The sequence below is a fragment of the Vicugna pacos genome, chromosome 22 (assembly GCF_048564905.1).
Source record: "Vicugna pacos chromosome 22, VicPac4, whole genome shotgun sequence".
Lineage (NCBI taxonomy): Eukaryota > Metazoa > Chordata > Mammalia > Artiodactyla > Camelidae > Vicugna > Vicugna pacos.
In genome coordinates, this window is record NC_133008.1 from 27,578,355 (window position 1) to 27,637,147 (window position 58,793).

The 58,793-nt window shown below is 52.1% G+C and overlaps 2 protein-coding genes, 1 long non-coding RNA gene and 2 other non-coding genes across 6 annotated transcripts; 3 read left to right on the plus strand and 2 right to left on the minus strand.

Annotated features, from left to right (window-relative positions):
* Positions 1–541: 541 nt before the first annotated feature.
* Positions 542–29,695, minus strand: EVI5L (ecotropic viral integration site 5 like). Of its 2 annotated transcripts, XM_072947803.1 has the most exons (20): positions 29,486–29,695; positions 18,764–18,947; positions 17,445–17,634; positions 16,852–17,076; positions 16,672–16,746; positions 15,912–16,037; positions 14,430–14,573; positions 14,161–14,250; positions 13,004–13,101; positions 12,861–12,921; positions 9,688–9,741; positions 8,761–8,793; positions 7,602–7,742; positions 4,630–4,758; positions 3,025–3,165; positions 2,792–2,947; positions 2,558–2,704; positions 2,380–2,475; positions 2,207–2,302; positions 542–2,047 (listed from the first exon to the last, which is right to left on the minus strand). In XM_072947803.1, exons 2-20 carry the CDS (start codon positions 18,913–18,915, stop codon positions 1,769–1,771), a joined length of 2,433 nt encoding a protein of 810 aa, XP_072803904.1. In that variant the 5' UTR covers positions 18,916–18,947; positions 29,486–29,695; the 3' UTR covers positions 542–1,768. The 2 variants fall into 2 exon arrangements, with proteins under 2 accessions (XP_072803904.1, XP_072803905.1); XM_072947804.1 differs by lacking the exon at positions 8,761–8,793 and having other exon boundaries at positions 29,486–29,694.
* On the plus strand, positions 7,656–10,159 carry LOC140688472 (uncharacterized). The gene is made up of 3 exons (XR_012063203.1): positions 7,656–7,856; positions 8,240–8,311; positions 8,913–10,159. It is a non-coding gene; the product is annotated as an uncharacterized lncRNA (long non-coding RNA).
* Positions 29,696–38,487: 8,792 nt separating the features above from the next.
* Positions 38,488–38,614, minus strand: LOC116285133 (small nucleolar RNA SNORA49). The gene has a single exon (XR_004194815.1). It is a non-coding gene; the product is annotated as a small nucleolar RNA SNORA49 (small nucleolar RNA).
* A 9,859-nt stretch (positions 38,615–48,473) lies between these two features.
* CD209 (CD209 molecule) lies at positions 48,474–51,727 on the plus strand. The gene is made up of 8 exons (XM_015240970.3): positions 48,474–48,570; positions 48,781–48,855; positions 48,988–49,074; positions 49,350–49,412; positions 49,720–49,797; positions 50,041–50,192; positions 50,786–50,898; positions 51,302–51,727. Exons 1-8 carry the CDS (start codon positions 48,531–48,533, stop codon positions 51,441–51,443), a joined length of 750 nt encoding a protein of 249 aa, XP_015096456.2. The 5' UTR covers positions 48,474–48,530; the 3' UTR covers positions 51,444–51,727.
* On the plus strand, positions 50,243–50,318 carry TRNAA-UGC (transfer RNA alanine (anticodon UGC)). Its single transcript has one exon. It is a non-coding gene; the product is annotated as a tRNA-Ala (tRNA).
* Positions 51,728–58,793: the final 7,066 nt, after the last annotated feature.

Consider the following 58,793-nt stretch of genomic DNA (forward strand, 5'->3'; position numbering starts at 1 on the left):
ACCCCTCAGAGCCAGGCAAGGAGCAGAGCACCCCAAAGGCCCCAGGAAGCGTGTGCTGAATGAAACTAGACCATGAATCTTCCTGAAGCCCCAAGACCCCTCATTCTTCCTGGTCTCTCAGGGGGAGGTCCCAGTTGAATTGCTCAGGTAGGAAATCCTGCCTCCCCACTCCCTGCCCTCACCATCGCCAGAGCCACCCTTCTGAAAATGCCATGCTCTAAGGCTCTGTCTATAAGTCTGACATCCTAGGTCCTCGGTGGCTTCCTCCAATACTGTCTCTTCCAACCCTCACATTTGGGCTCACATGGAGCCCAGGAATGTCCTTTCCTCTCCCATGCTGCACCCCCAACTGGGCAGCCTCTTTGGTCCCCCAGTGGCCTGCTATGACCTCTACCCCTGATACTCTTAGGCTGTGGGAGGCTCCCAAAGGCTAGGACAGCCTGCTGTCCTCCCCACTGCTTCACCGGATGAGGGGCTGGGGACCCATGCTGCTGGACCCACCCCCACCCCCAGGCCTGCCCCTCTCAGTGTCCCTTGTCCATGACTGTGTAAATACACTTTATTTTCCATCTTTCCCGCCTGGGCGACATGTGGAGTGTGAACAGGCAGTGTGCAAAATGATGGTGGGCAGTGTGGGGGGCACGTGGGAGAGCCCCTTGGATGCCCACCCTGGTCCCCAGGCTTTGTAACACTGAGGAGTGGGCAACCGGGAAGGGGGGACTCAGCATGGATCCCCACCCCAGGAAGCGCCAGGGATTCTGCTTGTGATGCTGCTCTAGGCTCTGGGAGCACCGAGAGGGTCATCCCGAGGGTCATGAGGCCCCAGGGGATCAGGGTCTGGGGGCATTGTTGGACTTTGGCACCGTTCTTGGTTCTGACTCAGCAGAGACCACGGGACCACCATGAGCAGGTGTGGAGAGGCAACTCTGCTGAGAGGCCTCCTCCCCTGCGACCAGGCCCTGGCCAGAGGGTGGGGCTGGGGACAGGGAAGGAAGGGAAGTGCAGGCTGGGGACCCCCTGGAGAGGAGGCTAGCCTGGGTGGGAGAGCCCATCCATCACTAGCCAAGATGGGGTGATGGGAGTGTCTCATGGAGGAAGATGTGGGGCATGGCAGGGGTGGGGGTGTAGCTTCATTTCCTTACAGCTGCTCTGGCCCCCAAGAAGCAGGGGCAGACACTTCCCTGGCCCTTGCTGGTTCCAGTTGGCCACTCACCACCCCCATCTGGCCCTGCACACAGCAGGGGGACTTTGGTTTCTGCTGCAGGGGCCACAATGCCTGCACCAGGCAGGAAAGCCCAGCCTGGCCATCTGTCCCCAGAGGCCAAGGGTTCCCAGGGCCAAGGTGGGGTGGTAACGTCCAGTCTAGAGCTGCCCCTTCTTCCTCAGACCTCCTCTAGCTCATGGGCCCTTCCCAGCAGGGCGGTCCTTGTCCCAGAAGAAGGCTTGCTAGGAGAGGGGAGCTTCCTGCTCGTCCAGTCCTGGGACCCCTGGGTCCTCCCCTGCCCTGGCTGTTAAGAGGGGCAGATGCTCCAGGTAACTGGGCCCAGAGGGGTATGGACCAAGATGGGTAAACACTGCTGAGGAGGGTGGCCTGGCCGGGGACTCTGAGGATCCTCAGACTCCGGCTCAACCCTCCGCGCCCTGCCGCGCTGGGCCTGGCCCTCGGGGTGGGCGGAACCACCGAGGGCACGGAGTTTGTTAAGTGCGGGCGGCCCGCGAAGAAGGAGCGGGCGGCGGCCCCCTGGCTCCGAGCACGCGGGGCACGGCCTCAGTTGTCCAGGCCCTGGCTATAGGGCGCGGCCAGCTCATCGGCGTCGCTGTCTGAGCTGCCCTCACTGTCCTTGGCCGGCCGCTCCAGACGGCGGAAGAAGCGCGCGTCGCGCGGGGACAGCGGGTAGAGCGCGTCCTGCAGCGCCGCGCCCACGCCCACGCCCAGCAGCTCCTCGTCGGACGACGGCAGCGAGTCCTCATCCAGGTGCCGGGCCAGGCCGAGCCCGTCGAAGGCCAGCGGGTCCTCGAAGGGCGGCGGGCCCTTCAGCAGCCGCACCTGGGGCGGGGGACCCGCGCGCTGGAAGCGTGGACTTACGTCCCAAAGACGGAGTCTGGCCTCCGGGCACCCGCCTCCCGCTCCCCAAGGCGCCGACGCCCGGCCCCGTCAACGTCAACGGCGAGGACGCCAGGGCCCTTAGGCCCCTCCCGCGCTCACCTCGGCCTTCAGCTCCTCGATCTGATCCTTGAGCTCTCGGATGTACTGCGACGAGTCCGAGTGGTTCAGCTGGCCCTGGATGCGGCCCTCCTCCCTCTGCGGGCAGGCCGGGTCACGGGGCATCAGCGCAGGGCCCCGCCCCGGGCCCGGCCCGGCCCGGCCCCGGTGCTCACCTGGATCTCCAGCTCCGCGATTCGCTGCCGCATCTCGGCCACCGCCGCCATGCTGTCCGCCTCCCGCAGGCGCACGGCCATCACCTCCTCTTTGCTCTGGGGACAAGGGGGACAAGGCAGATCAAGGGGCGCGGCGGGCGGGGGCCGGGGCGGGGCCGCGGGCAGGGGCAGGGGGCACCTTGCACTCGGCCTCCGCCTGCTTGCGGCGGCTTTCGCTGAGCTGCGTCTGCAGCCCCTTGTTCTGCGCCGCCAGGTACTGCAGCTTCTCCTGCAGCGCCGCTCGCTCGGCCTCCACGCGGTTCAGCAGGTTGCGGTGGATGTGGTCCTGAGGGCGGACGGGCGCGGGTCACGGCCTAGCCGAGGGGCCTGCCCCGGACGCCGAGTCCCCTCCCCGAGACCGGCCGCGGCCCACCTGCGTCTCGAGTTCCACCACGCGCTGCCGCAGCTCGCGGCCCTCGGCCAGAGCCTGGGCCTCGCGCAGCCGCACGCTCATCAGCTCGTCCTGCAGCTCGCCCAGGACCAGCTTCCGTGGGGACTCCTTCCAGCGGCCGCCGCGGGACAGATGGGCCTGCGCGGGGAAGTGGGCGGTCAGCCCCGGCTCCGGAGCCCCGAGGCCGCTTCGTGAGCGCCGGGCGAGGCCCTCACCTGCCAGGTGTCCGAGAGCTCCTGCAGCTGCAGCTTCAGTTCCCGCGCTGAGGCCACGGCCTCGCCCTCCCGCACCTTGAGCGCCTTCAGCTCCTCCTGTAGCCTCGCCACGTTGTTCTCGTCCGGCAGCGAGCTGTTCCTCTGCGGGGAGAGGAGCGGTCAGAGCTCAGCCGAGGTGTGCAGCCACCCGGCCCTTCCTGCAGGACCCACGCCCTGGCCCCCTTTTCCTCCGAGCCCTGCTTTGGGTCTCCGGGCTAGAGGATGCAACCTGGACCCCAGGATGCTCTGGGGGAACTCGGACCAGGCCCAAGAGGAGCAGACTCCGCCTATGCTGCCCCAGCCAAAGAGCCTGGTCTGTAAAATGGGTGTAATAACAGCACCTACTCTCGCAGGGCTGGCCTAGGGCGACATCTAAAACGTGGTACTGCTAATAACAACTAGGCAGGCTGGGTGAGGGCAGGTGCTACCCACCTGGGCATCTGCGATCACCCCCTCTGGGCCCAGACCCTCCCCAGAAGGAGCTGAGAAGACTAGATTTTGGCACCTGTCTTCTTGGGGACGGAGTGAGGGCTGGACTGGGCCCTGTCCTGGCCTCCCAAGAGCTCAGTGATGACAGATTTGTGCTACAGCCCCTTGGACCAAAAGCCAGCTCACTGCCTGAGGTTCTCGCTGACCTTTGTTTAGGTCTGGGAGTCGGGGAGGTTGGCAGATCTCCTGGGCTCACATTTCCCTCTGATGTGGAGGGAGGTGGGAGGGATGCCCAGCTCTGGGCGGGCTGACTGATGGGGATGGAGAGGCCGATGGCCCCACACAAGGCCATGGCAGAGACACCCAACTGGGGAGGGTATCCAAAATAGTGCAGCTTGGAGGTGGAGGGGCATGGCTTCTGCCCATGTGTGAGTGGGTCCTGCTGCCCTCTGGTGGCTGAGGCATCTCCCTTCTCCTGGAGGATCCATGGGAATTCAGTCAATAGCAAGTCAGTGTGGAAGCAGCTGGGGAGGGACCAGGAGGCCTGGTGCCCCCTGCAGGGCTGCAGGTGGGAGAGGGGGGCCCCTAGTCAGCCCCCTAGGTGGTGTCTCCTCCAGGAGGGGGAGCAGCCCTGATGGGCTTGGGCCTCCGCCTTCCCTCCCCGTCTCTCCATCCTGGAACCTAGGGCCTGAGGGAGACACAACAGGTAGGATGGGCAATCCAGGAAGTCCATGAGGCCACCATGCTGCTGGCCCTGTGCCTGGTACACGAGGGTGAGTGTGCCCCTTGTGGAGTCGTGCTGCTTTGTGTGTGTGTGTGTGTGTGTGTGTGTGTGTGTGTGTGTGTGTTAGTATACCTCCAGGGCTTGAGAGGGTCTGGGGGTGAGGGGCCCAACTTCCCATCTGCCCAGACCCTGGTATGGAGACCACGGTGGAGGAGGCAGGGGACAAGTGGGCCAGGGAGGTGCTCTGAGTTCCTCGGGGGCTGCCAGGGCAGGGGATCTGACTCCCGGACCTGTCCTGCTGGCCCCCCTGGCCGCCCCTTCTCAGCGAGGGCCTGCTCATGCAGCTGCCAAAGCACGTGCGGTACCCTCGCCTTCCTTTCCCCAGAGTTCCCCCAACACCCGCCCAGTCGCACCTTCTCCATGTCTAGAACCTTATCCTGCATCTCCCGCAGGGCGCCCAGAGTCTCCGTCTCCCGCAGCCGTGACTGCTCCAGCTCAGTCTCCAGGTGGGCCACGAAGTCCTCGGTGAGGCGTGGGTTATCCTGGGGGCGGGCAGAGGGCTGGGCTAGGCCCCAGGCTGCAGCGGGAGGTGGGCAGCCTTCCTGCCAGCCGCTGTGGTCCCCAGCCGTGCCCCACCCCCTCCACCTCCAGGACCCCTGGAGGGTCGCTCGGGCTGTGGGTGGAGAGGGGGTGAGGAGAAACCCTGGATCTGCTTCCGGGGCCTTCTGCCCTCTTGGAGGAGCTGATCTCGACAGGGGCCCTGATGTTCTGTGCCTAGGGGTCCTGGCTCTCGTGCAGTCATCCGGGCCCAGCTTCCCTTCCGGGAACACCACACAGCGGGGACCTTCCATGGCCTCAGGATGCCCCCTGAGGGACACCAATGACTGGTTCCCAGGATCGTTGCAGGGAGGGCGGAAGAGCTCTCTGGGGGGCCCCTTCCTGCTGTGCGGTCCTGGCCTAACCACAGGGTGGGGGTTGTGTGGAGGTGGGGCTCAGGGCTCTGGCCCTCCTGCCCCTCTCTCTTTATCGGCCCCATCCTTTCCACCCCCTCACCCCCCGCTGCCCACCAAATTTCACAATGGTTCAGGATGGGGAGTTTGCCAAAACCGCTTTCTCACTCAGTGCCAGGGCTTCTCAGAGGTACCCTAGGGGGCCACAGGGGTGATGGGTGCCACCTGGGTCCAATGAAGAAGACCTAGCTAGTGGGAGAGGGAAGCCCCTAGGGCTAAGCCAGGTCCGCATTTTGCTGCCCTGGTGGCTTGGCAGGACAGTTCTCAGGGAGGTTGTCCCAGCCACCCCCTCCCCCGGCTGCCACCCCCTTCCCCACTGGCCTCCTGCCTAGCCGCCCAGGTCTGCTTGCTGCCTGGGACCTCTGTGGGCCTCGAGGCCCATGGGTGCCAGTGGCTCTCCCTGGGCCCAGATGAGATTGGGGCCTCTTCCAAGCTCTGCCAGGCTGCATCTCCTCCAGGGGCCTCTGGAGACGGTGCTTAAGGGCCTCACTGATGTGTACGGCACCACCCTCCTCTGCCTGCAGTGGCCTACTGCTGCACCCATCCCTGCGCCAGGCCCCAAAGGCTGGAGCGCAGAGGTGGCAGGTGAAGTCTCTCGTGCCTGTAAGGGGTCACCATGCCATGGGTGGGACTAGCCCAGCCTCAGATTTCCCATTGGCCTTGCTGCTTCAGAGCAGGTGGGGCTCCAGCACTGGAAGTCGAGGGGCAGGAGGTGAAGCAGGTGAGAAATGGTGACGTTCTGCCTCCCTGTCCCCAAGAGCAAAGAATCAACTCACGTCCCTCAGTCCAGGCCTAGGTGAGGGGGCCCTCCTCAGCAAATGACCCTTCCTTTCCTCCACCCATTGTTTCTTGAACACCCTATGGTTTCTCCAAATCAGAGACCCCACCTCACTGCCAGGCCCTGCTGGGTTCAGCCCCGGATTGCAGGGCACCAGGGAAGCCTATAGCATCCTCCCCTGCCGCTCCAAGGTGTGTGCTCGGGCATGCATGCTGAGTTTGGGGGCTGCAGCTGCTGGTGGGTCATCACATCAGGAAGGCAGCCTGCTGGGTCCAGCGGAAGGAACATTCTGAAGGCCCTCTCTGGGAGAAGTGGACTCCTGACAGTGCTCCAGCCCACGGGCCCTCCCACCACCCATACGGAGCTCATGACCCCACGAAGACTTGGCCAGCCCCCTCCCCCCGTCCTTCCAGCTCAGAGGGGTGGGCACAGACCAGACTCTTTTGAGGGCAAAGTGCTGGGCACTGTAGGAGGGGGGCCTGCTCCCTGAGACCAGCTCCTACCCTGCATAGTTGGCCCCCAGCAAAACCCTGAACCATTTAGAGTCCCCCTAAAAGTTTAGAGCCCCCCTCAAACTGAGTTCCCCTGCCAAGTTTATCATTACTCTCTCTAACCAGAACTTTATTCCGTTTCTTATCCCACCCCTTCCCCCCTCAGGTTGAGGAGTTTCAAAGAAAAGAGGGGATTGAATCTGAGCAGGACCCAGTGGGGCCTCCCCTGAATTCCACAGAGCAGACTCAAGCAGCAATAGAGTCACAGGACACCAAGTTCCCCCTGAAGGAGTAGACACAACTATCTGACCCAGATCTTTGAGTCAGTCTGTAAAAACTAAGACCCTCGCTCAGGTGGATGATGGTGACTACATGCTGACCACCAGCACTTAGTCCCCAGACTGGCTGGAACCAGAAGGGTGATGACTGAGATTCCTGAAAGCTCAGCCTGTTACCTCAATGCCAACCAATCAGAAGAAGATCCATGAGCTGATCTCGCAGCCTATGACCCTCTCCCATGACGCTGCTGAAAAACCCTTGTCTAAAAGCCATGAAGAGTTCAGTTTTTTTGAGCATGAGCTGCCCGTTTCCCTTGTTTGGTGCCCTGCCATAAACGCTGTACTTTCCTTCACTTGAACCCAGTGTGGGTAGATTGGCCTTGTGCATGTCAGGGGAGTGGACCTGGGTTTCATTTGATAACAGCCCAACAGCCCTTCAGATTCTGGGGAGACACCAGGGCTCCTCCAAGGGACCATAGCCCCATCAGTGGAGGGAGGGGTCCCTGCAGGGACAGCCTTGTCCCAGCGGCCCTTGAGGGGCCGGGGAGGCTGACTGCCTTGCTCTCAGTGTGGTAGGCCAGACACCCCACTGGGTGGTGGGAAATAAAAACCACAGGATCCTCTCCTCCCACACCAGTGTGGGGCTGCTTGCTGCAGCGGGGCTGGGGCAGACTGCAGTCTGCTCTGGGCTCCCCTGCCCCCCAGGAAGGAACAAGATGGCCAGGTGCTGAGGCAGGGGTGATTTGGAGCCAGTTGCTCAAGAGCCCGGCAAGCAGCCTGGTGGGGGCTTGGCCTTGCACTGGGGGCCCCACCCACCCGGCTGGGTACCTGCTGCTCCTGCAGCTGCCGGATGGTGCTCTGCGCCTTCTGCAGGTCCTCGGCCGCTGAGCTGCACTGCTGCCGCACCACGGCCAGCTCCCGCTTGATGACGTAGTTCTCCTCGGCCTCCTGCGCTCGCGTCACCTGTCCCTGAGCACAGCGAGGACGGAGGTGCCGTGACCCTCTGCTCACACCCCAGGCTCTGCCTTGGGCCCACCTCAGGGGAGGCCCAGAGAGGATGGAGGCGGAGCAGAAGGAAGAGGGGTGAGGCCTCCCACATTCAGAGCCCGGCATGGGGTGCTCCACAGGGCTGGGGGACGTGGGTGGGAGGCAGGCAGGAACAGGACACCAGGAGGAACCTGGAGGGACCTACCCGCCCCGGGGCCCAGGCTCTGGCTCTAAGCCTCTTATTCAGGGCAGATGGCACAGCAGAGGCTGGGCTCTGCCGGTGACCATGGAGGTTGGGGGGTGCAGCCAAGGGACCAGAGGCTCAGGGCTGGCTCCTCAGGGCCAGGCTGGGAGGTGGAATACATCTCTCCCGGGGACTTCTCCAGTCCCAGACCCTGGGACTTTCACCTGCCTAAGGCTAAGACTTGCCCCCCCATCCTCATCCCCTCACCCCACCCAATTTGGGCCCCCCATTCCAGGCTCGGAGCCACCAGGTGGCAGGCAGAAGCTTCCAGATAAAGCCATTCAAGATAAGGCAGCAGCAGAAGCAGGTGGGTGAGAGATGGCAGGCCTTGCAGGTAGGAGCCAAGAAGAGCATAAGGGGCCAGAAGGGGTGCATGTGTTTGCGCGCGCGTCGTGTGCATGGTGCGTGCGTGCGCGCGCGCGCGCGCGTGTGTGTGTGTGTGTGTGTGTGTGTGTTGGGGGGAGTCTCAGCCGTGCGCACACCAGGGCCTGTTGCTGATGCACCCTCAGGGTCCTGGAGCCCTCCTGGGTCCCCACCTTTGTCCCCTGGAGGGAGGAAACTCTCTGTGCGTGTGCGCGTTCATACGCCACATGCACACCCCCGCCCCCGAGGGAAGCCTCTGTCTCCCCTGAGAAGCGGTCCCCAGCCGCCCCCATGCGCAGCGCCAGGCCGGCCCCCCTCGCCCCGGCCAGGGGAGAGGCGGCCCGGTGGTTGTGTGCGGACCGGGAAGGAGTGGGAGAGGGAGAGCTACGGTACCTGGATTAACCTATCAGCCAGAGCAGCGCTCTCCTACCCGCCGGAGGGGTTCCGAGCGACAGGGGGAGGAGGCAGAGCGGAAGGCGCGGGGACAGGAGAAGGGGAGAGACAGACAAGAACCACTCGTCACTAATGCAGTGGACTATCTCTAGAAGCGGGGAGAGAGGAGTGAGACCGGAGAACCAGAGAACCAGCAGGAGAGGACCCGGAGGAAGACCAAAGCCAGAGCCAGCTCCGTCCTGAAGAGGGGTCTGTGTGAGCAGGGAGGGCAGTGCCACCCCGCTGCGGGCCACCGGGCTGGGGCCCCGTTGGGAAGAAATGCATTGGCCTCCTTTCCTGGGAGGGTGATGGGGGTACAGAGGTGGCAGCACTGGGCCGGGTGAATGTTAATTGGGAGGCAGAACAAGAATGGAGGCTTTGGGGCAAGGGCAACAAATTCCACCTACTCCCTGTGGTCAGTGGAGGGTCAAGTGTGAGAATGAGGGGTGAGCTGGAAGTGGGCCCCTTCATTTCTATTCCAATCTTTAAAAACAGGTTGGGGGCTAGTGTCGAGGCTATGGGACCCCCTCCATGGTGCTGGTAGCAAGGCCACCCCTTCCTCCTCCACCTTTCTTTGGAGGATGAATTACATTTCCAGGGCACCTACTTCCCATACCCAGGCAGCCCGGTGTTTGCAGTTAGTGGGGTTATAACTCAACCTTCATCCCCAAGCAAAGTTTCCCCACGGCCCCCAATTTATACGGCTGCCCAAATCAAAGTGGGGCTTGTGGCGGGATTTACACTGGGCTCCTCAGAGCCCGCCAGTTCAGGGCGGGGCCTGCACAGAGACGGGGGAGTGGGGGCAGATGGCTGACTGGCCCTCTTGCTGCTGGGTCCTGCCTGGGGCTCGGAGGGTTCGTGTCACAGGCTGGTGGCCATACCCCTCACCTTCTCCAAGGTCTCAATCCGCTGCTTCAGGAGCCGGTTCTCTGTCCGAAGCCTCTACGGGGTTGTGGGGAGAGGGGAGAGCATGTCAGAGCCAGCCTCCTGCTCCAGTACACAGTGAGGTTTGTCCCCTCAAGGCCAGGCGCCCTCCAGGCAGGAGGTGTCTAAAGTTCTGGGTGAGTGATTGCAGAAGACAGTCAAGGCCAATTCCCGTTCAGAGTAGCCCACTAGATTAGATATATTTATGTTTTCAAACCAAACCTTGGTTCATTAAAAATAATATGATCGCTGTTGTGGATGTGAATGGTGTGCTGGGGGCTGGGTGGTCAGCTCCCATGCCCCCCTCCGATGTGTCTACCCCAGGGTTAAGCCTGTCAAGGGCCAACCTCACATGACGCCTACCAGGGGGCAAAGGCCCCTGGGTTTGGAGCGAGGCTGCTATCAGATGGCCCCCACCCCTAACTACTTCCCTTTGAGCCCCTAGTCCAGTAGGGGTGGGGGGACGGACCCCTCTAAATTCTCTGAGGACAAACTCCTCTCTGAGTCTGAGTCTGGCGGGAGGGAGCCTTGCTGAACAGGCGCGAGCCCGTCAGCTGGACAGCTACATTTCTGCAAGCCACTGAGAGCCAGCTGTACCCAGCATTTGTCACTCCCCACTCGGGAGTTCTGGAGATGCTCTCCCCTGCTCCCACCCTCCCTCCTGTGCTGGTGGTTCTGGTTAGATATCTGTGGTTTTCGGTTCCCCTGCAGCCTTTTGGGGAGCAGGGGAGGTTGACATATGCCTTGTACCTAGTTTCTACCGAAGTACCCCTTAAGAAGTAGGTACAGAAATGGTTTTCATCAGCAGATTAGTGAGGGGCCTGCTTCCCTGTGGATCACAAAGAACATTGCCTAGTTTCTTCCGGGAAGAAAAAGGTGATGGAAACACCCGGAACATTCCCAGGAAGCAGCTGTGGTCAGAGATAATCGCAGACTTGGTGGATGGTCACTGACTCATGGTGGAGTCAGTGGGAGGCGAAACTTGAGGGAGAGGAAACTAGCTGGAATCAGGCAGTGTTTGGCCTGAGCCTCCCAGCTCACTGGGGTCAGAGCTGTTTCAGGCCCCGGTCTCTGTTCCTCATCGGGATCCAGGACCAGAGTCCTGCCCCCTGCCCCCTGGATTGCCCTGCCCCCTTTCTGGCCTCAGGGCATTGATGCACAAGCACAGCCATCCTTGGAGGAGCTGGATGTGCCGACCAACAGCTCTCCCGTCTCCTCTCACTCTAAAGGGAAAGTGAGAGCAAGTGAACAAGGACCATGGGGTGGGGGGACTAATCACATTATTAAAATTTTTTTCTTCTGTATCTTTGAGTCTTGACATCCTGCAGCTTTGCTAATCCTGGAGAGACTGCCCCTCCCAGGGTTAGTTAATTCCTAGGGATGGTAAATGACCTGCCTGCTAGTTTGCCTTCCACATGCAAACCAGCCAATCCAGAGCCCAGGCCCCTATCACCTCCCTTATCTGACACTCACACACCAAGCCAAAATTTCCCCTGCCCTGTTGTCCCAGGGCAACTAGGAACCACTTCTATAGCTCAGAGCCCCTGAAATTATTCAAATGAGCCAATCTCAAACGTGCTCAAATTACCTACCTCACCCTACCCTGCCTCACCCCTCCCTTCCTGTGGGAACCACAGTAAAGATTCTCGCCCATGCTTTGCTCTTCACTCTTTCTGCCTCCTGACGCACCCTCGTGCCTCCCTGTGTGGCCCTGTGTGCAGTGGTGTGCCCCCTCCCCTTGGGAACTGTGAGTAATAAACTCTTCTTTCAAAGGCAGTCTTCTCTGTGTCCATCACAATCACCATGCCTGATTAAAACAAATCCCAGGTACATTTTAAAATAAGCTAAAGGTGAAAGAGCAAAGGGCAGGGCCAGGGGAGAAAGCATCTGCCCTGCCCTTGGGCACCCAGGCTCCTCTCCGGAGAAATTTCCAGGCTGGGCAGGTGGTCTCCGGGTCTGCTGTGTCCCTACTTACTGCTGAGCCCTCGTGGTCAGCAGGTGGGAGCAGGCCCTTGTCTGTGCATGAGTAAGGCACGCATACGTGTTTGGACCGGTGCATCAGTGAAGCTGCCATTCTTGAGAAAGGGAATGGCTTAAAAATTTAGGACACAAAATTATTTCCGGAAAACCTACAAAGAGGGTCCAGACAATGATGCCCTCTTTCCCCACTCAGGTACAGGGGGCAGGTGACCTGGATTCTAATCTAGGTTTCTAGAGGAGGTAAGGATGATGATGATGGTGGTGGTTAATAATTAGTAGTAGTAGTAGTAGTAGTAGTAGTAGTAGTAGTAGTAGTAGTAGTAGTAGTAGTAGTAGTAGTAGTAGTAGTAGTAGTAGTAGTAGTAATAATAATAATTTGACCAGAGAGCAAGTGTCATCCCCATTTTGCAGAAGGGGCACTGAGGCTCAGAGAGGTGAATTCACCTTCCTGGCAGGTCACACAGCTGGTCTGTAGCAGAGCTGGGGTCTGTGGGACTCCAGTCCCAGCCACTGTGGGACTCTGCCCCTGAAGAGGACAGAGCCAGGCTGTGTTGGGGTTTGTTTGTGTCCGTCCCCCCACCCCTACTGGACTAGGGGCCCTCAGTCTCTGCTGTGACTCTGGCACACAGTAGGTGCTCAATAAATGCATGTTGAGTCAATAACCAAAACCATGGCTGGAGGGATGAGAGCAGGAGGAGGACTGGATTCAGAGGCTCTGCATCCTCAGGAGACTTTGTGATGTGTAAGAAATGTCTGTCTGGTTGTCGTTGTGGTCCTGGCACAGAGCTCCTAAAACCCTGGGCATTGCCTCAGTGAGAAGAGGAATAAAGGTGTCTTTTGTTACCTCGGTGAGGTGGCTTTTGGAAAGCCCCCAGGTCACCTCAGGAAGGGGCTGGTTGCCAGGTGATGCAATCTTGTGATTAGAGGGTTGGAACCTCCGGGGAGGGGCGAGGGCTGGAGGCTGACTCGCTGCCTGCCCTGGGACCTGCCCTTAGTGCTGGGGCACACCCTGGCTCACACAGGGCCTGGAGGTGAGTGAACACCCCCCACCCCCAACCTAAGCAGCGTGGTGTGCAGCCCGCTCAGGGAAGGGCTGCCCTCTAGTGGCTGCTGAGGGGCTCCTGAGGGCACTGCGTCTGGTCCGGTCCTGGACTCACCTTGATCTCTATCTGCTCCTCCATCTCCTTGCTCTTCATGGCCGCGTACTCCTTCTCCAACCTGCAGTGGGAGGGCGGATGTGCTCACTGTCCCATCCTCAGGGACCCCCTTTCTACTAGCAGCCCGGCTGCCTGGTACTGACCTCTTCATCTTCTTGGGGTTGTACTTGACCTGGTAAGCCTTGAGGATCAGCTTGTCCGGGCAGCTGTCGAACTGATGGGGGATCACCCTCTGGAAGTACTGTGGGGACACAGGCGGTCACCGACACACAGACCTGGGCCACCTAGGACCACTTGAGCCCCCACTGCACCCTCCTTCCTGGGAGGAGGGTCTGCTCAGGGTGTCACCAGGACCTCAGTGCAGGGCCTACCTGCTGTGGGCGCTCAGCCTGCTCAGGACAGCAGGCTTCGGGGGCTCCTGAGGGCGAAGGCCAGGGGTGGGGCGGGGGGTGGGGTCTGAGCACAGGAGGCCTTCAGGAGGGAGACATGCTGCTGCCCCAGGGCAGTGAGAGGAGGGAGAAGAAGCTGAAGGATCAGGGTGGCGGAGAGGAAGTTGGAGGGAAGACCCCTCCGTGGTCTGCCTGCTCGCCCGTGGCCCCTGGAGCCTCCGCAAAGAGTTAAGTGCAAGCTGCCGGTGGACACAGCTTGTGGCAGCTCGGGGCCAGGCTGGCTCCTGCTCCCCAGCCCAGCTGGCCCCCTCTGGCAGCTGCGGACAATGGATGCCCGTGTTCGTGGACACAACCGTGGCCTTTGTGCATTCTTCCCTGAAGCACCAGCTGGAGGACGCTGGGAGGGGGCAGGGGCCTGCATGATGGGGACATGGCGGTGAGAAGCAGGCTGGCCTCCTCTGGCAGGCAAGGCAGCTGAAGCACGCCGGGGCGGGGCGGGGCCAGAGACTGTCCCAGACCCCTCACTCCCTCCTGTGCCCTCGCCCCGCCTGGCTGCTGGGGCTGAAACCACACCCAAGGCCTCCTGGTTTGCTTAGTATTACTGTTTGCTGCATTAGGCTCTGGGGGACCCGGAGCTGCGAGTAGGGGAGGGGCACCTCCCAGGGCTCGGCCTGGGCCTTCCTCTCTCCCGCTGCCAGGCTGCTCGCCCTGGACTGTATCTGGCAGAGCCTGAGGCTCCTCGGGGTCCATGCTGGTCCTCTATGGAGACCTCAGAGTGGGGAGGAGCAGAGGTGATGGGAAAGGATCAGGGTGCTCAGGAACTCCAGGGTGTCCCCATCTCTCAGGATGCTCCACCTGCCCAGGTGCCCCCGCTGGGGGCAAGCCCACCTGCCCTGGCCCTCCTGGCCCACCTGGGACATCCCCTCCATGTCCAGCTGCATCAGCTCCGTCTGGTTCACCTGCAGGAGGGCAAGGCCCACCCGGAACACGATCTCCAGACCCTGCAAAGGCAGCGGCAGGGGCAATGCATCTCTGGCCCTACGCTCCCAGGGAGTCCTCTGACCTTTCCCGGAGCCCCCGCCCATCCTCGGCCTGGGCCTGGGCCTGAATCATTCATTCCCAGTGAGGATGTTGATCACCCTATCCAGAGCGGCCAGGAGAGGGAGGGTGGGGTCCTCACCTCGTACATGAAGATGTCAAAGATACGGGTAGCGACGGGCAGCGGGAAGGTGGTCAGGAAGAGCGTGAGGAACCAGGAGGAGGCGTACATGGACGTGTGGAAGCTCTGGGAGCGGAAGTGGGTGTTCAGGTCCGGGAGCTGCTCCTGGGGGTTGGGGAGGAGTCCAGGCACTGTGAGGAGGGCGCTGGGTGCAGCTGTCAGCATTGCTATCTAGAAGTGCTGGGCCTGAGTGCCCATACGTCTGGGAGCCTTCCCTGATCTGCCCTGGGCAGCCCTTGGCTCCCTTCCTTCGTGTGTCCTCAGCACTGTGTCTGGGTGGGGCAGGAGCACCCCAGAGCTCTGAGGAGCACAAGGTGGGGACACAGGCAGGGGTGGCAGGAGTAGCAGCAGCCTGTGGGTGCTGGGTGCCCACCCAGGGCAGGCGCTGGCCCAGCTGCTCCTGGGATCCTCCCACTCCTTCTGAGGCTTTGGGGGGTTACATAACTCCCCAAGGTCACCCAGGGGGCAACAGGGAAGGGCGGTTTGAGCCATCGCCTCTGTGTCCACTCCCAGCGCCCCTCCCCTATAGCACTTTGTGCCCAAAGTGCTCAAAGGATGCTCAAGGCTGGGACTTCCGACACTGGGAAGTGACAGAAACTGGGGAAACTAAGGCTAGAGAAGGCGTTAGGACTTCTTGGATGTCCTTCATTGGGCAATGGACACTTGAGCTGTCCCTCTGCCCACCCTGGGCTTCCTCCTGGACTTAGGGACGCTCTGGTGGCATCTGGCTACTTCACCATGGGAGCGCCGGGTTACCTAGCCCGCTGTGCAATCGCTTCTTCTCTGCGGACCCGGGCCCCCTGTCTGCCAGCACTACCAGTTACCACGACCGACAGCACCTCCACATCCTCTAGGCCTGAGGAGGGGGGCCTTCACCACCAGGCACATCCTGCCCACTGTGGTGCAGAGCTGCACAGCCCCACCTGTAACTGGCTTCCAGAACAGGTGTGTGTGTATGTGGTGCGTGTGTGTGTGCATGTGTGTGCGTTGTGCGTGTACACCAGCTCTGTCTGCCAGCCAGGAGCCGGCCCTGCGGGGGCTGCTATTTATAAACAGGCGGCTGCGGCTCTCCAGTAATCAGCAAAGACAGGCAGACAACACTTTCCCTCCTTCTCCACCCCGGGGAGCAGACAGGAGGGGACCGTGGGTGTGTCTGAGCCATCCCAACAGCTCCATCCCAGCCCTCGTGGCTCTGGGATGCCCGCGCTCTCTGGAGCCCCCGCTGTAAGGGGCTGGCCCCTCCCCAGTTCCTCAGAGCATCCTTCCCGACAGTGCTATACTGCCCAGCGGACTAGAGCCCCTTTCTGAGCTGGAACGCCTGGATGTGACTGCTCAGGTCTGGAATTTTCAAAGAGACTCACTGGGATGGCTGAGGTGAGCGCCCATGGGTGCGAGCTGGCCGAGAGGAGTGGGTGGGTGCCAGCTGCCCCTGCCCCTGCTCACCTGTAGCATGTACTCAAACTGGTAGATGCAGAGCCCCAGCTCGGCCATGCTGGGCTTGAAGAGCTCCCGCAGGCGGTACTCCTGCATCAGCCGCACAAACACACAGAAGGCCTCCTCCTCGGGCATCTAGGGGTGGGCGGTGGGGGGTGTCTGTGAGCAGGGGTGGGGTGGGAGGGGGCACCTGCTGTTCTTCTTACGGTTTCTCCTCTTTCTGTTTCATCTACTTTTACTGAACATGGACAGTGCCGGGCTGCCTGGAGCCCCTCATCAAACCTCTGGTAAATACTGTCCCCTTGCTTTACTGATAGGAACCCTCCTGAGGCTGAAGTCGCCTGTGGAAGGCTGCCTGGCAGGAAAGAGTGGAGCTGGGACTTGAACCCAGGTCTGGCCGCCTCCGGAGCCCACGATGCAGACATCCTCCAGTGCACTCCCAGCCGTCTCTGTTCTCCTGCTCCTAAGCCTGCTGGATTCTCTGGAGGAGACGCCCAGCCCCACAGACACTACACTGGCTGACCTAAGCCTCCCACCTGAGACTCTGGAGGGGTCCGACCCCAGGAGGTGACTGAGTGGGTCAGTCTGCACCTCCAAGCCTGGGACAGGACAGGCGGCCAGCCCTCTCTGCTCACCCACTGGGGGCTTGGCTGGGGACTGTCAGAGGTCATGGGTGGATGGAGAGGGAGGCTCTGACCCTTCTGTCCACCTTCTAGGGGAGAGCCAGGATGGGCTGGGCCCTCCAAGAGCTTGGCCCCGGGCCACCTACCTGCATGAGGAGCAGGCCCACGATGAAGGCGCTGCCCTGGCAGTAGCCCACCTCCCGGTCCACCAGGGAGTACGCCTGCCGGGGAACACACGCGTGTCAGGGCAGGGTCCTGCCGGGCCCGGTGACAGCAGGCTGCCGTGGGTGGGCAGCGCTTCTCTGCGCAGGGCTGGGGGGCGTCACCTTCATGACATTGAAGAGGACCTCCTGGCCCAGGCTGTCCTGGCCCTTGAAGAACTCGTGCTCCGGGTAGGTGCGGGCGATGTCCCTGCGGATCAGCTTCTCGCACGGCGAGGACATCTTGAGCAGCTCCGAGTACTGGTTCTTGACCGGCATGTCGGTGGCACTACACAGGAGCTGCCACACGATGGCCCGGAAGTGGTGCGGGATGCCTTTGCGGATCAGCTCCTGGAGACAGGGTGGCCGGGGGGAGTGGGAGGCCGGGCTGGACCCCATCCCAGCGCTGCCTCCCCACAGCCACCAGGCCTGGCCTCTGAGGTCAGGCTTGCCCGCGCCTTGCCTGTAGCCCAGAGCTCAGCTGAGCCACCACACTGCAGACGGAGTCCACAGTGAGGATATGCCACCCCAATCCAGGGTGGAACACGGTGGGCAGAGAGCAAATGGGTGCCTGGGATGCCAGCCCCTCCCCACACTCCCTCCTCTCACCCTGCCCTGGCCAGGCGTCCTCAAAGTGCCTGCGCACCTCCACTCCAGCCCCCGTGCTCATGCTGGGGCCCCTGGCAGACCCTGGCCCCCAGCCCCACCGCCCCCGCCACCTTGAGCAGCTTCTCCTTCCTGCGTCGCCACTCCTCCCACTCGTTGGCAATCCGGCCCCACAAGATCCATGTGTCCTCCTCCAGGTGGCTCAGGTTGGAGGAGGCCGAGGAGCTGGACACCAGCGAGGAGCCGCTGTTCCGCCGGGAGCCATTCATGGAACGCATGGACTTGGAGTCGGCTTCCAGGAGCCTGGGCGAGCAGGGTCAGTGGAGGCAGCTGGGCTGTAGGCGCTTCCCACCCCGGCTCCTGGCCCTTCCTCTGGGACCCCAGGGATTGGGTCTTAGTGGTTCTTCCCCTATGGCACTTGCTGAGTGACCTCGGCCCATGCCCTAACCTCTCTGAGCCATGGTCCTGATCCCTGGACCCCTGGAGAGGCTGCCATTCCCGTGTCTCGTTCTGTGCCCAGCACTGGGCTGAGAAGCATGTGGATTAGCTCATTTAATCTCGTACCAACCCTGTGGGGCAGATTTTGTTCAGGTCTATGTTTACAGACAAGTTGCAGAGAAGGTAAAGCTGGCTGGGGGCACCAGCCAGCAAGGGCCTGTACTGACCATGTTTCCGGTGCACTGACATCTGGGAGATGTCCCTGACCTGGAGATAGCTAAGGACTCGGCTGCCAGTGAGCCCTTCACGTGCAAACCAACCAATCCGGCACCCACAAACCAACCACCTCTGTTATCAGGCTCTTGCACTCAGGCCACTGTCCCTCAGCCTCAGTCACCCCAGGGCCAGGCGCTCGACAAATAGGCCCAGCCCCTATGCCCTGAGTTTGCTGAAATGATTCAAACTAGCCAGCCCTAAGCCCGATTACGCTGCCTCACCGTTCCTTCATGCAGAAACCGCAGTAAAGGCTTTCGCCCACATTTTTCTCATCCCCTCTGCTTCCTGACGGACCCTGGTGCTTCCCCATGTGGCCCCACCTGGTGTTCTGTGCCCCTCCTCTTGGGACCTGTGAGTAATAAACTGTCTTTCCAATGGCAGTGAACTCACCATACCTGCGCAATAATACCACCTACACTTTAAAACAGGGGGAGGGCCAGGGAGAAAGGTGAGAAGGCCCAACCCCAGTCACAGTCCTTATTTCTCCCTCCAACAAGGGCTAGATAAGTAAAGGCCAGACTCACTCGGCCTCACTCGGTACCTCGGGCTCCTCATCTGTTGGCAGGATGACAGGAGACATCCTTGTCAAGCCACTGATGGGAGGTGTTACTCTGCCCAGGGCTGGGCCTAGCTCTGAGTGTGAGGGGACAACTAGGAACTTGTTTCGGGCCCAGGCTGCACCCCAAGACCTTTCCCCGTCCCTCGGGTCCCAACTTACCGGTTCTGCTCCTCGAGCTTGGCCAACAGCTCCAGCTCATCGGGGCTGAGGTTCTCAGAGTCGGAGGTGGGGGAGCAGGTGGGGGCCGACAGGGCCTCCTGGGACGAGGAGTCCGGGCTCAGGGTGGGGCTCGCCATGGTGGGCAGGCTCATCAGCCGCGAGAAGGGTCAGGTCACAGCTGCATCTGGGGGCCAGAGATGTGTGTGGTCAGAACTGGGTGGCTGGCTCCTCTGGCTCTGGACCAACTGAGTCTGCTGCTCACCTGGACACTTCCTCACCCCAGGCTTCCCATCTCTGGTCTGCTCACCTGGTGCACCCCTCGACCCCACACCCTAGCTCAGCTGATGGCCTTGCTGGCTCCTTCTGTTCCGGATGCTGGCTACCGGGATCCCTGCCTTTGTAGTCCAGATGCCTGGATGGAGACAGGGGGCCATGGCCAGGGCCTGAGCCGTCCTGCTGTCCCTGCCAAGCCTCAACTTGACACCCCTGAGTCTTCAACAGGGCCAGGGGTCAAGGCTCCCCCAACTCAGGGCCTCTGCTGGGACCCAGAAGTGCAGGTACCCCTGTTTTGGTGGCCCTTCCTGACAGCCTTGGTCCCTGTCCCTGGCGGTGGCCTTCCCTGGAGCCCTGCCTCAGCATCTGACCTTCCCTGTCTCATCAACCAAAGTGGGCTGCTGGCACAGCCAGAAGCAATTATTCTCTGCTGTTAATTGTCTGGTGCTGCCAATGGCCTTAGGCTGGGAAGCCAACGTGTCAGAGTGCTGGGAATCTGTGCTCTGGTGGCTGTAGGCCCATCTCTCTATTTTTCCTGGGGATGGTCTGGCCCCACCCTCCTGGGGGCTTTGGGGCCACTAGCCTCCCCACTTCTGCCGGCTGCAGGAGAGGCAGCTCAGCACTACACCAAAAGCAAGGGCTCTGGACTCAAATGGACCAGTGTCTGAACCATGGCTCTCCTTGGACCCCACCTGACCTGGCTCTGACAGCTCAGCCACAGAGGGGCCCTTGCTCAGTTCCTGGAAAGGGGGCATCTGGTCCCTTAGGCAGCAGGAGGACAGTCACAGGATCAGCACAGACCTTTTCTCACCTGCCTAGCACCCTCAGGTCGATGGGCACCTTCCCACAGCCTAAGTTTAACCCCCAACCAACACCTGAGGGCCCACAGGTTGGCTGGACTTGCCCTGGCCATGCACTTGGTTCTAGTCTCCTTCCTCTGTGCTGCCCTGTCATGGGAGGAAGAGGGGGGCGTTTTTCTTTCACCTTGTGGGGGGCTTTCTACCCCAGGACCCTGTGGCTCCCCAGGGCTGGCCCTGAGCCCCTGGCCTCTGAGGGCTCCCCGAGTTTGTTGGGCACCGAGGGCTCTGGCTCTTGGTGAATGGTACAAATTCTAGGCAATGGCTCCCATCAGAAACAGAAGACCTCTTCCTCCCATTGCCCAGCTGGCAGGGGACCACCTGCCCCAAAGACCAAGCCAGGAGTTAGTCATTCCTGAGAGAGAGGCGGCTCCGGGATCTCCTGCAGAGTCAAAGTCTGTGGGTGGCCCGGGGCAGAGACGGGCTGTGGACAAGAAGCGCTGAATTGGAGGGATCTCTCTGGGCAGGGAGGGGCTGGGAAGGCAGCGGGGCTTTCCCAGCTTCAGAGATGGGAGACGGGGAGGAGGTGGTGGAGGCGAGGATTGAAGCCTCATCAGCACAGCTGGATTTGGGAAGTAGCAGGGGCCTCAGAGAAAAAGACCACACGTGGCTGGGGCCGGGGCCCACTGTCCCCTTGCTGAGCCCAGGGGACTTCAGAAGTGTGTTGCCTCCCCATCCCCTCTCCACAAAGAGCACAAGAGAATGGTTCAGCTCTGGATTTCTGGGCCCTCCACTAGCAGAGTTTGTCAGATATTTATCACATATTAATGTGTATTTCATACCAGAGATAAAACTGATTCAATACCCAGGACTGAAATCTGCAGTCTGAGAGGCAAAACCTCCTGATCCCTCAGGAACTTTCTCTTGACTCATCTTCAGGCTGTAAACGCTGCCCAGCCCTGGAAGCCATCCTTCAGATGCAGGCACACAGACACACGCACGCAGACACACACTCCTTCACATTCACACACTCATACAGGACTGCACTCCCACACACTCACTCAGATACATTCACATTCACAAACCATCTCACACACAGACACACTAATACACTCCTGCATGCACACGCACACACTCTGAAACACTCACACACAATCACCCACCCATGGACTCAGATACACATTCTTACACACATTCACACACTATCTTCCACCCATACACACCCACACATACTCTAGCTGGCACACACTTGCACACATAAGTACACACACTTCCTACACTGACCAGACCTCGCCACCCCTAGAACCGAGTAAATACAGATGGACATGGGGCCTGCTGCTATCTCAGCTCTGTGAGCGGCCCTGCCACCCTCTCTAGAGCTTCGTGACTCTTCCTGCCTCAACCCCTCCTTCCCTGGCGCCTACTGAGGGCCATCTGAGGGCCAGCCGCTGTCCTAGGTACAAACATGTGGAGTGGAGCGAGGTGAGTGAGCCCCCACCTCCCCAGAGCATGCAGCCGTCCCACCCTCGCTGGACAGGCACAAAGATGCGGAGACAAGGCAGGTCCCCTGGATGCTGGGAGGCCACTAGCCTCTGAGATCCTCACACAGATCCCCCAGGTCTGAGGTCCCAGACTCTCCATGGCCCCAACTTTAATGCCCTTTGCTTCTGCTCCACCTCAGCCACCCGAGAGGGGGCCCTGGCCCCTGTGGAGTGGGCAGTGGGCCACCGAACCCTGTCCCTGCTGGCTCCATATGGTGGCCCATGGCTGGTGAAGCTGAGTCAAGTCAGAAGGGTGGGAGGAGCCTGTGCCGGTCAGCTGGGGTTGGGGATGGGGGAAAGGTCCAGATGTTGGGGGTCTTCCAACTCCCTTTTCCTCCCATTTTGGACGCTGCCAGTCATGCTTCCACCTTCGTGAAGTCCTCTCCCATCTCATTTCTGAGCGGCTGGACTCCTGGGCCTCCTCCTACCTCTGCCCTGGCTTCTCAGGCTCCCGCATGGTGCCCCTCCCTCCACAGGGCTGCCTCAGTCCTCATCCCTTCCTGGGCTAAGGTGATCTCACGCTCCAGGCTTAAATGACCAAATGTATGTCAGTGATGCTGACACCCTTGTTCCCAGCTTTTCCTCTCTCCTGAGCCCCAGCCAAGATTGCCAACAGGCTCCTGAACATCTCCATCAGATCTCCCACTGGGGCCAGAATCACCACTGTCTGGGTATCTGCTACTTCTGTGCCCTGCGCTGAGCCTGGCACCATGGGAAGAGTTGAGACATATTTGAGGAGTTGAACCCACCTGCCTGCTCACTGATCAGTGTCTCCTGAGTGCCCACCAGGTCCCAAGCACCGTGCTGAGGGCTGAGGACTGCTGGGCAGAGAAAGACATAGACCCGGCCCGCCCTGAGCACATGGAGGGTAGAGACCAAGGAACAATCATCCAAACTTTCTATTACAGATTGAGAAAAATGCATGGAATAAAAGATAAGGAAGTGGGGGAGGGTAGAGCCCAGTGGTAGAGCGCATGCTCAGCGTGCACGAGGTCCTGGGTTCAGTCCCTCCTCTAAAAATAAAGGAACAAATAAACCCAATTACCTCCCTCCCCCACCAAAACCCCCCCTAAATAAACAAATAAATCAGTCTTAAAAAATTAAAAAAAAAAAGATAAGGTAGTGTGGAAAACAGTGTGGCGGTTCCTCAAAAAGTTGAAGAGTTACCAAGTGACCCAGCAAGTCCGCTTCTAGGTGTCTGCCTGCGAGAGTGGAAAACATACACCCAGCAAAAGCTGGACACGACCGCTCACGACAGCACAATTCACAAAGGCCAAGGAGTGGAAACAATGCAAGTGTCCACTGACGGATGAGTGGATAAACAAAATGTGGCCTATCCATACAGTGGAACGTTATTTCACCATCAAAAGGAAGGAAACCAATGTGTGCCACAGCATGGATGAGCCTCCAAGACACGATGCTCGGTGAGAGAAGCCAGACACAAAAGACCACAAGCGATGTGATTCCATTTATGTGAAACGCCCAGAACAGGTACATCTCTAGGGACAGAGGGTTGACTAGTGCCTGCCAGGGGCTGGGAGGAACTGGAGAAACTGCTCACGGGATTTCTTTTTGGAATAATGAAACGTTCTGGAATTAGACAGTTGCATGGCTTTGTGAGTACACTAAAACCCACTGAACTGTTCACGTGACAGGGCTGAATTTTTCTGTTATGTGAATGATAGCTCTATTAAAAAGGTGATAAGGGATGGGTGGGCGGGTGGAGGAACAGTGGGGCAGGAGCGGCGGGGAGGGGTGTGACTCCAGAAGAGACGAGAGGATTCTGCACAGGCCAGGCCCCCTCGGGGCCTTGCGAGCTGCGGCGGGATCCCGAGTGGGCTTGTACTTTGGGAAAACTCTCCTGGCTCCTCAAACTCAACCCCTCCTGACTTAAGCCGGCCCCTCTTCCTGCCACAGGCAGGCCTACCTGGGTCCAGGGCAGCCTGCTGCTACCCTCCTGGTGCTTGCCTAGAAGCCTTCGGCTGTGCCCGACTTTGAAGTGGAGCCCCAAAGTTTCTGCGTGGTGCATCCAGCCCGGCCAGCCTTGCCTCCCTCCGCATCGCAGGCCAACCACACTCAGCCCTCCAGGAGCACCTGTTTCTTTCTGTCTTTGCATATGCTGTTCCGACTGGAAGGGCATTCTCCAAGACCTGGTTTGAGTATTTTGTGTGTGTGTGAAATCTTTCCTGGCAACACCCTACTGTGCTGGGCCACTTCTCTCCCCTCTTTCCCTGAAAATTCCTACCCCTGCACCCAAGCCCACGGCACATTCTATGGCAATTCCTTCTCTACACGCCTGCCTGCCCTACTGGGTCATGACCATTCTGGGGGGCCAGGACCTATCTTCTTAATTTTCTACTCCAAGCCCCTAACACAGCATCTGGCAGTCAGAAGGTGCTCATTCAAGGTCTGCGGAATGAACAAAGAGAAGAATCTCTGTGCTGCTCAGCCAGGTGATCAAGGTCAACGTCAACAGGGCTAAGTCACGTTGAGAGTGTGTGCCCTTGGGGTGAGAAGGGCGCTTCAGCTCTGTGTCTTTCTCCCCAAAACACACCACCCTGGTTTCATTAGAAGAAGAACATGTGACAAAACCAGGTTAGGGAACATTTTAGAAAATTCTGACTAGTCCCCCTCAAAAGTATCAAAGTCATCAAAAACAAGGAAAGCCTATGAAACTGTCCCAGCTGAGAGGTGCCACAAGAGACATGGCGACAAAATGTCAGGTGGGATCCAGGAGGGGGTTCTGAGACAGAAAAAGAATATTAGGGGAAAACTAAGGACATCAGGATAAAGCATGTACTTTAGTTAATAATAATGCATTCTCCGACTTTAGAAATAACATACGTAGAACACTGAGTGGAACGGGCATTCAGTAAATGACAGTATTTTTCAATGGGGAGAGTGACTGAGTGTGTGCGCCATCTTTCAGGGTTGGGCATTTTTAGAGGCTGGAAGAAAGGCCACAAGTTTCCTTTAATTTTGGTTCCCTACCTCGTCTCCCCCAACCACCCCCAACCCCGCACCTCCCCCCACCAGCTTCTGACCTCTAATGACGGGGACACAGGATCACTTCTGAATCTGAAGCCTTGAAAGATGCCACGTGACCCCATGTGCCCGCCGCGTAGACCACCAGTGTGGGCCAGCAGCCCACCACGGTCCAACCTGGCCCAGCTCCTGGGGAAACGGCCTGGCATCTCAGGTCCCTTTCCTTGGCCATGGGGCGGGCAAGCAATAGGTGAGCTGCCCCTCGGATGACAGGGACGGTGGCTGGAACTCAGAGGTCACTGCCTGCCCTCCTCTTGCCCCCAGGCCTGGCTGCTCCTCTGTGCTGCTCTGGATGTGTCCACGTCTGGGTACCTTCCTCCATGGCCGTGTGTGTGGATAATTGATCCCAGATCTCTCGGCCTCCCGTAAGGACTTCAGGGTCAACAGCCTGCATTCAAATCACTCCTCTACTCCTCTCCATCTTTATGATCTGGGTACAATGCACTTTGCCTCAGTTTCCTCATCTGAAAAGAGGGCTAATGATATAACCTACCTCACAGGTTTTGCTGGGAGAAATATATGAACTAAAACCTGTCAAGTGCCCAGGACAGGAGCTGGCCTGTAATATTTATTCCCTGTTGGATGGAAAGTTCCACCAGGGCAGGGGCTGTCCAGCCCACTACTGAGTCCCGAGCATCCAGCACACCATCAGACATCCAGTATTTGTTGGACTGAATAAATAAACTTCCCCTCCTCAGCAGGCCCATCCCTCACAAGGTGGCCCTGTTCAAATATTAAACACAAGAAAACTGTAATCATTATTATTTGTAATAATCAGTAGCAGCAGTGACCTTAAGGCTAAAATCCGAGGGATGGACCATTATGGCCCCTTCTGATCTAAAAAAGAAGGGAAGTGTACTACCCTGCATCATCACCAGCTACTTTCTGCCACCACAACAGGTTCATTCCTGGAAAATTGTACATTTCTCTACATTTTAGTGTCCCTGAGAATGACAAAGGAAAAAATGGAAAGCCCTCACAAGCCTTCCAGGGACAGGTGGATAAGAGAAGTGGCATCTCGTAAAGACTCCTGGCTCTTCAAAGCCAGGATGGGGCCTTTCCTGCTGAGAGGCTGGCTGGGCCAGGGGCAGGGGTGGGTGGCTCTGCCCTGCCTTTGGGAGCTCTCCGAGCGGATGGAAATGACCTCTTTCTGCAGAAGAGATCCAGGCCCTTGTGCAGAAGTGGGTGGGTAGGGAAGCCTCTTCAGCTCTTAAAACCAAGTATTTACTGAGCATCTGCTATGTGCCCTGTACTCGCCTGGGACTCAACCACGAACAGATGCATGCACTGCCCTTGTGAGACTCACGGGTTGATGTGGGGGACAGCCCTCAAACAGACAATCTCACACACCTATCATGGCACGCTGAGAAATGAAAGAAAAGTGCGGGTGAGTTGTGCCAACAGGGGCCTTGAAGTCTCCCCGGAAGGGATCAGTCTTGTCCCCGGCCCTGGTGGGTCGTCAGTTGTCCTAACGAACCTCTCTCCTGCTACTGCCCTTGTTTGGTTTCGAGACCATGTGTGCTGCAGATGTCCCTGGGCAGGGTGGGGCTGGCTGCCTGTCCAAGTTCAGTTCCAACCACTGAGCCCTTGTACCAGGACACATCCCGCAGTGTGTGCCCTGTGGATCACGTTTGGGACACAAATGCCTGTAGGGTGAGACCCATCAAGTGAGGCACAGTTCCCTGCATGCACCATGCTTCTCCCTGCTTCCCGGGCCTCTGTCCTGGTGCTTGGCTGCCTGGAACACCCTTCCGGGCCATGCCTGCCTGAAGAGCTCCTCTCGGTGGCCCATACATCATAACCCTGCTCCACCTTCCCTGTGCTCCCTGGCATGCTGTACATTTATCTGTCTCCTGCTTCCACACAGGATCCTAAAGGCACAGGCTGGAATGCTGGGTCCTCCAGCTTGTCTGGAGGATTAAATGAAATAATATGTAAACGGGGCGCAGCACAGGGCCTAGCCCTCGGCAAGGCCTGATCAGTGTGTGCTGTTGGTATCAGCTCTTGTCTCCTGACGTTGAGAGGTTCTTTGGACGTGGGGCAGGGACCACACCTGACATTCCTCCACGCCCCAGCCCCTGATTCAATTCTCAGTATGTGGTAGGACCTCACCTAGAACAACCAGCACCTATATTCTGCAAGAGGAAACTGAGACCATGTTCCTCCTTGCCCCCTGCACCCATCAAAGCCCCACACAAAGACCTGGACCCCGACCCCCGTCTAGGGTAAAGGTGCATCGGTCTGGTTTGCAAGCCCTCCCCGGGAGCCTTCTCGTGCTTTCCCAGGATGTTCACAGTCTACTCAGGGAGCCTTCTGACCCCACTGCATCTGCACAAAGTCCCACCCTGGGGAGGCGGTGGAGTCTGTTTCCTGTGTGCCTCGTGACCTTCAGGAGTCTTTTCATTCACTCCTCCCTTCGGCAAGCGGGCAGAACCAACCTCTCTCTGCCCAGCGTCAGAGGGCTATGAGGGGCATGGGCATTGCCAACAAGCAGGCTCTGGCTACCCTCTGTCCCCCTGGGAGGTCCCTGTGTGGCCACAAATCCTGCAACAGACTGTCTCTTAGTCCTGATTCAAATCAGTTTCCTGAAGTACAGCTCAGCCATAGAAAGACATAGAAAGGCAGCCATTATCCACTGAAGCATCTGCTAATTACAACCAGGGGACCAGGACGACCAGTGATCCTGCTGGCACTCAGAGATGGGTGACTGCCCTCTGCCACCCCCACTGACCTCTTCCACATGGTGCCCATGGGACATTTAGGGCCACATCCTATAACCTTACTGGCTTCTCTGAAATAAATAAAAAGTACATTTCTAAGGATTTATTGCTCCATTTTCCAGATGGATAAGTTGAGGCCCCAAGCCAAGACACACTCTTCTTCAGAGCTATCCAGAATCCATTGGTGAATACCCACAAAGAAGTCTGAGTTTGTTTCTCTGGGGTTTTCCAGGCATGCTGATGTCAGCCCAGACAGGCAGTTCTCGACTGATCTGGAGTCCCCATAGGCAGGACCTGGGGTTCCTCCTCATTCCCTGCGGTCCTGGCCACGCCATCTCACCATGCTGTGATCTGCCCTCCTCTCTGTCTCGCCTCATCCCTGTGCCAGGGCCAAGCCACCTGCAGTTCCTTCCAAACCACCCGCAGTTGACCATGGAAGCCCAGGAGAACCCACAGGTTGGACTGTGGAGAGGCAGGATGGGCGGGAAGAGCCAAAACACCTGGAAAGACGCGAGGACATGGGTCCTCCAGCTTCATCACCCCCCCCACCCCGGGTGAAGGGAAAAGAACCAAGCCAACTACTCACTCCTGTTCCCTCAAGCCGCTTCAGCACATTTTTCTTGTCTGAAAATATTCCTTAACAAAGAGCTATCTGCTTCTGGCAGGCCCGAACCCAGCCCCACTGGGTCCCAAATGCCAGGAGAGAAGAAAGTCGTTTCATTTCGGGCTAACACACGTGGGTGAGAAAACTCACGCGGCTGTCAGGGGCTGCCCCTGGCTAGCAGCACTAGCCCTGCCATCTGAGGCCAGCGGGTGTGATGGGGTCAGGATGCTGGTCCTACCAGTCTGGTCAGGACTTCAGGACCGGAGCTAGGAGCAGGCTGAACTTCCATCCCTCTGCCAGAGGTGGCATCAACCAGGGGGCAGGCAGTGGTCCATTTGGGGAGACTTTGGGGTAGGGGAGTGAGCATCCTTCTCTTTGAGGGGAGACGGAAGAAGGGGAAGAGGCCTGGGGCAGGTGTCCACAGGGGTGCTGGGAGATTCTGGGTCACCCTGCCACCTCCAGGGCCCCAATGGGGACACTGGCACAGGGAGGCCAGAGTGGCTGGGAAAGCTGGCTGCCTGGGGCAGGGCAGGCAGCTCACCTCTCTGAGTCTCCATTTGAACTGGGAGCTGTCGGGGGGGGGGGGTCCCAGGAGGACCTGGGAAGGTGAGGTCCAAGGAGGGGTGCTGAAGTGCTGAGGAGCCTGTGTGAGGGTGTGTGGGTGTCAGGGGGTCCCGAATGTCTGGGTATGTGTTGGAAGCCTTAAGTTTCTCTCTGTGTTGGGGATCCAAGTGTTGACTGCATGCATGTGTGTGCACATGTCAGGGGCCCCTGAATGTCCGTGTGCAAGGGGCCCAGGGTGTCTGCCAGTGTGAATTGTTGGAGGTTCATAGGTATCTCTGTGCGTGAGGACTATTGGCGCCCAGATGTGTGTGTGTGCCTGCTTGTGTGAGTGGGGACTCTCAGAAAGGTGTGTGTCCCTGGGTGGGGAGGGGGTTCAAAACATCTGTTGGGAGGTCCTGAGAATGAGCTGAGGGTGGATTCTCAGGAAGCAGGGATCAAGATAAGTCAGGATCAGGGGGGTGTGTGTAGCTGCTGGAGTGGGCTGGGAGGACCCCAGGAGTGGGTTTCAGGGGTGCCCTTGGGCATGGGGCTGCTGGGAGGTAAGAGATGAGCCAGCTGGCTGATGAGGCTTGTGAACAGGAATCCTGATTTACAGAGGCCAGGGAGGGGTCCTGTGGGGTCAGAAGGGAAGGGTATGGCTCTGAGGCTGGTATCCTTGTGGTGGGGGCAAGTCAGGGCCCACAGACAGGATGTGAAGTGAGGAGAGGGATGGCGTGCAAGGGGTCTACAGATTGAAGGGGTCCTAAGGGATTGGGACAGAGTGAGGGCGGGGGATCCTGGGCATGAGGGGGTCACTAATAGGGGGCAGGTGTGTGGGGTGGGGGTGGGGTGCCCTGAAGGGTCCGGGAAGGGGTCCTGAGGGTCAGTAAAGAGGATGGGCGGGGGTCGCGGGCCTGAGGGGGCCTCCCAGGGAGGGGGCGCCGTAGGGGAGGAGGGGCACCAGAGGGTCTGGGGGAGGGGTCCTTGAGGGGTCTGGAAGCGTCGGGAAAGAGGTGGCGGCGGGGGCCGGGACTCAAGGCTGTCGGCCAGGATCCATGCTTGGAGTGCCGAGGGCTCCCAGCGCGGGTTTCGGGGCGAGGGGGCCCGAGTTCTGGTCTTGTCCGGCCCCCGCGGGCCGCAGCGCGGAGCCGCCTGCCTGAGAAGGCGCCCGGGAGGCCCGGCCCGCGCCGCCTACCTACCTGTTCCAAGCGCGTCGCCATAGCCGTGCCGAGCTTCGCCGCCCCGGGCCGCGCCGCCGGATCCCCGCCGCGCCGCTCGCCCCGCAGCCCCGGCCCGGCCCCCTCAGCCGTCCCCCGGGACCGCGACCGCCGCCGGCTCCGCCGCTGCCATTTCATCCACTGACAGGAGCCGCTGCCCCGCCCCCGAGGCCCAGCCAGCCAATTCACCGCCCCCAGGCACTCTGGCTCCGCCCACCAACCAGGAGTGACAGGGTATCTATCCAATCGGTGGCCATTCCGTAAGGAGGGCCCCGGCTACGACCAAAAGGTTGCCGCCTTTAAGAAGAGAAGCGAATTGAAATTAAGGAAGCAGTGAAGGACGGATGGCTTTGCCTATCGGAACGTGGAGTCATGTTGATCAACACTTAGCAGATCCAATAACTAGGAGACGGGGGTGTGTCTCTTAGGAAAGGCTGCTGTCCCAGACAGAGGCAGCCAAACGTTTGGCACTAAGCCCCTCCCAGAGCCGGGCTTTTTGCCCAATAGCGAGACGTCCTGAGACGTCCATTATTATCTGTCCCTCAAACCTCAGCCCAGGCAACTGTTGGGAGGCTATAAAGAAGATTGACACCTAGGGAGCCAATGAAACTGAAGGAGGGCGGTGAAGTGACACTATCTGGCCAATGAGATCGTGAGACTGGTGTGAGGTTGGCCTCCCGGGAGGTGGGACTAGAGACCAGGATTGAATGAAGTAGGGGAGGGGCTGGGAGGGGTGTGGCCTAGATCAACGATGGGCGGGGGTAGTAAAGGTAGAGACTAATAGGTTGGGTCTAAGAAGGGTCATTGCCAGAAATCCCTAAGTCTGAGAAGGAGGTGATGCGACCGCATCTTCTCTGAGCCGGGCTCTGTGCTGGGGGCGGGGTTTTGGGGATTGGGGTGTCACACCGAAGACCCGTCCCTTGCCCTAGTCTAGGCTGGGTTAAGCATCTTCTCTGAGCCTCAGTATCTTAACGTTCCCCTGACAAACTGATCATGCAGTTATCACTGTTTACACGGCCCTCCCATCCTCCTCCCCTCCTAGGCAGATGAGGGAAGGGGCGGGGGAATGCAGAGCCTAGGTCCAGTCTCCCCAGGACCCCAGCATTGCTGAACAGGAGCCCAGCACATGAGAACTGCTTATAAATATTTGATGAATGAATGAATAAGTGAATGGCGGGCCTAAGACTCTAATAACAGGGAAGGAAAGGGGAGGGGGAAGCATTCAGGCTGGGGAGGGACATATTAAGGCAGTTACTGAAAGCGGGCAAGAGTTAGCAGAAAGACACGTTTCCACCCCAAGATACAGGAATGGGCCCTGGAGAGGATGGGGTAGGAAAGGACCATGTCATAAAAGAGGGTGACATTGTAAGTTCAGAATGGCGGCTGAAGATGGGGAGACAGAAATGGGAACGGGAGGGCTGGGACCCAGAGTGGGATGTGTCAGGACCTTCAGAGGTCTCAGATTTCACCCTTCTTCATAGTAAGTAGGGGGTTCCTTCTGGTTTTGGGAGAAGCGGCTGACATCCCGCCACACTCCCTGACCCTGTCCATCTGTCTCTGCTCTGTCTACACTCTGTCCTATCTACCTTTTGCCCCGTCTAACACTCCCTCTCTTCAGTGTGTTCTCTCTCTGCCCCTGTCTTCACTCTGAAACTGTCTCCACCCTCTGCCACTGTCTCTTACTATCTATTTTGCATCTATTAAAATTCTGGAACTCTTAAGAAAAGCCACGAAATGTATTTCTAAAAACTTGATGGTAAAAATAAATATAATGCATTCCTTCTCCCCCACAAGTCCATATCCTCCCTCTCCACACCACCCCCACCTTTCTTTCTTTCTTTTTTTTTTAAAGAACGTATTTTTGCCTCTCTTCTTTTAAAAAGCCAGCTTATGTGCTGGACATTTCATAGACCACTGACAAATTTGCAAGGTGACCTTAGATTTGCAGAGTATGAAGTTGAAGTGATTCTCGTGAACATTGTCCCCTGATTTCTGGGTGGGTCTGGGACGGGGCGGAGGACCCCTGTGAACATAGAGACATGAGGCAGGGTGGTAAGTCAAGAGGGCAAGAGCGACACCAGGATGCGGTGAGGGCCAAGTAACCACCAAGGGACAATCTCTGAGCTACCAGTGGTCCCTCAATGTGGGGGACTGAGGGGCCATCCTAAAGGACAAAATCCTGGGGTTTTTCCTCATTTTCAGAAGTTCTCAGGACAGAACAGTTTGGTATTCACAGCTTCCCAGAAAGAGGTCATGACCAGATCATTTCTGGGGCCTTGCCTGGGAGATAAGTGGCAACTGGTGTCTGAAAAATAAAATCAAACACCAGGAAGATGCATGGGGCATTTGACCCTCTCACTCTCACACTGCCATTTTCACACAAAGATGGTTTTATTCTGGGGACACTTTGATTCCATTTTTATAAGCACAATGAAAAAAAAATCCAACACATTTCTGTTGGAAAAGACTCTTGAATCATAAGCTGCATTTAGCCAATGAGATTCCTGGATCACTTTGCTATTCAGCACAGTTAAACAGTTCCCAAATTTTTTTCAATGTTCATTTTTTACTTGATTAAATCATTTTATCAGGAACATTTTTTCCATGCTTTTTTTTGCAGTAAAAATTTTGATTCATTAATTGAGATCTTTTTGTCCAATTTTTACCAACTGTCAATTGTACCTTGGTGATTTTTTTTTTTTGGTCGTTGTCATTTCTTCACAGTCAAGTTTTGCATATTTAAATGTCTTCAAAGACTCTTCTCTCTGTATTTCGTGGATAACGAGTTTTAGCACAATCAGATTTTTTTCTCTGGACTAAACTTTGGACTCAATATTTGTTTGTGGTGAGTGTTGACCCATGTGGGCTCAGATCTGTTACTTTATCTCACAGAGAGAGCAAAAAAGGAGACAATATATGTAGCTCCTCCTATGAAGAAGTGGAGTGTGTCTCCCATCACTTGAATTGGGCTGTCTTTGTCACTTGTTCTGACCCACAGAATGCTTCAGAAATGATGCTGGGCCAGTTCTGAACCTAGAACTTAAGAGGCATTGCAGCTTCTGTTCTTTGTTTGTTTGTTTGTTTGTTTGGAAAATTTTTAATTGTAGTAAAATATATGTAGTCTAACACTTGCCATGTTTTGGGGGGGAAGGTAATTAGATTTTATTTATTTATTTTGAATGGAGGTCCTAGGGATGGAACCCAGAACGCCATGCATGCTAAGCATGCATTCTACCGCTGAGCCATTTCCCTCCCCCTACACCTGCTATTTTTAAGTATGCAAGTCAGTGGCACTGGGGACATTAACAATGTTGTGCCATCATCACTGTCTATTTCCAAAACTTTTCCATCATTCCCCAATAGAAAATCTGTCCCCATTAAACAATAACCCCTCCTTCCCCCTCCCCCAGCCCCTGGCAACCGCTATTCCACTTTCTGTCTCTATGAAGTTACCTGTTCTAGGAACTTACTTTAAGTGGAATCCTACAATGTTTGTCCTTTCATGTCTGATTTATTTCACTTAGCAAATGTTTTCAGATTCATCCATGTTATATTAGAACTTCATTCCTTTTTATTAAAAGCTGAATCATATTCTGATGTATGCATATATTTTGTTTATCCATTCATCTGTCAATGGACACTTGGGTTGTTTCCACCTTTCGGCTACTGTGAATAATGCTACTATGAACCTGGATGTAAAGGTATCTGTTTGAGTCCCTGCTTTCAATTATTTTGGTATATACCCAGGAGTGAAATTGCTGGATTATATGGTAATTCTATATTTAGCTTTTTGAGGAACCGCCAAAGTGTTTTCTACAGTGACTGCACCATTTTAAATTCCCACCAGGAATGCATGAGGGTTCCAGTTTCACTATATCCTTGCCAGTATTTGTTAATTTTCATTTTTTAAAAATTACAGCTATCCTAATGCATGTGAATTGCTACTTTATTGTGGTTTTGACTTGCATTTACCTAATAACTAGCAATACTGAGCATCTTTCCATGAGCTTATTGGTCATTCATAGACCATCTTTGGGGAAATGTCTATTTAAGTCTTTTGCCCATTTTTAAACTGAGCTATATGTTTTTGTTATTCAGTTGTAGGATTTCTTTATATATTCCAGATATTAAGCTCTTATCAGATATATGATCTGCTTATATTTTCTCCCATTCAGTAGGAAGCCTTTTCACCTTCCTGAAGATGTCCTTTGATGTGCAAACATTTTAAATTTTGATGAAGTCCAATTTATCTATTTTTTCATTTTGTTGCCAGTGCTTTTGATGTCACATCTAAGAATCTATTGCCAAATTCAGTGTCATATAGATTTATCACTATGTTTTCTTCTAAGAGTTGAATGGTATTCACTCTTGTATTTAGGTTACTGATCCATTTTGAGTTAATTTTTATATACAGCGTGAAGTAGGGGTCCAATTTCATTCATTTGCATGTGGAAATTTGGTTGTCCCAGCACCATTTGTTAAAGACACTAGCTTTTCCCCATTGAATGGACATGGCATCACTGCAAAAAATCTACTGGCCAGAGATGCATGGGTTTATTTCTGGACTTTGAATTCTATTCCATTGGTAATACATCTGTCCTTCTGGGACCTTCTTGAACTGTTTTGTTACTGTAGCTCTGCTTTAAGTTTTAAAATCAGAAAGGACGAGTCCTCCAACTTTGCTTTTCTTTTTCAAAATTGTTTTGACTTTCAGGGACCCCTTGTAATTCCACATGAATTTGAGGATGGGCTTTTCCATTTATGCAAAAAAAAAGATGTTGGAATTTTGATAGGGATTGTGTTGAATCTGTTGATAGCTTTGGGTAGTACTGACATCTTAAGAATATTGTAAGTCTCCTTAGTCCTGAACACAGGCTGTAGTTCCACCAATTAAGTGTTCTTTCATTTATTTGTAGTCGTCAATGTTCAAATTTTTCCTGATTAAATTTATTCTCAGATATTTAACTCTTTCATTGTATTCTTCAGCCCTGTTGGGTTCCTCTTTTTATTTTCTAATTCTTTCTTTAAAATGCCTGACTTCTCACTCCACTCATCCACTTTTCTCCCTAGTTCTTTGAGCATCTTTGGGATCAATCCTTTAAACTCTTTGTTGGGTGGAGTTGCTATAAACCTTTGACTGTTGAGAAATGTGGTTATGACAATTTTTGGATGTTTCTGTTGGGGGTTGATGAGAGCTGCCTCCTCTGCCATTTAGCTCAAGCTAGCCTGGGTCATGAGAGGCACATTACTCAGTCACCTCTGTGGCCTCGATCGTCAGTCAATCCACTTTCAGCTATGAACGAGGCCAGCTGTTCCAGTTTTCTACTGCTGTGTAACAAGCCATCCCAGAAGTCAGTGGCATAAAACAGCCTCCATTTTTAATATATTCATGGATTCTGTAGGTCAGGAGCTCGGACAGGAAGCAGTAGGAATGATTTTTTTCCTTCTCCAAGGCATCTAGTGCTTATGCTGGGAAGACTTGAAGAGCTGGGGGTGCCTAGAATGGCTGGGAGTTGAAATTATCTGGTGGTATTTCCATTCATTTGTGTGGTTCCTGGACTGGGATCACTCAAATGGTTGGGGTCTCATGGGAGAATCTTTCTTTCTTTCTGTAGTCTCTGGAAGTTTCCATGTAGTCCTGTCACATGACATCCCCAGTAGAGGGCAGCCTCAGGGTAGCTGGACTCCTTATGTGATGTCTCAAGTCTCTTAAAATGAGTCTTCCAGCAAACAAGCCAGAAGGTTGCATGGTCTTCTATGATCTAGTGTTGGAGATCACACAATATCACTTCTGCTGTACTCTATTCAATGAAGAAGTCCAAGCCTGCTCACATTCAAGGGGATCAAGACCTCATCTCTTGATAGGAGCATTGTCAAAATATTTTCATCTATCTTTTAAAACTGCACTGGCTAAGTAGCCAGACTTAGTCAACCCACCAGCTGACCACAGATGCACAAATGAGCTCAGCTGTGCTTCACGAAACTATTCAATTGAGCCAGACCCAAATTTCTGAACCACAGGGTTGTGAACTAAATAAATAGTTTTTATTTTGAGCTATTAATTTGTGGGAGTCAGTTTGTTATGCAGCAATAGCTAATTGATACATTTGGTAGGTGCTTAGCACTCACCAAGTCTAATACCTGTTGATCACTTCCTGGAGCCCTTGCAAGGTGATACAAATGAGCAGACCCATGGCTTCTGTATTTCAGTGACTCCTCCCTGTCTGAGTTCACCCTGTAGTCCACCACCCTTGGTTTTATGTGTTGTGACAGTTGCATCCATCCCACTGCTCCTCGATTAGTTTCAACACCTTTGGTTTTACCTGTCATGGCAATTCAGTCCATCCCACTGCTCTTTGATTAGGACCACAACCCCTGAACATAATAAAAGAAATGTTGAATTGAAGCAATTCCTAGCTCTTCTACTCCTATACCATACAGCTTACTCCATTCAGTCTTTCATTTTACAGATATTAATTGTCTACTATATGCCATTCACTTTTTTGAGTCATTCGCTCTTTTTGGGAGGGGTGTAATTAGATTTGTTTATTTATTTTTAGAGGAGGCACTGGGGATTGAACCCAGGGCCTCCTGCATGCTAAGCGTGCACTCCACCACTTGAGCTATACCCTCCCCCATTGCCATTCACTCTTTAAAGCACTGGAGATATAATAGTTAACATGAACAAAAGTGTCCCTGCACTAACAGAATTTACAGTCTGGGGAATATGGTAAGCAGTTTCTAAAATGGTCCCCGGGGTCCCAGCCTCCTGGTATTCACGGCCTTGTATAATCTTCTACTAATGAATAATTTCCTTCTAACCAGTAGACTATCTCATCACTGAAGGAATGTCACTTCTTTTTGTTTGTTTGTTTCAAGCATGCCTATTTAATTAATTTTTTTGAATTTTTTTGAATTGAAGTATAGTCAGTTTACAATGTTGTGTCAATTTCTGGTGTACAACACAATGCTTCAGTCATACATGAATATACATATATTCATCTTCATATTCTTTCTCACCATAAGCTACTACAAGGTATCAAATATAGGTCCCTGTGCTGTACAGTATAAACTTGTTTATCTATTTTATAATTACCAGTCGGCATCTGCAAATCTCGAACTCCCAGTTTATCCCTTCCCACTCACTTCTCCCTGGTAACCATAAGTTTGTTACTATGTCTGTGAGTCTGTTTCTGTTTTGTAAATAAGTTCGTTTGCATTTTTTTTAGATTCCACATATGAGTGATATATGGTATTTTTCTTTCTCTTTCTGGCTTACTTCACTCAGAATGACATTCTCCAGGGCCATCCATGTTGCTGCAAATGGCATTATTTTATTATTTTTTATGGCTGAGTAGCATTCCATTGTATAAATATACCACAACTTCTTTATCCAGTCATTTGTTGATGGACGTTTAGGTTGTTACCTTGTCTTGGCTATTGCAAATAGTGCTGCTATGAACATTGGGGTGCAGGTGTCTTTTTGAATTAAGATTCCCTCTGGATATATGCCCAAGAGTTGGATTGCTGGATCATATGTTAATTCTATTTTTAGTCTTTTGAGGAATCTCCATGCTGTTTTCCTCAATAGCTGCACCAAACTGCATTCCCACCAACAGGGTAGGAGGGCTCCCTTTTCTCCACAGCCTCTTCAGCATTTATCGTTTGTGGACTTTTGAATGATGGCCATTCTGACTGGTGTGAGGTGATACCTTGTTGTAGTTTTGATTTGTATTTCTCTGAGAATTAGCGATATTGAACATTTTTTCATGTGCCTATTAGCCATTTGTATGTCTTCACTGAAGAATTCCTTGTTTAGGTTTTCTGCCCATTTTTGGATTGGGTTGTTTGGGTTTTTGTTGTTATTAGTGAGTTGTGTGAGCTAAAATAGCACCAGACCAAGATGGTTTTATAACCTCACCCTGGTCTCCCTATACCCTCTTTGGTTTTTATAACCAGCTTGGACTTTCATGTTTGGCCTGTTGGATCTTGAGTGTTTCTCACTCAGTTCTTGACTTGGTGTCTCCCTCTGGCTTTGCTGCCCCCCGCAGCCTCACACTGGCTGCGCTCCCGGAGAAAGTGGACAGTCAGCCATCTCTGGCACCCCCCCTTTCTTGTTCTTCCAACAGAAGAAGGAGATTTGGATGGTAAAGAGCCATAAATGACAGGCGAACTTCAAGGCCAGGAGGAGATGGAGAAGGAGCAGCAGGTGAGGCCATCAGGGGGTCCCAGGAAGGTGGGGTTCAAGCAGGAAGGACGGAGTAGACGTCCCTATCGTGGGTGAGACCAAGACAAACCTGGTCTGCTGGTTTTCTCAAGGGAAAGGTAGATACTGTCGTTGGTGATTTTCGGAGAACGGGGGTAGGATGGGCAGTAGAGAGAAGGTAAGAGGAACAAGTGAAGTCAAGAGTGAGAACAATCCTTTTCCAAGAAGTTTGGTGACACCTAGAGGATTGAGGAGGCTTTTCCCCAAAGATGGAAGAAGTGCGCCTATGTACCCTGAAGTCTCCCGATTCTAAGACGTGAGGCACTCGCAGTTCATCCACATCACCAGGGACGGAGCCTTTGAGGCTGAAGCAGCAGCGGACCCAGGAGCCAGCTTTACTGCAGGGCACAGCCTTGTGGTGGGGCACGTCTTCCCTCCTGGGGCTCGAGGTGGAGGGGGGCTACGGCTCAAGGTGGGGACGTGAGCACACCCGGGAGGACTGTGACGTCACTGTTTTTTCTTTCCTGCGGGGGGACAAGCCCTCGGGTCTGCGTTGCTGACGACGGAGGCACCGCCCACGTGCTCTGATATCCTGCAGCTGGAGGCTAGCCCAGCACGAAACCGCTCCGCCTGTGTCTCCCCGGACGCGTGGCCCGCGTCCCAGTGAGACCCGAGTTTAGCGTCTCGTGGGCATCGTGCGTGGCCCACTCCCTGCCGGCCGATGTCCCCTCACGGTCTCAGCCTGGCCAGGCCTCGCTTACAGACCCCACCGACGGGAACTGTGAGCTCACCATGTGAGCCCCACAAGACCACAGAGTCTCACTGGGGATGGGCGCTCTTTCCTGTGCCCTCTGGCAATGTCAGGGCACTTTACAGCAAACGCCCCTGCAGTAAGGCTGAGGGAGTGACGTCACTCTTAAGAACAGGTAAAATGTTGGCGAGATGGAGGAAGGGCAGCCTGGATCGGGACTCCAGCCAACGCAAAGGCAAGGAGGCAGGAAGGTGTGGTATCTTTCTGTAAAACTGTGTTGAAGCCTCCTTGAGCACTGGGTGGCGCTGTCCAGCCTGGAGAGAAACCCAGTAGGCTCTCCATTCCCTGATTCCTACCCACAGCCCATGGTGATCTCCTCCTGGTCTGTGGGTATTAGAGAGATTTTAGAAATCCATCACTGGCAAGTTTCTGAGAGGCCAGCTTAGTCTGGGTCACATTTCGAAGAAGAGGAGAATGACACTTTTAAAGTAGCAGGTGGCACTTGTCTGGGAATTGGGGAAGTAGGCAGCGTCAACCTGGAGCGGATATTTGGGGAAAACCTCCTGCTGTCAGATTAAAGCTTAGAGGGTATGACAGAGTCCATGCAGCCCAGCTGATGAGAAAGGGCTCCAAGTGGGGAAGGAAGGAAGGCTTCCTGGAGGAGGTGGTATTAAAAGATGATGAGATGTGTCCATGGGAAAGAGAGATGAGAATCCGGGCTGGAATGTAGGGCTGGGTGTATGTCTGTGTGGTATAGAAGATGAACTAGGTAATGGAGTGAGACAACATTTCCTCACTCACCTCATTTGTTTACTAGACATTTGTTAAACACCTGCTTTAATCCAGGGACACAGTCTCCTGTGAAACTCACAGTCTAGAGGGGCAGACAGATCTGAAAGCAGAGAACTAAAGAAAAATTTTTATTGAAGTGTAGTTGATTTACAATGTTAGTTTCAGGTGTACAGCAAAGTGATTCAGTTATACATATACCTGCATATTTTTTTGTTTTCAGATTCTTTTCCATTATATGTTATTACAAGATACTGAATATAATTCCCTGTTGAAGGCAGAGAATTTTTGCATGATATGTGAAAAAGGGATTGTGAGACCCCAGAGGAGGCACCTGACCCAGCCTGGGGGTCTTTGTGCCCGGTTCCTGGCACAGGGCATGTAATTTCCTGAGTGATCAGGAAATTTTTCTTATTCATAAGGAGACCCTTTTGATTACATCTGTTTATTCTAATGAAATTCCTTAGAGTAGGGTCGCTTTCTAGCCTCAAGGGTGGGGCTGGTCCCTGGAAATCAAGTGACTAGAGGATTGAAACTATGGCGAGGCTGGAGATTAAGCTCTGCCTCTTGAACAAGATTTTTTTAATGGTATTTTTTTGAAAAAATTTTTAAAGCAGTAGCTTCTTTTTATTTGCTTATTTGGCAAGGGGAAGTAATTGGGCTTGTTTATTTAACAGAGGCACTGGGGATTGAACCCAGGACCTCATGCACGCTAAGCATGCGCTCTACCACTAAGCTATACCCTCCGCCCCTGGAGATGGAAACCTAAACCAGCTAATCAAGAACAGCCTGATAGTCTCCTGCCATCCCCGTACAAGAAAGTAACCTTGCAACTTGCCACTCCCTCGTTCCTGCTCCCGACTGCCTATAAACCCTCTAGCCTTGCACGTCTCTTCAGAGCTCCTTTCTGTTTGCTAGACTAGATGCTGCCCAATTCATAAATCACTGAATAAAGCCAACAAGATCTTTAATGTGCACACAGTTGTGGGTTTTGTTGTTGTTGTTGTTGTTGTTTATTTTTAGGGGGAAGGTAATTAGGTTTATTTATTTCTTTTCAATGGCGGTACTGGGAATGGAACCCAGAACATGATGCATGCTAAGCAGGCGCTCCAGCCCTGAGCTACACCCTCCACCCTGTTGTTGATTTTAAAACAGATCTGACGCTGTCTCTGGGTTGACAGTGTCAGAAGTGAGCTCAATCTGCAGGACATCCAGTTGGCATCTGGCTGAGACTTGAAGAGTCGCTTGGTGGTGTTGGAAAATATTCTAGAGCTTTCTGAAGGTCTCATTCTAGGGGAAAGGCTGCATTCTGGAGGATGACTTGTTTGCAGAGATGGAATGGGGTGGCGGAAGGAGGGGTGTTTCAGTTCCAGCAATCAGCACATGCAAAGGCTGAGAAAGAGAATGTGACTTCCTAGAGGAAGTAAAAGTTTTTCAGCAGAGCTCTAGAGCCCCAGGAGGAAATGGGATACCGGTCCAGGGTCCAGCCACGAGGTATTGAACTCCAGGCAGAAGGGTAAATAGTGAGCATGGTAGGAAGAGCCCATCCAAGAGCGAGTATCTCTTTTCACCTTCCTGAGGGGTTGGTGTTCCAGCCCTGTGGATGCGTCTCTGGAGATGGGAAAGCCACCACCTCCCCAGCTCTGCCTCCACCTGTGAGATCAGGAGCATGTCTCCTCAATTCCTGAGCCTCAGTTTTCCCCACACGTGAAATGGGGACATGGACTGTCTTAGTCCATTCAGGCTGCTGGAACAGAATAGCGTAGACTGGGTGGCTTAAGCAACCAACATTTATTTCTCACAGTTCTGGAGGCCGAAGTCTACGACCAAGGAGCCGGCAGACTGGTGTCAGGTGGACCCGCCTCCTGATTCACAGAAGACCATCTTCTGGCTCTGTCCTCACATAGCAGAAGGGGAGAGAGAGCCCTCTGGGGTCTCTTTTGTAAGAGCACTAATCCCATTCATGACCCAATCGCTTCCCAAATGCCCCGAATCCCCACTGGGATAGAATACCATGCTATTGGGGATTTGGTTTCAACCTAGGAATTCCTGGGGTGGGGAGACACAAGCATTCATTCTGTGATACAAACCCATCTTACAGGGCTGTCATGAGAATAGTTAGGTCTCTTGGCACCAAACAGATGCCCAATAAATGTTGTTCCCCTTCCCCTTCCTTTAAGGAACAAAAAGTCCTCTAAAAGACCTTGAACGTATTCCAGAGCTGGATCTACCATGCTCTGCTCAGCCATTCCACCAGCACCGGTCACCCTGCTTGTGTCACCTTTTCTCCCCCAAGAATATACAACCCATAATAATTCATTCAGTCATTCATTTAACATCGCTGGAGTGCCTACTATGTGCCAGGCAGTGTTTTTTTTTTTTTGAAAAAATTAAGCTATCTTTCTTTGCAAATGACATGATTATCCACATAGACATTCTCAAGGAATTTACAAAAAAACTCTTCTAGAACTAATAAATTAGTTCAGCAATATCATGGGACACAAGATTAATCTATAAATCTTAGATGCATTTGTATACACTAACAATGTAGGTACCAAAATTAAAAGCACAATACTTTTTACAGCTGCTTCAAAGAAAATGAAATGCTTAGATATAAACTTTTTTTAAAAACAGCAACATTATTTATAATCAGGCAGTGTTCTTGACACTGGGGATATAGTAGTGAAGAAAAAAGACTCAGTCTCCTCCCTCTGAACAGCTGATCGCAGCTGTTTTTATAAATAGTTTAGTGAAACTCTTCCCCACCCATTCACTGACATATTGTCCATCATGAGTTCCTGTTACAGGGGCAGAGCTGAGTAGTTGTGGCAGAGTCCGGCCCACAAGGCCAAAATAATATTTGCTCTCTGGCTCTTTTCAGAAAACGTTTGCCAACTCTTGGTCTAGAAGGTAACATTCTGGGTGAGATAGCTAGTAGACAGATAAGCAAAAATTTGAACCTCAATCTGGTTCTCCCCTCTCTCTCAGGACTCCCCAATTAAGAGGGGCAACACTATCAATCCCTTCCCCCTATTTTTTGAGCTGGATGGAGTTGAGGGGCACAGAGGTGAATGAAAATGAAAATGCTTTCACGGACTGAACCCCAGCTCCAGCGTTTGTAAGGTCGTGGACCATGGACAGGTGACATGATCTCTGAGTCTCATAGGTAAAATGGGAACATTAGTAGCTGGCTTATGGAGATTCACTGAGACCATGTGTGAAAAGCATTTAGCACAAAAGAAGTTTTGAAGGAATGCTGGCAGGATTTCCACTTCAGGTGAAAGCGTAGAAGGCCCCAGAAGACCCTCCCTTTCATGGTGATAAGTAGAAAAAACCAACTTTTCAATAGGACTAGTCAAGAGTGGTGAAAGCAAGGAAGCCCTGATGAGCTGGGCCCTTCATAGGTGAGCCAAGCGCAGTGGTAGCTTCCACACCAGGGGGCAGGCAGACACCAGCTCTGGGTATGGGGGGGTTTACATGGATGGAGAGGTGTTTAGAGGACAGAATAAATCAGCCAGTTCTTAGATGACAAGAGAAAGTGTTCAAAACGGTGGCCACTAGAGTGTTGGAGTCCAAACTTGGTGAGGAGATCATCCTCACAGAGGGATGATGGGTATGGGATGTCAGAGCCCAAGTGAGGTAAGAAGGCCAACAGCATGGGGGTCTCCGTCTGCCTGGTGGGAGGGGGTCAGTGTCCAAGCGCAGTGAGGAGGGCATCCACTTAGAGTAGGGGATGGTGATGGGAATATGAGATTGATGAAACAAACATATATATTCAGGGTAATGGGGACCAGATTTCCCACCATCCGAGAAGAGTATTGCAAAGATAAATGGAGGGAAAATTAGAATGAACCTTATTGTATTTAATTGTAGGTGTTGGTGTGAACTCATGGTTTTCAAAATACAGAGAGAAATAAATGTGTGTGTGTGTGTGTGTGTGTGTGTGTGTGTGTGTGTGTGTGTGGTGTTCTTATTAGTTTACTCAGAAGTCCTGGGATCAGTGACACCCCAAAAATAATGAGCACGCTTAACACCCTGGTCTTGGTTTCTGAATGCCAGTCTCCCCTTAAAAGCAAACCAGGGCTCTTTGGAGAAAGGGTTGATTCCAGAGTTTGGACAGGGGAAGCTTGATCAGCGGAAAAACTGATAGGCATATGTCAAAAGGACATAGAAGGCAGCATGAAAGGCTTCCACTGGCCAAATCAAAGACAATTTAAGCATGAAAAAAACAGAAAGAAAAAAAAAAAAGAATGTCAGCGAAAATGGCAGAGTAAATTTTCCTTTTTCATAAAAGCAATGAAAAAAACCACAGAATTTGTCAGAATCAACACTTTTAGAACTCTGGAAATCAACCAAAAGCTTACAGTAATTCAGAGAGCATTTAGTCAAGAAAAATGGCTGAATCTCAGTAAAGAACAGTGAGCTTGGTGGAATTTTAACGTATCCCAGTCCCTGCTTCACAGCTCAGAAATAGCCTTAAAAAATAACAGCCCACATTCCTGTGCTGGAGGGAGAAGAACTGATTGGGAGCTCTTATAAAGCCTTGTGTCCAATGAAGAGTCATTATCTGATCTGTCTAGTGGTTTCCCAGAAGACCACACCCAAAAGGCTTGCCTTATTTGATCTCAGTTGAACTTGCCCAGTCCTAAAAGCCTCTCGCCAGAGGGCACCTGCTAAATGTTTTAACACCACAATTGCCTGAGGTGATGGATAATGGTTGGGACAAACAATAGTCTAACCAAAAATCTTAAAAGGAAAAGTTAAGGAATGAGGTGTCCTTAGGGCCTTTGAAAAGTTCCAACATAGTCCTGAGAATCTGGAAGTCCACGTGCATGTGTAGGGCTGTGTGCATGCCCAGGAAAGATCTGAGAAGGTCCCAAACTCTTAATTTCAGCTAACTCTGAGGCTCTGTGAAAGCAGAAGTAGAGGCTAAGGCAGAGTTGCAAACTTCATGGTGGAGTGTGGAAGTCGTGTCCAAACACACAGAGACCCTGGGCAAAGACTGGGAGATTTTTAGTTTCAGGTTTTCAAGGAAATCTGTGCAGTCATCCGCTAAGCACTAAGCTAAGTGGCAATTTTAGTGGCCACATATGACAGAGAATAGAGACTCTACAGGATTAGTTAAGAAAAGCCATTAAACAAACAAAAAGAACCACTACAGAAAACAGCAGTGACAGCAAACCCTAAGGAGGTAGAATCTGATTTCTGTAGCTGCCATATTCCATTACAGGTATATCTGGGAGATACTGTGGGTTTGGTTCCAGACTAGCACAATAAAGCAAATATTGCAATAAGGCAAGCCACACAAATTTTTTGTTTCCCTGTGCATATAAAAGTTATGTTTACACTATAATGTAGTCTATTAAGTTTACAATAACTTTATGTCTAAAAAAACCAATGTACATACCTTAATTTGAAATACTTTCTTGCTAAAAAAAAATGCTAATCATCGTCTTTCAATGCAGGGTAGCCCAAAACCTACAACTGCAAAAAAATGCAATATCTGCAGAGCAAGATAAAATGAAGTGCAATAAACAAGGTATACCTGTATTTGAAATGTACAGTTTTCAACAAAAATTATGATACATACAAAGAAACAGGAAAACATTGCCCATACATACACAAAGTGAACAGAAACCGTCCCTGAGGAAGTCCAGATATTGATTACTACACAAAGGCTTCAAATCAGCTATTTTTAAATATGGTCGGTGAGCAAAAGGAAATCGTATGTAATGAACTAGAGAAGTCTAAGAATAAAATGTCAGCAAATAGAGAATACATCAAGAAAGGAATTGAAATTATAAAAAGGAACTTTATGGATAATTCTGTGATTGAAAAGTACAATAACCGAAATAAAAATTTCAGTAGAGGGCCCAATAGCAGATTTGAGCAGGCAGAAGAAAGTATTAGCAAAAACTGAAGATGGGCCCATTGAGATTATTCAGCCTGAAGAACAGGGAAAAAACAGTAGAAAAATTAATAGAATCTTGGAGGGAGGGTACAGCTCACTGGCAGAGCATGTGCTTAGCATGCACGAGGTCCTGGGTTCAATCCCCAGTACCTCCATTAAAATAAGTAAATAAAACCTAATTACCTCCCCTCAACAAACAAAAATAAATAAATAAAAAGTTTTTAACAAATTTGTAACAGAGTCTTAGAGACATGTGGGACACCATCAAACATAACAACATATGCATAATGGGAGTGTCAGAAGTTGACGAAGGACAGAAGGGGGCAGAAAGAATATTTTTTAAACATTTTTTTATTGATTTATAATCATTTTACAATGTTGTGTCAAAGGCAGAAAGAATATTTGAATAGTGGTTGAAAACTTCCAGAATTTGATGGAAGTATTAGGCTATACAACCAGAAGCTAAATAAATTTCAAGTAGGATAAATTTAAAGAGACCCACACTTAGACACATAATTGTTAAACTGTTGAAAGATAGAGACAAAGAATCTTCAAAGCAGCAAGAGAAAAATGTCTCATTGTGTACAAGTGATCCTCAATAAGATTAACATCTTATTCCTCATCAGAAATCATGGAGGCCAGAAGGCAGTGGGAAGACATATTTGAAGTTCTGAAAGAAAAAAAAAAACAAACCCTGTCAACCAAAGATTCTATATCCAGCAAAATTACTTTATTCAGCCATAAAAAGGAATAAAGTACTGATATATGTCACATGCATTAGCCTTGAAAACATTATGCAAAATGAAAGGCCAGATTCAGAAGGGTGTTGTATGATTCCATTTATAGGAAATAAACAGAATAGGTAAATCCATGGAGACAGAAAGTAGATTAGTGGTTTCTGGAGCCTGGGAGGAGGCGGAAATGGGGAGTGACTGCTTAATGGGAATGGGGTTTCCCTTTCGGGTGATGAAAATATTTTGGAACTAGATAGTGGTGATGGCTGCACAACATTCACAACATTATGTATTAAATGCTACTGAATTGTACAGTTTTAATGGTAAAATTTATGTTATGTGTATTTCATTACAATAAAAGAAATGAAAGAAGTATTTCAAGATGAAATAAAAGAACACTAAACAGTAACTTGAATCTACATGAAAAAATAAAAAGCACCAACAAAAGTAACTTACATAAGTAAACATAAAAGACAATATAAATGTATTTTTATTTGCAATTCATTTTCCCCCTATCTGATTCAAAAGACAACTGTATAATGCAATCATTAAAATCTAAGTTGATGGGCACATAAAGATGAAATTTGTAATAATAGCAGCATAAAGAGAGGGGGAAATGGAACTATAAAGGAGCAGAGTTTTGAATTTATTAAAATCATGTTGATATTACTCTGAACTAGATTGTTATCAATTAAGATGTTAATAGTAATCCCCAGAGCAACCATGAAGAAAGTAAGTCAAAATACATAGTAAAAGAAACAAGAGAATTAAAGTGATATACTAAAAAGTATTTAACACAAAAGGAGATAGTACTGGAGGAACTGTAAACAAAAAAAGAAATAAGACAGATGAAAAACAAACAGCAAAATGACAGACATAAACCCTACCATATCAGTAATTACATTAAGTGTAGATGGGTTAAATTCTCCAATTGAAAGGTAGAGATTGGCAGAATGGATTTTAAAAAAAGATCCAATTATATGCTGCCCATAAGGGACTCACTTTAGATTTAAAACAGAGATAGGAATATATAACCAATTGAATCAGATAGGAAACAAGGATCCATATATAAATAAATGGAAAATTTGATACACAAAGTTTCAAAGTGACTCTCTCTAGAAAATATTTAGTAACTACAAAGGGAAAAAGAGTAACTTCTTTGTGGAGTAGGGACTCAGGGGCCAACTCCCAGCCCCACTGCTTTTGAGCTGTGTGACCTCAGTTGCTTGCCGGCTCTTGTTTCTCACTTTCCTCATTTGTAAAGCAAGATAATGATTGTATCTTTCTCATAGGGCTATTGGGAGAGAGGTGGTCAACAAATCGGGGTTTATTATTGCTGAAGTGGGGGAGAACACAGCTGAGGGGAACTGTGGGCACATGCTAAGTGCTATTACAGCTGAGCACCTGTCATTTGAATAGGCAGCTTATACTCACTACTAGCACACTGTATAAAGCCCCACAATTACAGTGTGAGGCAGGGTAATTGTCTCATTTCACAGCTGAGTAAACTGAGTGAGGGTCTGATAGCCCCAGGACTAGAAAGGGGTTGTAATCGTGCCTTCTGGCACCAGTGTTAACTGCACAGCTTCTGCCCACCCTAATGGAATTCTGTGGGAGCACAAACTTGGATTCACAAACTTTAATGCCACTCTGTTTATTGACTAAGTGTTATATGTCACTCTGTAAGATTCACGTAAGAGCACAAGTTTTGATTAACAGATCAAAATACCACCCCGATAACTAAATAAGTTTAGTTGCTTTAAAGCTGCTTTGCTAGCGGGAATCTGCTACAATCTGTCTCCTTGATGTAAAAAGCAGAGACATGCTTTGCTTGCTTTGCTTGGCTCGAGGTCATAGGTTCAGGGCTGCTTGTGCTTATGGAAAACCGGAACTTGTCCCCCGCCCTAACCAGCAGGACATGCTTCGCTTATCACGCGTAGGCGGTTAGCGCAGGCTGCGGACGCTCACGGAAGACTGTGACTTAGCCCTTAGCTGGGAAGAGCTGGGCTGCTTCGCACGCTTAAGATGATTTTTGATCATTGTATAGAGACTCTGTAGTGGTCTGGTTTTCATTATCAATTGTTTGGAACACTGCAATCTTTCTTATGACTGTCTGAGGTTTAAAATAACTGTATTATCAACTGTACACTCCTTGGCTCCTGAAATATTGTAACCTTCTCCCTAAGTATAAATTAAGATTATGATGTTTCTGTTTTTCACAAAACTGCTGACCTGCATCCCTGCATGTACACGGTGCCCCTTACACATTCCCATGACATATTTCACTTTGATTCTTTGACTATTCTCAGTAAACACCAGAGCTTTGGAGGAGCTCAGGGAGTTGGTCTCCGGCTCCCTCTCACTCTCTTGACTTGATAAAGTCTTGAGTAATTCTGTCCTTCCGCGTTGGGACTCTTGCTGGACAAAACCCACAAAACTCTGCCTTAGTTGTGTCAGATGCTCCGTTTCTCCCCGGATATTTCCAAGTAAGTGGTATCCCCATCCTGTTCCTCATTCTCCCCGAGTTGAGAAGGAACAGATTGGAGGAGGGGCTACAGAAGGAAATATGTGGGGTTATAAGAAAAAAAACCACATTTCAGAGAGGATTTGGAAAGAGGAGCAGAGGGGAGAGGAGGATGGCAGAGATCTCTGACCCCAGGGAGCCAGATGGCTCTGGTGAGACTGGACCCCCACTCTGGTTGGTGATGGGGATGACAGGGCTCCAAGGTCCTGAAGGTGTTGGGGGTCTGGCCTCCAGCTTGCTGGAGGGGAGATGTCCAGCCTCCACCTTGCGGGAGGTGGGAGGGTCCGGCCTCCAGCTTGCAGTCCTGAGCACAGGGCTCAGCAGCCTCCTAAGCTCAACTGAGTGTGTTCTGTCCTATTCAGAAGAGGAGACTTTTTGGGGCAAGAGACTGACTGGGAAAGACCCTGGACAACTCTGCAGCTGGAGGAGCTTGCCAGGTACTGGGGTGGCTGCTGCAGGAGAAGGCAGCTGGGGAAGGGGGCGGTTAGGAAGCTCTCTCCAGCATGGGTGGAGCGGGGGCAGGGTCTGCCCCCTGCCCCTAGCTCTCTGCTCATCTGCTGATCCTGCAGGGTGTCTGACCCGGGCGCCTCTGCTTCTGTTCCTGGTTTTCACCTCACTGGGTTTCCTTATGCTCCTGGTGACCACCATGGTTCAAGGTGAGTCAGAGGCTGGGGGCTTGGAGTCCTGGGTCCCTTTGGGTTTTCTCCCTGGGATGGTCCTTTCCTACAGTCCCTAAACTTACAAGGGTTCACCTTCTCTGTGACCATGGGCCAGTTACTCCCCATCTCTGAGCCTGTTTCCTAGTGTGAAATGAAGCTCATCCTCCCCCAGTGCAGGGAGCCTAGGCTCTCAGCATCCCTGAAATTGAACCTGGCCCAGGGTCAGGCATCGAGCGGTGCTCATAAAGGAAGATTTCCCTGCTCTGTTGTAGTCTCCAGGATTCACCAGTCCCTGCAGAAAGAGACAAGGGATGATCAGGAGAGCCACAACCCGGGTAAGGGGCTGCAAGCTGGGTTCCGGAGGAGGAGAGGGAGAGGGGCTCTGAGGCTGCACGCCCTTGGATGAGCCACCACCACAGGGGTCAAGGAGAGAAGGCAGGCATGGGGGAGGGGACTGGGCCCCTGCATGAGGTCCTGGGGGCTGGCAGTGTTGGGCAAGTCATTCTCTAAGTCTCAGTTTTCTCGTTTGTATAATGGGCTCTTGGAGTCACTACGTAACATTCCATACGTAACATTCTTGTGGCGCCCTCTCTGCACCAAGCACACAGTAGGTGCTTCATAATGGAGGTCCTCTTCCTCCAGTTGCTGTTGCACAGGAGCAGATGCAATCAAAGTTGGAAGGAATCCAGCAGCAGCTGACCTGGATGAATGCCACCCTGGGTAAGGGATCCACACCAAGATTATGAGGATGTCACTGGGTTGTGGGTGGGGCTGGGAGCCACCATCTATGGCTTCCACTCTGAGGAGGGCAGTATAGAGCTGTGATCTGTCTCATGGGTTTCCTGGGGACTGAGCTGTCAGCTGAACACAGAGGTCTGGCCCTGGGTTCCCAAGATCTGAGGCAGATGTCTGGTGCCAGGGATCCAAGCGACCTCTCTGTCCCAACCCCGCCCCTTCCCCCAGCTAGCCTGTGCCATCCTTGCCCCTGGAGTTGGGAAGTCTTCCAGGGGAATTGTTACTTATTCTCCTGGACCCAGAGTGACTGGAAATCTGCCGTCTCTGCCTGTCGGAACATTAAGGCCCAACTGGTGATTGTCAACAGTGCTGAAGAGCAGGTGGGCTGGGCAAGGTTCCCACTGGGGCTGGGTCAACAAAGAGCCTTCTAGGGGGTGAGTATAGCTTAGTGGTAGAGTGCACGCTTTGCATGTGTGAGGTCCTGGGTTCAATCCCCAGGACCTTCATTAAAAAAAAAACACTTAAAAAAGAAATATTAAACACACACACACAAACCAGAGCCTTCTGCCACCCTCCTCTGCCCTTTGAGAAAAGAGATGGGAGGGAGGACGCAGCCAGGAAAGGCTTCCTGGAGGAGGAACCATATTGGACTCAGGAAGGTCATATGAGAAGAATGTGGATAAGAGGAGCCCATGTAGATAAAAAAAGAACTCAGAGTACCCTTGAGACCATCAATAATGGACGTGAACTGAGACCCAAGTTGACATATTTCCACACGTGTATGCACATTAACACACATCCACAGCCTACAGACACATGTGAGCACATACAACTTGAGGAGGAGCTATAGGCTAGACGGCAGAAAGAACTTCCATGGGAGGCAGGGGATCTTGGGAATGTGGGCAGACATGGGATGGATGGTGTTCAGGGATATTCCTTCTGATACCCCTCTCCCCCCGCCCCTCACCTCCAGAAATTCCTGAAGCTTTGGTATGTCAGAAATAATAAGCCCACTTGGATAGGCCTCAGCGACCACCACAATGAGGGCTCCTGGCGGTGGCTGGACAACAGCTCCCTTCAACTCAGGTGACCTCCCAATGACAATGGCCCGGAGGGAATGGGCAGGGAAAACCACCCACCCCCAAGACCAAGGTGCTCAGACTCTGGGACCAGGACGGATCACCTGCGGGGCTTGGTGAAGATGCAGAGTCCTGCCTCCACGCTCGGGGTGGGGGCGGGGATGTCTGATTTGGGACCAGGAATCTTTATATTTACTTTGCCAGCGCTGGTTCTGATGGAGGTGGTGTTTGAATCCACATTTTGAAAACCTGAAAACCCTGCCTCTGAATTCCTCACCACCCTCTGGCTGGTCCTCAGCAATTTGCTGCCAAAGCCCAGGGACCAGCTCCTCTGAGGTGGAGGCTGGGGGGTGGTTGGGAGTGAGCTCTGGGTGGAGTAGGGGGCCTCATAGCCCTGGTGGGGTTCACAGCTTCTGGAAAGATGGGGAACCCAACAACCACGGAGATGAAGACTGTGTGGAATTACACAATGACGGCTGGAATGATGGCAGATGTGTTACAGAAAACTCCTGGATCTGTGAGAAGCCCTCAACTCCCTGCCCTGAACTCTGAGAGTCACTGCCTCTTCCAATCCCTGGCCCCTCCCCCACCATGGCCCCCAGAGATCAGGCAACTGGGGCTCTGCTGTTTTCTCTCTGGCTCCACACCCTTCTGTTTTTCCCTTTAGTGAGTTCCCATCCTTCTCCTGTACGGAGGTCTCTGAGATCCTGAGAGATTCTGAGACCCCTTTATCCTCTAAGGCCCATCCTGCATAGGTAAAGACCATCTCATTCCTTCTATTGATACCCTCGGCCCCCCCCCATGACATCCCCTTAATAAAATCACACATTGCATTACGTGTTCCGCTGAACTGTCTATTCCTTTGCTACTGTTTCAATTACTATAGTTTGATAATATGTTTATGTCATTTAAAAAAAATTGAAGTATAGTCAGTTACAATGTGTCAATTTCTGGTGTGTATACAGCATAATGTCCCAGTCATGCATACATACACATATATTCATTTTCATATTTTCTTATTGAATGATAATGTTTGCTGTACACTAGGATATTGTCTTTTTTCAATTGGTTTTTCTCTACTACCATGTATTTTATTTCCCAGATACAGTTTTGAATTCTTTTGTCATTTTGGATGGGAATATACAGATATACAAATATGTATCTATATGTCTGTCTATCTATCTGTTCATTATTCATGAACCCATTATTTATTCAGGAACTTAAAAAATGTCCTTCAGTAAAGTTTTATGATTTCTTCATATAAGTTTTTTTTTTAAACCCATTATTTTGGGTGCGTGTATTAGTTTCCTGCTGATGCTATAACAAATTACCCCAAACTTAGTGGCTTGAAAGAACACAAATGTATTATCGTATAGTTCTGGAAGCTGCAAATCCAAAATGGGTCTCATGGGCCTGAGATCAAGGTGTCAGTAGGGCTGTATTTCTGGAGGGTCTAGGGGAGAATCCACTTTCTTGCCTTTTCTAGCTTCTAGAGGCCGCCTGCAATCCCTAGCTGGGGGCTCCCTCCCTCCCTCCATCTGGAGAGCCAGCAATGACTAAGTCTTTCCCACCTTGCACAACTCAAACACGAACTCTTCTGCCTCCCTGTTCCTCATTTAAAGGACTCTTGTGATTATACTGGGTCCACCTGGATAATGCTGTGCACCCTCACTATTCTAAGAGGTCAGCTGATTAGGAACCTTCTTTCTACCTGCAACCCTGATTCCCACTTTTCTGGGTGGCATAGCATATTGACAAGTTCTGGAGATCAGGACACGGGCATATTTAGGGCGATATAATTCTGCCTACCACATTGTGTTGTATTTCTTATTGATGTGCTGAGTGGGGTAAATCTCAGTGGCAGATGGGAGTTGGGTAATATCCCAACTCTCTCTGCTGTTGGCTTAGACAACTCTGAAGTATCTTTCAGAGGGCAGCAAGAGGAATGAGCCTTGGCAGCCCAAGGCCAACGCTTTAAGTCTTCCTTAAAGAAGAACCATTCTCCTGATTTGAGAATGACACCACAAATCGACTTCTTACACTGAAATCCTTGCCTCAGGGTCTGCATCTAAGGGAACTGAACCAAATTCAGGTTGAGCTCAAGGGACTCATTCTGAGTGGTGGGTTAGAACCACTCCAGATAAATAGATGGGCTGAGATGAGACTGACCATGTCACTTCCAGACTGGGACATTTAAGAACAAGTGGTCACCTCCCTGCACTCTTCTTTCACCTTGGCAACACTGGAACCCACAGTGGCCACTTGGATGCAAGTAGCTTCTCCAGCTTGCAACAGTTTCCACAAGAGTGTATTTTGGCCATGACTGCATTGTGCTAAACTGCGGAGGTGCCAGGATGTATTTGCTATTGGGGCATAGCACAGCCCCAATGGCAAATGTGCTTCTGAACTCATCCACCAAGGAATTCCAGAACCTAACTTACAGCCACACATTGGGCATGTAGAGAACTCCTCCCAGCTCATACCTTAAGGCTAGCATAATTTATTATTAAAAATAATGCCAGTGAAATAAAAGAAAAAGAAAAAGAAAAAGAAAAAGAAAAAGGAGGGAATAAAAGGAAACTATTAAACTGTGTTGAAAACAAAAGTGATACAGGAATCCAACTGGCCCAAGTCAGTGCTGGAATGGTCTTTCTCAAGAAAAATTCCTCAGGCAAGTATTATAATTCCCATTGATCAGCAGGTGTTTGCAAAGATGAAATTAAGATATCCCCATGAGAGGAGGGAGGATGTAGCTCAGTAGTAAAGCCTGTGCCTAGCATGCTTGAGGTCCTGGGTTCAATCCCCAGTACCTCTATTAAATAAATAAATAAGCCGAATTATCCCTCCCCCCAAAAAAGATATGCCCACGAGAACTTCCAGCCAAGGTGAAGTATCAGGGTCTAGAATTACCCTCCTGCTTGAAATAGGTGGAAAACTGGAAAAAATGCATGAATTAATTCTTTTCACACTTCAGAAATAAGTGCAATGCAGTGGTCCTTGAAAGGGGAGAGACAAGGTGAGCCCAACAATTGGCCCAGCTTTTTTCCTGGCAGGAGTTTCCAGGCTGCCATGCAGGGAGGGGAAGCCCAAGCAGAGCTCAGAGCTTTCACTGGCTGGAGAAGACAGAGTTGGGAATTCAGGCAGGCCAAAAAGGCTAGAATTCACAGAGAGAGCTTTAAGAATTTGTGGAGGGTCCCCATTCACTCTTTGGCCGAGTTTTGATTGGTACCTGCATGTGGAGAATTTACAGGAGGCCAAGAAAGAATCACTCAAGAGCCTTAGAAGCAATGCTACCCCAAGTGGAGAGAGTATAGCTAAGTGGTAGAACATAGTGCTTAGACCCTGGATTCAATCCCCAGGACCTCCAACCGGCCCCCTCCAAGAAAAAAAAATGATACCCAGACTCACAAAGGACTGGGGGTGTCAGAAGCCCACACGATCATGGATCATTAGTATGCTAAGAAACAGCTTTTGTTGTCCTAGGCTGTTTGGGGGTTGTTTGTTACTGCAATGCAATCTAAGCTGACGGATGCACACAGTATTTCTGGGTATACCAGCCCCACACGTCCTTTGACCAGCATCTGAGACACTTTGCTGCCTAAAGACTTTTCCAACTATACATAAAACAGGTAAACAACAAGGACCTACTGTAGAGCACAGGGAACTATACTCAGTTTCTTGTAATAACATGTAATGGAAAAGAATCTGAAAAGAAAACAATATGTATGTATGTATATGTGTAACTGAATCACTTTGCTGTACACCTGAAACTAACATTATAAATCAGCTATACTTCAAGAAAAAAAATTTTTTAACCACCTGTGAAGTTCCAGATTTCCTAACGCAGGCAGTGTCACAGCAAGGTCTCTCACACCTGCTGTCACCTCAACGTGTTCTAGCTGCCAACACTCTCCCTCCTCCTCTACCCTGAACTGTGACTCATCTGTCAAGACTCAGAGCAGACATCCTGTCACCCAGGAGACCCTTTCTAGACCCTCAACACCCCCAAGACGGGAGTAAGCGCTTCTCTGTACACCCCTCATCACAGGGTGTTACAGGCTATTGTTTTATCAGGATAGTATAAGCTTCTTCACTGGACAGTCAACATCACCTAGGTGGAAGCCATGTGTGTCTCTAAGATCATGGTGCCTCCTGCCCTCAGCAGATACACCAACTGAATGGAAGGAGGGTGTTAGCACTCTTCACTCAAGGAGTCACTCCCACTCTCATCTCTGATGAGGCTTTCATGAAGAAGCCACTACCTTCTTCTAAGCCTCATCAGAGTCAGATGTGGAGGAAGAGGCTCGAATCCCACAAACCTCTCCGAGCCTGCTCTTTGACCTTGGCGCAGTCCTGGTCCAGAACTCGAACTTCCTTGTCTGAAAACAAGGATGACATCTACCTTCCTTACAGAAGAAAGGAAAGCCACGCGTGACAAATGACACTTGACTGCGCCCTGGGGCGGTCCCTGCCCTTGCGGGGCTTCCCTTCTGACCTGCGACCCTGTCTCAGCCACCCCCGCCCTGCACAGCCAGCCCCTCCGCCCGGCTCGGCCCTGGCCTCCCTCACCGGCCGGAGGCGCGTAGGCCCGGGCGTGGGGCGGGGGGCTCGGCCCCGACCCGTCGGAGGCGGTGAGGCCGCCCCGGGGCCGGCTCAGAAGGCGGCGCCCCGCGTCCCGCAGCCGGAGGCAGCCCCTCCACATCGGGCGGGGGCCGGGGACGACGACCGTGTGAGAGCTGAGCGCGGGGAACACAGGGTGGGGGGTGCCGCTCGCAGCGTCTCACCGGCCGCCAGCGCCCGCCGCCATGTTGCGCGCGCCCCTCGCGGCCGCCGTCGCCCGCGCCCCTTCCCCGCGCCCCGCCCCCGCGCACGCCGCAGCCAATCAGCGTCACAAACGCCCGGGCCCCGCCCCCGTGCCGCCCAAGAGAAAATTTTAAATAGAATAAAGACTTTTTCTGACCCTCAAGAGTCCTCCCTGCTCACCCACAAGGCAGCCAGGAATGCCTGAGAATGACTGATGTCCCGTCCGCGTCCCTGGAGAGCTCTTCCCAATGACTGATCAGAGTTAGTGGTTACATGCTCCAGCTGTCTTGTCCTGCTAGAAGGATGACTCTGAGACCAAGTCTTCAGATTCAGTTGCCCACCAATACCGCTTGCTTATTAACGTTCTCATTGTTGGTTCCCTTCCCTTCCATTTCTCACGTCTCCACTGCCTTCCTCTTGCTTCCCAAGATCACCCCTCAAATAAACTAACTACACGTGAGTCCCTGCCTCCGGGTCAGCTGATGGAGCAACCACTCAGACACAAGACTCAAAAGAAACTTGGCATTGAGTAAGATAAAAATTATGAGTTAAAGAAGTGCATTTATTTATTTTACTTTGTACTTTGAAATGACTTGAAGACTTACAAAAAAGTTGAGGAAATAAGACACACGTTCCTATATCCTATCATCTACCTTCGGCAGGTGTGAATATCTTACAGATCACAGTATAGTGATCAAAACCGGGAAAGTCACATGGATACACTATTATTAACCAAACTGAAGACCTTATTTGGTCCTTCTAGCCTGGGGTGTCACATAGCATTTAACTGTCATGTCTCCTATTCTCCAATCTGTGACAGTTTAGTCTTGTCCTGTCTTCCATGCTGTTGATATTTTTGACAAGTGCTGGTCAATTATTCTGTAGACTGTCCCTACATTTGAGTTTATTTGGCATTTTCCCCCTTCTTCTCCTCATGATTAGGTGGAGGATATTATCCCTTTGGGCAAAAATACCACAGAAGTCATGCTATGTCCTTCCCAGAGCCTCATCTCCAGATTACAAGATGTCAATGTGTCTGTTATTGGTGATGGTAATTAACCACCACAACTTCCTGGTTAAAGGGGTACCCACCAGGTTATTCCATTGCAAAGTGAATTATTTCCACTTGGTAATGAATAAATATCTTGCAAGGAGACACCTTGAGACTTAGAAAATATCCTATTTCTCATCAGACTTTTATCCACAAATTTTGGCACCCATCAATGAATCCTGCCTGTGGCAATTCTGTGTGTGTGTGTTTGCGTGTTTATTGGTGACTTTATATTGCTCTTAATTATTCTACATGTATTCATTGAAATTCTTCTGTAAGGAACAGGTGTCCTTTTTCTTCTATTTATTTACATATCACTTATTTATTTAGATCAGTAAGTACTCAAGGATAGTTATTCCATGGTTATAATCCAATACAATCATGATTTATTTTGTTCCTCAATTTGTTCCATCTCTGGCCATTAAGAACTCCTTCAGGTTGATACTTGTGTCCTTCCAACACATTATCCTCCTCTTAGGAAGGTCCAGGATCACTTTACATTTTCCCCACCTCAACTCTGGAATCAACCATTTCTCCAAGGAGCCTTATGCCTTTTATTAGAGAATGGTGCTTAGGAACCAAGATCTGTGGGCTAGTTGTTGTTCTGTTTTACCCTTTTAAAATGTACAATTAGTGGTATTAAGCACATTCACAGTGTTGTGCAATTGTCACACCATCTATCTCCAGAACTTTTTCATCTCCTCAAACTGAAACTGTCCCCAGGAAACACTAACTCCCCGTTCTCCCCTCCCCCAGCCCCTGGCTTCCACCATTCTACCTTTTGTCTCTATGAACTTGACCAGTGTAAGTATACCACATGTGAGTGGACTCATACAGTATTTTACCTTTTGTGTCTGGCTTTCTTCACTTGGTGTAATGTCTTCAAGGTTCATCCGTGTTGTAGCAGGTGTCAGAATTTCCTTGCTTTTTACAGCTGAGTAATGTTCTACTGTGTGGCTTTAGTTTATCCATTCATCTGTTGATGGACACTTGGGCTGCGTCCACCTTCTGGCTATTGTGAATAACACTGCTGTGAACATGAAAGTACAACAGCCCTACAAGACCCGCCTTTCCATTCTTTGTGTTATATACCCCAAGGTGAAATGCTTGGATCATGTAGTAATTCTATTTTTCAGTTTCTGAAAAATCACCAAACTGTTTTCCACAGTGGTTGCAACATTTTACATCCCCCCCAGCAATGCACAGAGGTTCCAATTTCACCACACTCTCGCCAACACTAGTTACTTTCTTCTTTTTGGATGACAGCCTTCCTAGGGGGTGTGAGGTGGTATCTCCTTGTGGTTTAGCTATGCTTTTGATATTGGGGTGTCCAATGTCCTAGGTCTTCTTGGGAGGTAGAGCTAGGAAACACATGCATGGGTACTAAAAGATATACATACATGCACTGACCTTCTATATTTATTCCTGTATCTACTCTGTACACACATATCAAAAACCATGACATCTTATCAATACCCTACTTCCGGTCCAACACTACAGAGTTCATTCTAGCCTTTCTTCTCCCCTTATTTGTAACTTCTTTCTCTAACAGTGAGAAACCAGGCTCTGTTATCCACAACATATTTGCTAATTTGTTCAATCCAGGAATACAACGGAAGGGGTTTCAGAATTTCTCATTCATGCCTCTGTGAGAAACAATCACCTTGTTGCTGGGTGAAGTACACCCTCTCAGAGATTATTCAAGAAAGGCCAATGGATACTGAATTCTTCAACTTGTATGTTTTGAAGGACAACTGGGCTGAATATCGAATCCTTGGCTCATAATTTTCATTCATCAAGTTTTTTTTAATTGTTGTCTTGCTTTGAATATTAGTTTTGAAAAGTCTGATAGCAGTCTAACTCTTAAGACTTTGTAAATTATTTGATCTGGGGGACTTAAGGATTTTATCTTAATCTTTGAAATCGAATAACTTTACTGGAATATGTTGGATGGAGTTGTCCATCGGGGTTAATTTTCCCAGGTACCTGGTGAAACCTCTCAATGTGTAATTTCAGGTGATTTTCTGTTTCTAGAATTTTGGGGGGAT

Coding starts and splice junctions, on each gene's coding strand:
- CD209 (XM_015240970.3), top strand. CDS start 48,531: ATGGCAGAGATCTCTGACCCCAGGGAGCCAGATGGCTCTG. Junction 49,413..49,719: donor TCAGGAGAGCCACAACCCGG/GTAAGGGGCTGC, acceptor CTCTTCCTCCAG/TTGCTGTTGCACAGGAGCAG. Junction 50,193..50,785: donor TCAACAGTGCTGAAGAGCAG/GTGGGCTGGGCA, acceptor CCTCACCTCCAG/AAATTCCTGAAGCTTTGGTA.
- EVI5L (XM_072947803.1), bottom strand. CDS start 18,915: ATGAGCCTGCCCACCATGGCGAGCCCCACCCTGAGCCCGGACTCCTCG. Junction 14,251..14,429: donor TTGACATCTTCATGTACGAG/GTGAGGACCCCA, acceptor CTGCCTTTGCAG/GGTCTGGAGATCGTGTTCCG. Junction 3,166..4,629: donor AGGTTCTAGACATGGAGAAG/GTGCGACTGGGC, acceptor CTCTCCCCGCAG/AGGAACAGCTCGCTGCCGGA.